At 35.4% G+C, this 72,089-nt stretch overlaps 2 protein-coding genes across 2 annotated transcripts in view; both read right to left on the bottom strand.

Annotated features, from left to right (window-relative positions):
• Nucleotides 1-30,130: 30,130 nt before the first annotated feature.
• On the bottom strand, nucleotides 30,131-57,883 carry LOC579620 (CUB and sushi domain-containing protein 3-like). Its single transcript, XM_030988323.1, has 13 exons — nucleotides 57,822-57,883; nucleotides 46,366-46,430; nucleotides 45,444-45,632; nucleotides 43,054-43,239; nucleotides 42,529-42,714; nucleotides 42,055-42,240; nucleotides 41,257-41,442; nucleotides 38,186-38,371; nucleotides 35,710-35,913; nucleotides 34,792-34,983; nucleotides 33,519-33,704; nucleotides 32,150-32,300; nucleotides 30,131-31,402 (listed from the first exon to the last, which is right to left on the bottom strand). The coding sequence occupies exons 1-13, from the start codon at nucleotides 57,881-57,883 to the stop codon at nucleotides 31,210-31,212; spliced, it is 2,172 nt and encodes a 723-aa protein (XP_030844183.1). The 3' UTR covers nucleotides 30,131-31,209.
• Nucleotides 57,884-65,366: 7,483 nt separating this feature from the next.
• LOC100893255 overlaps nucleotides 65,367-72,089 on the bottom strand; it is a 20,042-nt gene continuing 13,319 nt past the window's right edge. The window contains exons 2-6 of the mRNA XM_003731248.3: nucleotides 70,211-70,393; nucleotides 69,510-69,707; nucleotides 68,626-68,811; nucleotides 68,187-68,337; nucleotides 65,367-67,579 (exon numbers count right to left, since the gene is read on the bottom strand). Coding sequence (XP_003731296.1) covers nucleotides 67,387-67,579; nucleotides 68,187-68,337; nucleotides 68,626-68,811; nucleotides 69,510-69,707; nucleotides 70,211-70,367 — 885 coding nt within the window. The 5' untranslated portion in view covers nucleotides 70,368-70,393 and the 3' untranslated portion in view covers nucleotides 65,367-67,386. The remainder of the gene's footprint in view (nucleotides 67,580-68,186; nucleotides 68,338-68,625; nucleotides 68,812-69,509; nucleotides 69,708-70,210; nucleotides 70,394-72,089) is intronic.

The raw sequence follows: 72,089 nt of genomic DNA, 5'->3' as shown, positions 1-72,089 counted from the left end.
GGTGCTTTAAAAACAAATGTATTTGCTACAAAATAAGGGATAAGATCAACTGTTTCTGACATGAAAAAAAGTTATTGCAACTGGTTGGAAAAATTTATTAAGGTGGGCAAAAATATGGCACCTCTATTGATCTTATATTTTCGTCTCATTCAAAAACGATTAAGAGTCTTAAAATTGTAACCTTGTCTTATGATTTTACATCCCACGGATTTTCCTGCAAAGATTAGGCAAGTATTGAAAAAAATTGAATTTAAGAAAGAATAATGTAATAATACACCTGCATCTATGCCATGATATGTTGCTGACATATGTGACAAGCCTGTGTTATTTGCGAAGTATTTTCAATAAAGCGTACGGTGTGCATTCACAAATAAAAAAGAAATCCGCAGTAGCCATATAAATACATGGCGTCTTGAGTTAATAGAGATATGCTTGAACTGGGAAGACAAACCGATTCACTTTGGACAAAGGGCCAGAAAAGTGGTGACCCTGAACAATGGGCTGTTAAAAAGGCACGTTTATACTGCACATAACTCAGCTCTCACTCTCATTTATTATCGTATCCCACTTCGATCTAGCCCTGGTTATTCCTGCTTACAAAAAAATGTTTCCCTAAACCACAAATCCTTAAGCCTTACTGAAAGTTTTCATCAGACGTAACCGTGCTAATCAGTTGGAGGGGGGGGGGGGGGGCGGGCGAAGGGACCTCGCCAGACCTTTTTTCAGTGGGGTTGTAGAGGCCTACGATTACCGACAAAACTAGCCACCGATTACCGACAAATGTCCCAATGTCTACAAATTTACCTTATAAACCCGGAGCCGAAGGCTAAGTTATTTTTCCTATGAACTATCTATAGTACTTGCGTATGCGCACATGGTCATTTTCCTCGACGACATAAATATACGATTTATTTTGTCAACTAAGTCAGCGTCGTAGCTATATATTTACATGAAGGTGCGTAGCTAGGATTTCATTTTAGGGGGGAGGTAGTGAGCAAGCGAATCACTTATCACTTAAACGTGTCATTAAATTATTAGAAAAAAAAGGACGATTCGTTGTGCCGTTCTCGACTCTTAATCCTTGTCTGAATGCAGTTTTCCCTCTCCCGCATGAAGCGCGGAAGCTTTAACGTTTCATCAAATTGTCCGAGAAAGCAGACGATTGCGTTGTACCGTTCTCAACTTTTAACCCTAACTTGTCTGAATTCAATTTTACCCCTCCTTCGCGAACCCGCTGAATCTTAGACGTTTAATTTAATTGTTTGTTGTACCGTTCTCGACTCTAATTAATCCTTGTCTGAATTCAGTTTCCCCGAAATTTTAAACCTCTGAGTCCTTTTGCTGATATTATAGGAAGGTTAAACTTCGAGAAAAGTCAAGTTTTATAGCTTTTTGCCGGGCGACCGACATTATAAATCTCACCGACTTCAAAGTTTTGCATTGATATAGTACACGAAGATCGAGCAAGAATACCGACACAGCTGACCCGACACAGCAACATGTATATGCGTATCTTTCTTGCTCCCTCGACGAGACGACCCAACCCAACAACCCCCTCTCTCTTTTACTCCCCCTCTTCTTCTCTCAGGCTCTTATCTCCCCCTCTATCTCCTCTCTTTCTACTTCGTTTCCTTTGTTTCCCCTTTTCTCTTAGTTTTACTTCTCCTTTTTTGTCCTGTTATTTGTTGTCCTTTCTTTCCTCTCCTGTCTCATTATTTCCTTCTTTTTCTTTCTTCTCTTCTCTTTCCTTTCTTTTCCTTTTTTCCTTTCTTTCCTTTCTTGTCCTTTTCTTCTTTTTTTCTTCTTTCCTTTCCTTCTCATGTCCCTTCTCATTTTCCTTCCCTCTTTTCTATTTTTTTCCAAAGGCAGCGCAATTTCACCATAATATCCTGACAGGTGAGGGAGGGGTCGCTTCCCCACCCCCCCCCCCCCCTTAGCGACGCCCCTGGGGGAGGAGACGTGTATTGTTCAGCATAGATGGTTGATGGCATACATAACCCCGGCTTATCTTTACGGTCATTTCACTTAATGTTTATGTTTCTTTTCTTTGGTCATTCTATTTATTTCATGTGATGATTATTTTTCTGTCATTACTATAATATATTTAGTTATGTATTTTTTTTTATATCTGGGCGTGATATACATACTAGTATGAGTAGTCAAAAAGCTTGTATGCGTTAAAGTATTTAATAGTAATACTTCATTTTATACAAATCAAACGCTCACCTAGTTTGTGTCATCCGAAAAATGCTTGGTATTTGGTTGTATATGGAGAAAGCATGACACAGCTTCGTTAGTTAAACTACGTAATTGCAATCCTCCATCCAAGTCATACTCAACGAGCTGCCATGATTAATGCTATTCCACAAACTGAGTATCTCAAATCAAAGCTGCTGACAGATGTTTGATAAATACCAAAGCTGATTCCAATAATGAGAATGTTAACAATGAAAAGTTGTTTTACAGGAGGTATCGGAAAGCCCGACTCATGGCGATTAATAGTTGATTAATGTATGAGATTCTGATTCTTTTAGTTGCGTCAAACGCCAAGCAATACAAGTGGTTTACGGTATCCTTACTTTAATCCCTAACACGTATACTAAACTTACTGCTATATCATGGACCTACTTCATCATTATGCCCGCAATGTAATTCACTGTGCCAGTAGTGACCAAGAGCTCTTCATGAGAGCATTCATAATCGTACTTAAAAACAATTAATGTGGTAGAAAATAAAAGTTCTAGGTGTGACATCCCACTTCACTTCTTCCAGCACACAATCTAAAACATGGCTGATTCATGATGGCATTTCATAAACCCAAGCTTAACAAGTGTGTAATGTTTGGGCAGCCATTCAAGTTAAATGTAATTCGGGATGTGTTTTAAAGCGAAACCTGTAACAATGGAATGCTACTTCTTGAACTGTTCAATAAAAAAAAATTGTATGTGCATTACCAACACCCTTTTCAATAGAAAGGAATCTTCTAGAGGAACTGACGACAATAGGAACTTTTAGATCTGCACGACGAGAACTTGGACTGCAACGTGTGACATCCTTTTAAGGCACTGCCAGTGCCTTTTAAAGGACGTCACACGTCCACGTCCACGCAAATCTAAAGGTCACTAATGGCACTTCCTGGACAACATCTCTGCGCGTCAATTTGTAATGCGTATGATGTACTAAACATCCGTACCATGCCCAGTGTATACTGCTACAATAGAGGGTGTTTGTCAGTTAATACTTTGAAAATATGATTACATATATGTCCGCAAGTTAGGTCTAAATCCTTTTTGTTTAATTGGATTGAGCAGAAATCGTTCCAAATTTCAAAATTCATTATATCAGCGGTACTACATCCTCTCAACGATCATTGAGTCGGGTAGTTCGGCTCTATTTTGCTAAGTGCTTAGCTTCAATGTACACTTTGAAAATAAGTCAGTTCATGAAGGACTCCGTACTTGAAATAGGGTCTTAACCATCACATTTGTCCAAGTCACGCGGATTCCTAGATGTTCACATTGTTGACCACGGTCGAACACACTTGTTATTTTAACCATGGACCTAGTATTAGTAACATGTTTTAGGTATTAAAGTAAGAACCATTCTTATTACCTAACATACACCTTCGAAGACCAGGGCCCCGTTGCATAAAACTAACATTTTTTTTTATTTGATTTTTTTTAAATTTGATTTGATTGTTTCATATTTCACAAAATAACAGTTTACATAATTATTAAAGGTCAGCAAGATAAAGCACAATGACACAAAAAACCAACGATGGAAATGAATGAGCAGTAACGTGAAATATGAGGAACCTATTAAAATGCAATGCTTGTATAATATAGGTTCCCACACAATATACCAATGATTGTATAAACACGTCCAATGCAATGAAGAGAGACTATTGATGGTACCATTGATAGTAACTTTTTCATCAATTAACACTACTATGGTAACAGGGTTAAACAGCCTATTAAAATTAAGGTTTCCATGGTAGTCACCATTGATAGCAAACTTACCATCAATGGTTGGTTTTGTGCAATGGGGCCCAGATGATATATCGGCCTGCAAATGTCTGAAAATTATAGGTTTGCAACAAAAGATATTTTCCTTCGACTCCTTTTCAATTATAGCTCGGCATATACAAGGGTCTTTGCATGTTCAATACGTTTCAAGTTCACATTAATTTATTGAACATTTTACCAAAATATACAAAGCCATATAAAATAACCAAAGTATATACATGTAAATATGAGTACTTCTCAATAATACTCTATTCATATGAAAGATTAAGTACAATGTGAGGAATTTTTTTGAAAAGCAAGGCTTATATATTATAAGTTCCTGATAACAAAAATACATTTACGTTTTATCCTTATTATATCTAAGCCCCATTATTAATAGTCTATTAAAGGGAAGACAATTATACAATACCTATTATTAAACTGTTATAGACATAACAAGTTGCAGAAGTTATATGACGCATAGCCCTTGCATTACAAATATATAGACAAGAGCGATCGCGGACATGTATTACAAACCAATTTATTAATATGACTGTTTTTGTTACTATGTTCTCCATTTTTGTATTCAGGATGATTAAAACGCCTCACCTGGTTTGTAGCATTCGACGTATGCTTGGTATTTGTAAGACGCTGTGTAAAACGTGCAGCTTAGATGGTGTTAACTTCCAATCTCTATGGGAGGGAATTATTCGAAGCTCCGTGAAATAATTGGATTATCACAAGTCACAACCGACCTCCATTCTCGTCATGTTTGTGTAAATAGATAAGCTTTTGTAGGCAAACGTTTTCCAATTTGAAATTTGTTTTTGATGTAAAATTGATAGTAAATCCACAAGTTCGCTTTTATGATTTAATCAGATTTAAGTGTGCAAAATTAGTAAAGTTTGTTTAATGTGTTAATCCATATTATCTGCAAGGGGTTACTCAACCACAGTAATGACTAGGCCTACGTACATGTTAATGATTCGCCATTAACATGATTAAGGCTTTTAGTCTGCACGATGGTGTTGATTTAAGCGAAGTTAAGGGTTTATACCCAGTCGAAGTAAGTGAGTAATACATACATGCATATGGAGAAGTAAAAATAATGTTTTGTACATACACATTTTTGTTTTGATATACGTATGTATGTATGATATCAGGTTTGATACTAAAAAAAAAAACATAAATACCTCTGCCATTCCCATAAATTCCAAGATCATAGGAGTCATGTATCTCTTGAAGGATTATAAACTCAATTATTCTTACCAGACATATATGAAGACCTTCGTGGCAGCTCATCGAAAAATAGAGAGAGAGCATTTTTTATACAACGCTATGATATTGTGGAATTCGATTTGAAATTAGAAGTAAAGAAAACCATTTGAACGAGGAAGATCGTACTGGAAATGTAACAATAGTTTATGCAACATTTGTATCTGAATAAGTGTTATTTAGAGATGTGTGGATTTATCGACGATTTATTGTTATTACACCGGTCATTGTATTCAAGTGAAAACCTGCATTAGAAAGTGCACATGCTCCACTCCATCGGGAATGTTACGACCAGGCACCATTTCTGATCAGAAGTAGGCCCGTAAAGTAATGGCAGATACTTGTATCCAAGCTATCTCTTACACATAAACCTCTTTGGCTGAATACGCGAGACAGAAAGGATTCTCAAAATGGGCAACGTTACTGCCAGAGTGAGTAGAGTCGTTGATGTTTTGCCCAGGAACATTGACCGATATGCACTTGTAACAACGGAGTGCTACTTCTTGAACTGTGCACAAAAGGAATGTGCAATAACAACACCCTCTTCCAATATTAAGCAATATCCTAGACAATTTGACGACATCTACGTCCCAAACATTGACACCTCATGGACAAAATCTCTGCACGACAATGATTAAATCGTATGATGTAGTAAATACCCGTACCATGCCCAATGTAGACTACTACAATAACAATCGGTTTGTCAAAACAAGGCGCATACTTTAACGTTCAAGACACCAACATGAATAAATGACCACAGATCAACAAAAAAAAAAAAAAAAAAAAAAAAAAAAAAAATATATATATATATATATATATAATAATAACAAAACATATATGCTGATATTCTATATGGAATTGAAAAAGGATATCAGAACAAATTGGGTGATTGGATAAGCAACTCGCTAGTAACCTGTCTCGAAAGATCCAGGATGCAGAGACGCAGTGGCAGAAGTTGAAATGTATCGTCCAATCGGTAACTTACCATGTCAGTAGGAAGGAAAACAAAGCAAAAAAAAAGCCCCCCAAAAATGGTTGGGTGAAAATTACCTACAGTTTAGAGATATTCATCGCGACAAACGCTCTTTTTTATCGACCATTGTCGGTACTTACTCCTTCCATTGATGAAGAAAATCTACCAATAAAGCAACCAACAAAGACATCCTGCATAATTCTCTGGAGACTTGGTTGAGTACCTAAGCACCTTACTATAGTAAAAGAGTTACATGAAGACCAGACAAGAAACATGCAATACGACGGTGACATGTCAGAGCAATATCCACCTTCTTCACTACCAGGGTCAAGTAGGGGCAATCATGAGATTTGTTAAGAATCTATACATATTTCCGGACCGATGGAAGTGTATTTAACCTACGGAGACCTCTGTTTTTCTTTTTGTCCCGATTCTCTCTTTCTTTCTTTCTTATTTCCCAAAAGTGAATTGAGTAGTGATAATTATGTTTATAGTGAAGTAGACTTTTAACTGGCCTTGAAAATGTTTCTCTCCGGTTATCCACAAATGAAATAAGGATGTTAGTGAAAGGGTTTAACATACCAAACTAACCAGTCGTTCTAATTTTGGCAAATTTTCTTGGAAACCTAATGGTCTTGTAAGGAAACAAGTAAGTGGGGCTCGTTATATTTTCAGTTAATTCTACAGCGGAATATATATAACGCTGCGACAAATGTGTGAAAGAACAATGTCCAAACGTCTCACCTTGTTTGTGACATCCGACGAATGTTTGGTGTGTGTATGATCCTGTACCAAACGAACAGCTTCAGTGGTGCGCAACACCGTATTTGCAGATGTACACGTACGTCATACTGGTCGAGCTACGTTCAAAGTAATCCTAACAGTTAATCTCTTACAGAGAAAGCTGATCATTACTTGTATTTTTCGCAATATACGCGTAATACTAATTATTGCCAATCAAGGCAATCAACTTAGTTTACTTTCATTGATATTGGGTCTAAACCCCTCCGCAGCTAGATAATCAGATTGCAATGACATTGAATTTATATTTTGAAAAATCCGTTTGAATTTGGAACAACCACAAATCAGCCTTGCACAGGTATTTTGAACCCGTTGCAATCTCACTATTTGAGAGTCAGGGATCCAATACAGTAGACCATTACAATAGTCCAACGTATTGGTGATACATGCTTGAACAATGTTCTCATCTAAATATTTACGAATACGTTATATATCATGTAGTATGCTGATTTCTAAACATTTGTGATGTGTTCTCTCATATTCAAATGCGCATCGAACTGTACTCCGAGATTTCTATTACTAACAGATTCTCCAATTGATATACTGTTTAAGGTGATGTTGGATGTCTGTTTTAAGGGACTTGGTAACATTGCTAAGATGAGAGATAGTGGTGCTTAGGTAGTGACTTCAATGCTAGATGTACAATTACAGATAATCTGAAAATTTGAGTGAAAACAAACCATTATTCATGGTACAAATTGGGAAAAACTGATCTGATCGATTCCTTAATCCTCCCAACTATATTATTACAATTTAATTACATTTTAGGTGAATGGAAATCGTCACAAAGCAATAAAATGGCTCTACATTCCATTCCAGACATTTAAGTGTTGACAGATCTTTTATAGCCTGTTTTATGTCTCTTTTTCATTGAAAATCGGTTTGGAAAATTCAAAAATGGTTGGGAGAATTTACTGTTAATCACTGTTAGAGGGTGTCATACATCGACTCCTTCAAAGAAAACCATAGATATCTTCATGGTTTGATAACTTTTTCAGGATTTTTTGCATGTCAGAGGGTTAGTACAGTAGAAGGAATATAGTAAAGTAAAATTAAGCAATTTTTTCATCAACCTTCAACAATGTTACCAAGTCATTTTAAGTGTGAACATGATAATTTCTTCTGTTTTACTATCATTAAGCATAAGCCTATTTTGCACGTACATAGTCAACACATTTTTTCTAGAAATGAGACACATCACTCATTAGCATGCTCATTAGGTCGGAATGATACATAAAGTTGTGTGTCATCTGCATAGCATTGGCATGATATCTCGGGAAAATGAGATTAGCATTGTACAGAGTAAATAACAAAGAACCCAGCCGGGAAACTTGTGGAACTCCAAAAGGCACTGGGAAATCACCAGAGATTACATCATCCATTTGATGTTTTGATATCTATTTGCCAAGTACGACTCTATCAATTCAAGAACAACACCATCTATGCCGACATAGGTCTTTAAAGTTTCTGATAAGCAAGAATGATATATGGTGTCGAATGCACTACTTAGATCTAATACAAGTAAAAAAGTGACTTTCTGGGAATCCATAGCCACCCTTTATTCTTAGCAGTGCAGTTTTTAGTACTACGAAATTGTCTATATTTAGACCGAGTACATAGCAAAAGTGAGTTGTTGTTGAGGTGATCCATAATTTGCCGGGTAACAGCACTTTCAACCAACTTCGATATGTATTTCAGATAGCTTTAGGTCTTAAGTTGTTAAAATCTGCGTCAAGACCAGGTTTTTTCAATAATGGTGTGATGAGGATATTTTCCTATTGTATGTAGAAATGACCAGTCGAGAGAACACAGGAATTCATATTTCGATACATTGTAGAAAATGTTCGTGTGCATAGGGTCTAATGAGCATGACTCCTTACTGAGGTAAAATATACGTTTTTCAATTTGGTGCTCAGAAAGAGATTTGAAATTGCTCAATAGAAGTTGAAGTTGCTAATAGAGAATAAGTCCTGTGTTCATTCATTTCATCTAATCTTGTTTCAATATTCTTGTAAATTTTCACGACTTTGTCACAAAAATAATCACCTAGTTCATTCACGAACTTATGTTCATCAGTTTACAGGGTATCAAAGATTGTTATTTGACATGTTCAACAGAGACTTGACAACATTGAGTAATTTTTTTTTATTATCCTTATTTTCCATAATCGGATCTCTGTGATATTTTCAATGAGAGTCGTTCAAAAGTTGTAATGTTGCTTTTCGAACTGACTTACAGTTGTCCCAATCACTATCGGTCCTAGTTTTCGACCTACGCTTCTCAGCCTTTCTCTTTTCCCTTTTGTCTGTCCTGACACAGTCAGTATACCACAGTACTTGGGGACGTAGAACTACCTGTTTAATAACAACGGGAGCACGTTTCTGAAATATATCACTAAGCGTATGCATCATACAGCAAAGCTAGTTCAGTGAGGGTACAAAGTGTGTGCTTACAAAGCTTATTTCAGCGATGTCTCACTTCAATCTATTCACATAAAGAGCAGATACCTTTCGAAATTATATCAGTTTATAAGGCAATATAAATTTATAACAGTTTAGAAAACACAAGACTTAAATGTGATCAGATAATAAAAGGTGTATTCGAGGTTACGTGGTTGCAAGATTTCGGCAGGTGTAATGTGACTGGAGCTATGGTCTGCTGGCCATTGCGCTTCCAAAATCTAAATTGATAAACATATATTCGAGATACCGAGATATATCCTAGCCATAAAAATAACCAGAAAATGTTTTACAACTTCCTCTTTAGTGACGGAATTTAGACAAAAATATAAAATACAGTTTGTATTGCTATTTTTTTTACATAGCGTTTCCTAAAATAGTTTGCTTTTCTAAATTGATCACAAGTCAGACACGGTCTATATAATCAATGATTATGTTCAATGTTGGGTGTTAAGTGTCTGTCTAGTCACATCGCTTATTTAAAGTAACGTAATGGTATGACCGAACATTGAAGACCAAAATCCACTAGTCGATGGTTTATTGTCAGAGGTTGCATAGAGGTTACGCAGTCTTACAAAGGGGTTGTCAGCGGTCAGCTGTTGGCCTCAAGGGCCTGAGGTTTAGGCTGCGGCATTACAAATCTTTTGCTGACCGAACTGGTTGTGGAAAAGTTGTCAATTTTTCCAAGGGTTTGTGGTATTTTCAAAATTGACTGCCGACATATCGCCGATGTATAACTAGTGCTTGCCGTCTTTTATCGGGCGATATTTGGTTGAGAAAATGCAGGAAAATGATCGACAAATGATAAACGATCAGCCGCCGATTGATCTCTAAACAATGATCATCAATGATTGTATAAAACAATGCTTTTCATATAAAGGATGAATAGTGCATGTCCACAACGAATTATCAATATCATTTAACCTTACATCGAAGGACTAAACATTGCATTGACCGACAAGGAGCAAGGAATTTCATTTTGGAAAGTTTTAACAAATATATATATATAATTTTGTTTGATACTGAATCGAAAAGAGTGACAAAAGGAGCTTACGAAACTATGAAATATATCATCAATATCCGTAAAATAATCTACTACTATTACATGGTTGCAGTTCGATCGCATTAAAGGTAAAATTCAAAGAAAATCACAAATATGTCAACTAATGAATCACTAGAAACCGGTAAGCTAACAGATGGCCATCGTACAAGTTTTAGGTCAACTACATATCGGGTGATTTATAAAAAAATACAAATAAAACCACCTCCATAGCAGCTTGGATATGCGAGAGATTCGCCAGAAAATAACGATGTTTTAATGACGTCACTATATGGACCAATACTGCCCAAGCAGACAACATCCCATAAATAATGCACAACATTGCAAAGCTATTATTTGTCAAATTATAATGAGTTTAGTGAGTATAAATGTAATGGCATGTCAAGCCATTCAAAAGGGGATATGACCCGATTCTGATAACTAAAATATTTTGCTTGTAAATACACAGGATAGGGGTTAATTAACAATCAAAGAAACCAGACTTTCAAATAAGCGAGTTCGTAAATAGCTCTGGACCGCTTGACTCCAAAATATCCACAGGTCTTAGACACGATGGATACTTCCCACCTGTGCATTTTAGAATAATCACTGCCAAATTGAATGAGGTGCTTCATGAATACCTTTTGTTTGCCTCTTGAGAAGAATACTTCCACCTGTGTATCAAGTAAATATACTGTTGGTACATAAATGAATACTGATTACATAACTTTCATGAGCACGATCTGAGTATTCGTCTCAATGGTTTTACCATTTGGGTACAAATGACCTTTATCTGCCCATGCGCAAATTCTAATTACGAACTCGCTTATTGAAAATCCCCGGGAATGATATTAAGGACGGCATTTGTTCCCTCTTCAAACGCCGAACATACCGCGATGTGTGCAGCTGAATATACAATGGCGTCTTATTTTGTTTACAAGCGACAGATTCCTTTATTTTTCTATCGCTGCATTTTTCATCAAAATAAAACCATGCGCGGGGTTAAGAGTGAGGTAATAGATTAAACATTTAGCCTGACGGTAGTGAAGTAAGAGCAATAACTCAAGAGAAGATGAAAACACAGGCACGGAAAATGTGTGAGATGTCATGGGACATCGTCTGCTTGTGCAAATCATGTCCATACTGTGATCTCACACATCTCATCAGCGTTCGGAGAGCTCTTCAGGTGCTATGCCGGGGCTGTATTTAAGCGTTTTGTAATTTAAAATAAATATTACTTCGAATGTTTCCAAGCATTGAATTTTGATAACCTTGTCGAATCAAAGTTTCAACTTTGCAATAATGAAAATAAAGTTAGTTTTTAAAATCAATGAATATCTACTTTAACACTTTTGTGTTCAATTCAACCATTTAATTAGCATCACCATAAGTTGCATTCCGTTCTTACCTTCTTACCTGTGGATAAGATTGTCCCTGTCCCTTGTGTAATAATAAAGGGTTGGGCCCAGTCGCGGATCCAGGAATTACCCTTTGAATTCTTATGCATTCGTATTTGCACAATGCATTAAAGGGTATAAAATGCCACTGCCAGCTAGTGAGTTCATAATGCACTAGGAGGAGGTATTTTGAAAATCATGCTTAACTTGATACGTTCACGAGAAGTAACAATAAACCAAACGCCTCACCTGGTTTGTGGCATACGACGAAGAGTTGGTATGGGGTTGACTCTTTATTTAATTATGAGCAGAGTATGTGAACGAATACCCGAAGAAGTACAAGACAATGTAGTCATACTGAACGTGCTGCCAAGGTCAAAGTAATTCCATCAATATCGGCACAATTTGACGACAAAAGTGTGATAAATGGTAATATCCAAACCAATCATAATGATAATACAGGCTACTCCAACTGCCATTTATCATCTTGACTTGCACTTTGCTTTCATATTGATTAGGTCCGTAGGTGAGACGAATATCTGCTGTATAGCAATTTTCTGAGATGAATTTACCACTACTGATAGTCCATAAATTAACTCATGTTCAAAACAGTGTCGTTTTTTTCTTTTCTATGTACAATTTCCTTCCTTAACTTATATTTACATTATTTTAGACAAGATAACAACACAAAAACTGCTCTTAGTATACCGATAGCACCTAAATCCGACAAGCACACTCACACACCACACACACGCATTATTATCATCATAATTAAGACGTTTTGATGACGAAGGAATGTTGCTTGGTAGTCTAGCCATCTTCTGAACTGCGGGAGAGTGTTTCTTTTTTTGTCGGTGGTGGCGGTTTTTCTCGGTTGCTATTTGTGGATTCCATATGAACGTGATGGAGAGACTTGTAGTCTTCACGATGTGTTTGTTATAAGTGAAGAATCGTCCAAATTAGCCCTAAATTATATATACAGCCCTATAATATATATGGTGGAATTTGATTTGAAAGTAGAGGTATAGAACTCAGAAAAAGAAGATCGTACTAAAAATGTAACAATATGTTATGCCTATATGTGAAGGGCGTTTAGGATTTGATATTGAAAGTGCTAGGTTGAAGGAAAAGAAGGAGGATTCGGAATTCGAAAGTAAATCCGTCTGGTGGAACTATTTAAAAAAGTAAATTTGTCCATATACAATCATATTCTCAGAATTAAGGCTAAAAGCAATATATATATATATATATATATATATATATATATATACACACAGATCATGAGTGGAATAGCGTGGCAGAATCACACGACAGGTGAATATAAATTCGTTTGGTATTGAGAATTTCGAGGGCAGTGAACAGAAGTTTCTCTCTTTTTGTAAAGCAATGCCTCAAATAGGCGATCACAGTAAAGAACTTTGTGAAGGCAATACAACAAATGACGAATGTCTTTAGTTTTTTTTTTTTAATGCAATACGGTGTATAAGTGTAATAAAGCTCCATGAAACGACGGCTGTACAGCTGAATCTTACTGTATATTTTGTAATATGTACTGACGTTACACGGGTCACAATAACAAGGGCGATCATACTTACAGAGAAGAAAGGGAAATGTTCATTTCATAATCAATATTATTGACCTATTACACTTAAGGTCTTGTAAATAAATCTTTGACTTTCACCCAGTAGATTAAAATATTAAAACTTGATTTTGATTACAAAGTCGATCACTCGATCTGTATCTACTGGGTGCAAGCCAAAGTATTATTGATGTAAACAAAGCCGATTATAAGGTACTTTCTAAAGTCTTGGCTAAGAGATTTAAAAACAGAGCTAGTGGTATAATTCATACTGACAAGGTGTGATATATTTAAAACAAATATAGAAGAATTGGATCCCTGTGTCCAGAAATTTCTACAGATTTCTACAGGTCTAAGTACGGCCGGGGGGGGGGGGGGTTGTGCCCCCCTTAAGATCTCGGCCGTGAAACAACCGATCTCCGCGAAAAATTGCACGCATGTCAAGTTAAGTGTTTAGAATACTATGCTGATTTTAGTTTTTAGAACAATTTACTCATTTGCCTATTTATGGTAGTTTATGCAAATAAAAAATCCCATTTTTACCCATAAATCATATTATTTAAGCATTCTTTTTCACTACATATATATATTATACCATTTGGAATAATGATACGACAACTAATTTGGAAGAGCCAGCTTATTCCTTACGTTATCTCTTGTTTTGATAATTTCTTATGTATTTTTTTTTTCTTATGACATTTCTATATGTGTTGTACACACATCACGAAAATAAGCGATCACGGGGCTGACATGCAAAAACAAAAGGTCACATGACCTTGTAACTGTAGGTCCGATTTTCAAAAAAAATATTTTGAAAGATGGGCAAGACTCGAAAGAAAAAAGTCAGCGAGCGGCGGGGCCCCATCCATATGCGTTCCCGAACAATCAGAAAAATCGTGGAGGGGGCATAATCCCCCCGGCCTTATTAGGGTTAAAAGCATTCATTAACCAACCCTTGTCCAGAATCACCGAACAATTAACAATCACAGAATCATTTCAAATTAATTTTCCTTTATAAATGAGGCAACCATAGATCAGCAAGAAATACAAAAAAAAAAAAACAAGTTAACGTCCTGCTTATTCAAATTCGGAAGAACAAAACATTATTACAATAATTGTAAAGCAATGTAGTACAACATTCGGGAATACCAAAGGGTATTTTCAGTGTTTTTAACCGTTGAAAATACAAAGACAATGGAATTGAAATATTATTTGTATGTATAGTATATGCAAGGTGTCTTAGGTTTTCATAGGAAAAAGTGATACGTTTTTTTTTTTTTTTTTCGTTTTTGGGGGAAGTATTTTACGTATGATTTCACGTTCATAATACTTCTGTCATTCTTCTATATGCAACGTTCTAATAACATTAAAACTGCTATCACAATCATCCTCTATTAAACGATTAGATGATTCATTTGATAATCTTATACAAATCCTATTTCATTTTAATCTATATGTTCGGGAAATCTAGGTACCCCTTAACAAATATAGGGACTCCATAACAGATATGATAACAATTCTCTTTAAAAACAATATAGAGAATCATAATTATCGCATAAATATATTTAAACAGTTAATTTACGGTGGTATCTATGTAATCTTGGTTTATTACTATTTCAATAGATGTCCAACATTTATTAATAAGAAGGGAGGGATTGTATGAATATATTCATATTAAACCGTAATCAGAGTTACATGTGGAAACAATTGTAATTTGAATAAGGAAATATCAAGCCTACTTGAGGAAGACATGTAGAACTTAGCTTTGAAAACAGATACACCCACTTCGATAACAAAAAAAGAATAATAACATATTCTAGGATCAGTAATATGATTAAGGAAATATGGAGCCTCTCCTATGAAATAATAATAATAACATCGTGTTCAAATATTACGTCAGAGGGCCAAATCATGAATGGGAGCATTATTCACCAATTTGAATAAGTTATCTTTTTAAATATTTATCAGTGTCATTCATAGGAATCACTTGCAAAAGTAAAAAGGTGATTGATTGATGTTCATTTGTTTGCTATATACATCATCACGAATATAGTAATGTTGTGCACGGTGACATAAAACCATACACATAAATAAAAGATCGCCATAGGCAAAGCTAAATCTGACGTCCTTTTAAAGTTGAAACATGTTCATACAACACACAGAATTTTATTGAAAAGCAGTTGGTAAACAGCATCAAAATAAAATGAAGGGAGAGTGCGAGGGAAAGAGAGAAATAAAAAGAGTCTGCTCATATTCACAGCAATTGATAATATTTTTTATATTGCCTGAAAGAGTATTTAACCACCCCGACCAGCAATGCTTGATAGGAGATGGTCTTTAAAATGTTTCTTAAAAATAATATTCTGATCGAACGTGTGTGTCAATGGATAGTGAATTCAAAGTATCGAGTCGAGTGTGCTTCATGGATTTATGGACCAGGGCTGTTTTTGGATTGTTCAAATGCACAGTTGTGAAAGTTCGGATAGGCTATTTATGAATGGAAGAATTTCAATGAAACTGGCGATTAAAGGTCACTGGAGGTTCTGAGAAATGAAATTTGCAAGAACTTGGTATTTTGGTACGAGTGATATTCAAATATCGTAAATATGGGTTCCATATATTCAAGATATGAAACATTTGTACACGAAATGTTTTCTTTACGAGTAATAAAATACATGTGATGTTAGATATTTTGGTGGACTGTAAAGAAGAGGTAACAATTAAAGACATGTGACATGATTATAGCGTTTTACATATTAAGCAACATATTCAATTAAACATATGGCTACATTTTTTTCTTCGAAATTCCAGTTCAAAGTGATGAAGAATTAATTACATTTTCAATGTGTGCGTTGAATTTTAAGCACTCAGTGATCGATCGTAATACCCAATAACTCTGCCTTAACTTGTTTTCCGTCAATATATATATAATGTACATGTAATTTTAATTCGTCAATACACTGTTGCTTCCAAAATGCATGTTACTGATCTAGGCGTCGAGAAAACTTCTTTGATGGATTCCACATTGAATGATATTATTTTAAAAACTATATCCAGAAACAAGTGAATGCTTGTCGATTAGTTAGTTTACTTGGAAACTAAGTGTAGCAATTACTCTAATGCAATAAAGTTGTAGTTTATTCAAACATTTAGTATGATCAAAGGTATAAATGCCTTACCGAGGTCCATAAAAAGAACATGGTCCTCATTCAATAATGAGGTTAAAATATTATAGGACAATCCAATAACCGCTATGTCTATGGAGTAGTATTTCCGAGATCAATATTGGCATAAAGCAATGTTGCTTATTTTATAACTGTATGTGTGAAAATTCATTCCATGCATAGACGGTGATATTTAACATGAATATCGCCCCGACAATCACATATTCAGTTTTCCCTTTTCCTTGTCTAATCCAACTCTGAAAATCAATTCAAATCAATTACTGTCGAATATAAGGAAAGTATCAACTGTTTCTTCTCTTATATTTAACTTTAAAGAGGCAATAACCAAACGCCTCACCTGGTTTGTGAAATACGACAAAAGCTTGGTATTTGTTTGACACTGTACGAAACTGGCAGCTTTGGAGGTGTGCAACGTCGTAAATGTAGCTGAACACTTTGTATGAGCTGATATATTCAACGACATCCCAACATCTTTGCTTCCTGAAACCAAGCTGACGACAGATGTTCATAATATACTGGTAGTGCCAATAAGCATGATAAATATGCAGCTTATTTCAATTTCCAATTTTCTTTACGCGTATGTACGTTTTGTTATTCTGGGATGAGGGAGGGGGTCATTCCTTTCATTTGTAATTGTTTTACTTATAATTCATTATCACGCTCTCCGGCATGTAGGCTCATTGGAAGAGCCGTGTTCCCGTGTTCGGGTTCGAAATCAAGTAGATAATGTGCTTCGGTAAGACTCTAATCCTATTCCATGCCGACTATGCCTGGATTACATTTGCCCCGGGCGCCGTACGATAAATTAGTCTACGATTTGTCGTAGACATCGTAGGAGGCTACGGGCTACGATGTTTGTGTTTACATTATCTACGAGCATCGTGCCATTAATTTTATTGGCCCTCGGGGGCAGGCCGGGGCAAATCCGTACAGAGGCTGCTCGGAGATTGTACGGAAATCGTGCAATTTGAATGTAGTAGCCGTGCAATCCCCGCAGCCTCCGCATTGAAATCGTACGGAGCCCGTGCAGCTTCCGTGCAAAGGTTGCGCGGAGATGACTGCTCAATATCACGGATACTGCACGGGCAGCGAGCAGCAACCTTGCGATAGCTGTGCAATGGCCGTGCGAATGCCCCACGAGTCTACAATCTCTGTACGATTTTTTTTTTGCCCCCATGTTCACCGAAAAATCGTACGTTTGCTGCACAATCAGTGCGAGGTCTCCGGACGATGCCCATGCGGGGATTGTGCAATGCCACCTACGACATGTATACGGGCTACAGGCTAACGATATTTTCAAATTTGTTTAACTTCTCGCGAAACAAAATCATAAAGGCTGCGGAGCCCGTGAATCCGTACGGAAATCTCACGGGCGCCTCCTGCCTCCGCACAGAGGCCGCACGGAAAAGGGGATACGGGCAGAATACGGGCTCCGTAGACTAATCGCAGGCCAAATGTATTCCAGGCATCAGTCGGAGAGGACTTAATATAATGTGTCTATGGTACGATTGTATAGCAGGCAAATGTAGGTTGTGTCGTAAAATAATGCGTACTACAGTTTGGTCCGTGGCTGGTGCCCCGGTTGAATGCAATTTACATTGACAGCTCTTACAGGTGTGCGAGCTTCCGCCACGGAGACCAGGGCGTAGCATCAATTAGTGTGTAATTGAATCATTCTAGCGGTGATTTACTTTATGGTACGACATGGGTCTTATGGTGTCCAGAGTCGTTGTTTTCGTTGAGTTTTATCTCTGTTTTTTAACCATGGACCATGTGCGGTCCAGGTTCCTAAATGAACTAGCAAAAACGTTCATGCTGAATAAACAGCTGGCTTCCAATAGTCGTTGTCAGGCTGTCCCAAAACAATATAACTAAATTATTGTGATATGTGTTTGTATCGAGAGAGAAATTGAGAAGTGAAGTTATAGGACAGACATCTGGTCACCTGATTTATAACTGATAACCATACACATGCCCTTTTACCGGTGAGTGACAACAAATCGAAATAACATCAGATTCACAGCGCATGTTCATGTATTTATGTTCATTCCTATTTCTGTTTACTCATTAGTTTTTCTTAATATTATAAAATATGATATTCCAAGGGAATATGTTCCCACGTTCTCCTTTGTATATGACGAAGGTCTGAGATTAACCCAAAATGAAAGGCCTGGAAATGTCCTTATTTCTTCAATAAAAAAAAAGGTTCTTGAAACAGAGGAGAACAAATATAGAAACAAAGGAAACCTTTTACAACAAATATCAAACACTACTATAAAACTAGACAAGAGAATAAGGTTCCTCTTGAAGGAGAAGATGACAAAGTAACGTGTGTTCATTCAAATCCTTCGCTCTCTTTCAGATTACAGGACTTTCGAAACTAGGCTTGGCATTCGTGATTTGTTTGTTGGGGGATCGCAGTTTATTTCGTTCTGTATTTGTATAATCTTTTGAGTTGTTTCTGAATTTTAAGAAATGTTTCAATCAGCAACAGAGCATCATTTTTTTTTAAAGAAAAGGATGTGATGATGATTATATCATTCTAGAAAAAGTATGAAATAGAAATATCTTTCTAGATAACGATACAAATACATTTGTATTGATTAAAATTGGAAAACCTGAGAAGAAAGGGACACTTATTTCAAAGTGCACTTGGTAGAAAGCCAAATGGGAATCTTACGAAATCAACTAGTAAAACCTATTTCCTTAAAGGAACGGACACCCATTAAATATAGAAGCGGATACTTTTAACATTAACGAAAATGCGCTTATTGGAAGGGGAAAAACACTCATTAGAAAAGATGGGAGGCACTTGCTGAATTTTTTGTCCTTATTCGGGCAAAAGATAGGCACTTTGGGGTTACTTAAATTAGAATGAGAATTGTGTTTCCTCCTTCACCCACCCCTATGGAAAACCACTTCTGTAGTATCTTCACTTATCGTATATTTGTTAACATTTGCAAAATAGATATAACTCTTTATTTTACCATGTCCCAACCATTTCATTGCATGTATGACTCGATTTAAAACAATCATCACCCCTTTCTGATATTTCGTCTTAACTACGCCTTCAGTTGGAATTTGTATCCTATTTGTTTGTCTTATTTTCAATTAGTTGCTCGGCTCTCCAAATATATCTAGCGATTCAAAATATGAAGAGGATAATCTCTACCGTTTTTAGGATAGGAAAATCAAACTGAATTATTATCGAATGTAATGAAAGTGTCAATTGTCTTTTCTTCTTTTTAAATAAAAACTTTAAAGAGGCAATAGTCAAACGCCTCACCTGGTTTGTAGCATCTAACAAATGTTTGGTATTTTTCTGACCGTGTAGTAAACGTGCAGCTTTGGTGGTGCGCAACTTTGTAAGTGCAGCTGTACACCACCGTCATAATGTACGAGGTGCTAAATTAAAAGTCATCTAACCACTTAAGCTCTCTGAAACCAAGCTGACGATAAATGTTCATAATAAAAGGCTCATCCCAATAAACGTAATCACCATCTAGTTTATTCAAACCTGCAAACGACTGTTCATCTTTGTAGCGATTTTTGTTTGCCATATCTTTCTCCTTCCTTTATATCAGATCCTTTATTTCTCATTTGTTAATACACTTATTGGTACGATGGCTCATTCTCAGAGCGGTCGTCCTGTATATCAGGCTATTAAGAGTGTTTCAATTTCCTGTATCACTTCTTTCTGAACACTTTAAAATCTGTCCCACTTTGTTTCCCTTTCATTTTAAACAAAGAGGCATTTTCATGAAACATGTTTTCTGTGAGTATGATCGAATTATTTACAGCGAGGTCATCTTTTCGTCGAAAAATACGATCAAGTTTTCGAAAGAGTTACTGAAAAATACACTTTCAGCGAGAAAATGATGTCGCAGGTAGGCATGTTGATTTCGTAATATCGAAATGTTATGGAACTGACGTATATCTGTTCTCACGACCATGTCTTGAGGGGTAACAGGATTGATTCCCCGAGTTAAGCGAAGGTGATTGCAATTATAATATGTTACTAGTTATAGCTGCCAGCCTAATGCAATTGCTGAATGCTCCGATCAGAAGGGTACAAACAAGGAAGACATAAAATTGACATGACTGAGACAAAAACGATAAATTGAGAATATGAAGATATAAATAACTGAATGTTCATAATCTTTTTATTGTTTCCATGTCTTTAACACGTTCTCAGACTTATTCACGTACTTCACTTAGAAAGGAAAATTGAGAACATAAATATCCATGTCTGCATTGGATTAGAATTGCAGGCACGACTCAGGGGGCTGATGGCTTCAATCATTCTCCCAAGATTTTCGGGCAATATAATTGAATTTCCTCGTTTTCGTGAAGACTTTGGTCTAGATCTGGAGAAAACCTGTAGCTATCCATTGGTACCAAATCATTATAATCATTGCACCCTTTTGATTGAAGGGGTGTGGCACCCCCTGCCCCCAGAACACTGTTACAGAAAATGTCTCGGCTAGACGAGAGTTGATAGCCTTTAACCCCTTTTTGTTTTTCACTTCCCTTCAAATGACAAATTTCCTGCGAAGGAACTTCCCCAATTCTAATGAATGAGCCTTGTAAGTAAGGACAGTAGCAGCTTCATGTCAATTAGGGCCAGTTGATTTCCGATCCGTAACGATTTCTCTGTCGCTTAATATAACTACTTAGATTAACGGAAAATGGCAGGTGTGCAGGTGACACTGTGAACAATTTGAAGAGAGGGACACCTATTTCTTAATGCATGTTGATAAGAATCAAATGCGATTCTTACCAAATTTACAATGGGAAATGATCATATTAGTTACAGGCACTTAATATGACAATTAAAACAAGAAAATCTTTACATTTAATAACGGAAACTTATCAGATTTGCGCAAAGGCACTGATATCTGAAGGGGAAAAGAAAACTCCGTAAAAAAAGAAAGGGAGCCAGTTGCTAAAGTAAAAGGAGCCGTTATTAGAGAAAATATTGAACTTCGGGAGCTAATTGAAATATATTTGCACTGTGCCTACTTCCCAACCCCATCACCAAGAGAACTGCTTCCGTGTTATCTATTTATGAACTTTTTCTTTTACATACAAAACTTTGCTTTATAACGCTTGCATTATGAATTAAAAAAAAATAAACTATTTTTTTTCCTTCATATTATTACTCTTTGTGTGACCCTATCCCAAAGTTGGTCATGCATGAATGATTATATTTTAAATAAAAATTGCCACTTTCTGCTAAATTTACCCTAATATGACTTAATTTGCAATCCTGGGTCTGAATGTGTGTCTTATCGTCACCTGACGATCATGATGCTTGACCGTGCACCCCGATTCACCTTTGATTGTCTTACACACAGTCACATGTCTAGTTCTTCGTTTTCGTCTGGCTAAGCCAACTCGAAAAATTCAATTGAATTGAATTACATTCTAATATAATAAATGTATCAACCTTTTTTTTTTCTTCATTCAAATCATGAACGTCGTCAAGAATAGACGTGCTTAACTACTCGCTCTGCGCTCACAGCTTCGCTAAAGTATTAACTACAGCAATGTTACTCTAATTGTAGCACCTATTCGAGTATTGCCTAGTTTGGTAATTTAGGGAGGACGTTTAGCTATCTGTGTTGGATTTAATATTGCTATTATGCATTTACTTCATCAAACATGAGTAATTTATTGCACAGAAGCGCGTGAGGATGCCGAAAGGCGCGGAACTTGAAGCCGAGGATAAGAGATATACGTGGAGAAGTCAAGAAAGTACCGGAGTACAACGATACCCAGACTCACTAGGTATCAGAAGAAAAGCTAACATCCATTGAAGAACTAACATCTATCATCACTGAAAGGTTGACGAAAGCAATTATAGTGAAACTTTTGAGTTTGATCTTTCTGAGAGAACTTTGCCAGACTGAGGGAGAGGCATAAAGAGGCTGAGTAAAATTCAAGAAGGAATTGTATGACTACTCATAGTCTGAATTAGAGTGCGTAAGAGAAAGTCAGGATAGACAGTGGAAATAATCAACACAGTTTGAACGGAGAAATTGGACATACAAATACACAGAGGAGACATCGATAGATCGCACAGATTAGGATCTAAAAATGAATGATCAATCAAAAGGATCACTGTTCGATTTACCAACTACACTGCGTTACAATGTCTTCCAGGCAAGATAGAAACTCAGAAGTTTGGAAGGAAGAGGGAGACTCTTTCGGGAGATGAAGTCAAAGCATAAGAACAAACTGTAAGCGATTTGGACTCAAGATGACAAAATCATAGGATTGACCACAGATGAACGCAATGTAGTTCTTACAAAAATGGTTGACATTAGCAACTTTGCATTGTTTTCATAAGCATGATAAGTCGATGGTCTAAGTGAAAGGGGACATTATTATCCCGTTTATTGTTCTTTGAATTATATTTGCATGCAAACCTGAAGTAACAATTAATCCATCTCTGTATGTATCTTATTGTTCATGGAACGCTGTATACGCTTTCCTGAAACTTCATTTTGTTTGAAGCACTAGACTGTCCATGCCTCAAATTGAGTTTGTTTAACGTTAAGCGATTGTGCATAGATTTTGTTCTTTTTAAATGAGATATGGTTTTTATAATTGTTAGAACTATGTTGATACCAACCTTTTCCAATACAAATACGTCTCTTTTGAAATCCAATTATCCCTCAGGACTATTTGTTAAAATGTGTCCCTTACTGCATTCCATTTAATTGTATTCGATAAAGACTTTGCAGAGTAAACTACAGAGCATGTAGAGTACGACTTTCTATTCCGCGCGCAGTTTAAAAAATTAATTCCAACCGGATACTTTATCATTTTCTTGTTATGATGAATATTGTTTAAACATCATGCGTCGTATTGTGGTGTGCACAATGTATTCATAATATGTTTATGTTATATTTGTGTTTCCTTGTCTTGATGTTTGGCAAATATTAGTCCTAAATTTCAAGTAAAAGTGTGAAATATAATGAGCTCTGTGTTAAATGTTCCTCGCTACAATGTTATATGTAAGGACAGTAATGGAAACGGTGGAGGTGTACAGACTACTATTTATAAAAGCCTGGGCTATGAAGTTTGAAAACATAGTTCTTTATTTCAAATGGAAGCAATTACACTATTCATACAGGAGAAAACGCGAGTCCCATTGTATTTTTCAATTGGTACACGCCTCTCAAATCTTAAATACAAGGTTCTGTAAAATATGTTACTTTTTGAAGAAAAAAAGGTTAATAATGAATTATTTAGGTCTGACTTGCATTATAAACATTATATGGCAATCTTGTGATAAAAATGTCTTGATCAATTAAAGAAACTTCCAAATAAAGCGGGGAGAATCATTTTGAAGATAAATCGGCAAACATATTTATTCAGTTAACAAATGCATGATATCCTAAAATGGGGCACTTTGTCTATACGGGGTATTAAACACATGGACATTTGATGTTTCAAATACAACATGACCTGACTCCAACATTAAAATGTTTCTTGTAGAGGTACTAGATAAACACTTCGAAGTCAATATAATATTGCCCTTCTTAAACCAAGGACAAATTATTGTAACAGAACCGTTGTCTATAGAGGTTCAGTGTTACCGTGTTACCATTGACGTTAAGCAACTGTGATACATTGTCTTCCGTTTAGAGAAATTTGACAGAAAGCTTATGAAACTTGATCCTTCTAGATATTTTTGTTGTAGCTATTATGTGAACCACGTATTAACACATTAGTGATCGTAAAGAGTGCACATTCATTTGAAGTTTACCTCACTCTATTCTGTTTCTATAAACAAAAACAAAAAAACTTTAATGTTTGTCTTGGACATTTCTTACTATTTTTTGCTTGGGAAATTGATGTTCTGCCATTGTTCTTAGTGGTTTGTTTATAGAAATTGTATTGTTTTAATGTTTGATTGCTGGTCGCCATGGAAAAGCAGCGGCATCATAACGATATCGCTGAAAATGGGCTTTCCAGCCGTTTATTTTTATATTGTCACTCATTATTCAATACGTTATTGTTTTACTGAATGCGTCTTATTTTTTTATATGGAAAACAAAACAAACAAACAAACAAACAAGGCAATAATCAAACGCCTCACCTGGTTTGTGACATTCAACGAATGCTTGATATTTGTCTGACACTGTAGAAAACCCCGTGCAGCTTCGATGGTGCGCAACGTTGTAAGTGCAGTTGAACACCAATGCCATAGTGCGCGCGCTGCTATATTCAATAAAATCCCACCACTTATTGATTACCCGAAACCAAGCTGAAGACATATGTTCTTAATATACGGGTAATACCAATGAGCAGCATTATCAATATCCATCTAAATCTCACTTCCAAATGACCTTTACTTTATGTACCGAATTTCTTTTTGCCATTTTCTTCTCCTTTCTGTGTATCGGTATATTTATTTTTTTATTCATTATTACAATTATGGGTACGATGGCAAAGCGGTCGTCCTGTATCTCGGCTTGTACATGAACCAATGCAGCGGAATATCTTTTTCGGTTTTTAGCTGATGAGTTAAATTCAGTTTTAATGAATTTAAATGTTCCAGATTGAAAATAGGCATAACACTTTGGAAAACGTGCGCGTGTGTAATTTGTGTAAAGACCGTAAGGACTATTTTATGTTCCTTTCATAATATGCACACAAAATGGGTTTCAGCACTTCAATTCCAAGCAAAACCGCTCGACATAGTTCGTACGATGTCGATGGGTTTCACAGGTTGGTATATGGCTTATTGATAATAATAATAAAATTATTATTATTAATAATGATAATAATAATAATAATAATAATAATAATAATAATAATAATAATAATAATAATAATAATAATAATAATACTGATACCAATAATAATACTACTATTGATACAAATAATAATATGAAAACTTATATTGCACTGGTATCCGTCGCAGTAGTGATGTTCATGGCACAGTAGACACAAAGTTGTAATAGTCGCATATTCATGAACTTAAGTACAAACATTTAAAGAGGCAATAATCAACGCCTCACCTCGATATCATGTCTCCTTTCGGGCGAGGTCATGCACTAGTCATAAATATTTATGATACTCACGCACACAGGATCCGATGCGATAATTTATCAAATAATGAGATTTCATACAAAAATACAAGTCCCAAGTGACGTATAAAGTTCCGCAGGGTAGTGTCATCGGTCTAAGGTTATTCTTTTTGTTCATGTATTACCTGCCATATTACCTGTCTCGTGACACCACTGTTAGATTATGTGCAGATGACTGCTTAGTATATCAAATTTCAAGGAACGTTCGCAACTATTGCGTCGATGTTTTACCAGCACAACCAAGATTACATTACCTTGCGCAACAAAGGAACTTAACTACTTTACAAACACAACGACGTATCGGCATTGCAATTAACGAAATATAAAAAACTGAAAATAATTTTTTGATTGTGTAATATATTCGGACTTTTTTATGTTGATTGATAAGTGAATTTAAAGGGTACTTTCTAACATGAACCCCCTCCCCCACCCAAAAGCACAACAAAAACAATTCCGATTATCGGTCTGTTCAAAAGCCTCACCTGGTTTGTGGCATCCAACGTATGTTTGGTATTTGTGTGACGTTGGAGTAAACGTGCACATTTGGTGATAAGTAACCCCGTAAGTGCAATCTTACACTAACGTCATACCGATCGTGCTGCCCCAGTCAATAAAAACATCCACTTGTTTAGCGAAATTTGATATTAACACTAATAACGAAATATTTAAATGCTTAGAGCTCATTTCATTTAAATTTCTTCATTTCATTTGTTATATTATAATATGTCTTTAAAGAGAGTGCGATACCCTTTTGTTACAAGACAAAAAATCACAAGTGACAAACCTTTTAGACTGTAAGTATAATTTTTATCTTGCTTTCTTTTTTTGAAGACGAAATTAAAATGTTTTAGTTGACTTACATCCAGTCATCCATCCTTATTTATTTAACGATCATGCCAAGTAAGGAAAACGTTAATTGACCAGACCGATTCGCTATCCTACCTATTAGAACATCAATCTCAAAATAGATGAAAATAGAGACAGAGTATATTGTACTCTAAGTCCCAACACTAATACAATGGCCTGTCATAAATGTATACATATGTGTATAAATATTTATGCGGTGATTGACGAAAAAGAAATAATGAAACAACCGTAGAAGTTACAAAATATATAAATTTTCTAATATTTGGTATCTTCTGCAGTTATTTTGTTATTTCGTCGTCATTAAAATGTATAAGATAATAGCAAAAGCACGTCTGGGTGATCGTGGGAAATGTCATTCGTTTTATTTTTAAATAATATAAAATATTATTTACATTTCTTCTATGCTTTATTTACCAGTTTATACTCGGAATGCCAAAATGTTAATAGATTTTCCCTGCCAAATTCGTCCGAAAAAATGTTTTACTTCTCAACATTAATTCAAGTTCACTCAAATTTGGGTTGATTGCGGTTCCCATGGTTGAATCTTTCTAAACATAATTGTATGTTGTGTTTCGAAAACCCCGCGTTTCACATTCAAATTAGGGTGTATTTCAACTAAATTCGAAATGCGTAATCGTAATTTTATTTCGCCAAGTGTGACTACGCTGTCATTTGATTTCGCACGAAATTGAATAAACTCAATGTACTTACTTAGTTTAATACTAATTTAGAAAGTTGGAAGTGAAACGTATATCAAATTACTTATGCTAATGTGAGGGAAAGGAGTCTCATATTTTACAATCTTACACATATAGATGCATATTGAATAGTATTTTTGCTTCAATTTAAAGAACTCAAAAGTTGAATGCCGTTACGGTATATATGGTTTCGCCAGGTTGGAAGAGAGGTAAGGAGAGAGAGAGAGGGGGGGGGGGGCAGCAGGTAAACAACATTCAGTAGATCAATGTAACGTAAATATTGGTTTTATTTTGGCGTTGTCGATATATGTTTAGAACTTCCATTTGCCTTTTTGACCTCTACCCTGCCTGTGTACTGATCAGGTCCGCTGACGAGTCAAAACAAAACTTCATTTTGAACTTGAATGAATATTACATGCCGGATTTCATTTTTCATGTTTATTCATTAATTGTGTTAATAATTGGAATTAATTATTCAATCTTTTTTAGTCACTTCAAAATTGACGGGATTGCACACTAAGCCATTAACCACGGGTATTTCCAATCATTTTTTTTTCTTCTTCAGTTTGTAAGTGCCATGAAGCGTACCTCGCAGTATGTCACCTAGTTTTCACCGAAACTTGCAATCTAACAATATAAATATATACATATAAATTGCGTCCCAGAAAAAAACGAAACCAAGAATTAAAGATGTTTATCATAACTCAATCACAGTTATGATCAATAAATGAAACAAATTTTTAAAGCTTAGATCCTCCTCTTTAATTTGATGTAACTCATATGAAACATATCCTACGCATGAATGATTAAATACAATTTGAAGAGAGGGTAAACAAAAAGTTAATTGGAGGGTGGTATCTGCATTTCAAAGACAAAATTGCTTTCAGAAAGGTTCATTTTCTGCCCTTTCATATGACACCTCAATCAGGAAAAATGAGCCAGGAAAAACAAAGTTATGTTTGTTTCAAGTAATGCTTGCATTTCCATAATTTGAGGCTTAATTTTGTTTCGTTGACGATCATCCATGCACAAAGAAGACGAAAAAGTTGATGCCTGGCTGATCGTCAACGAAACGGAATTAAGTATTTTGTCAACTTTGTTTGTTGCTACGGCAGGCAGCCAGTGAAAGCGAATTATGGGTACCTTATAAACATTCCAAACTTTCCCCAAAGATCAGCTTAAGGGTATAAGTTTTACTAACACCCTCACTGAAGTATATTAATTGTACGTTGTTTATTCATCTCCCCACTATATAAGTAATAGTGATACTAAAAGGAAACCATGTTATGTTCAATTATTGGTGAAAGAAGGGTGAAACTTTTATCTTGTGATAATTAGTATTATCTTTACGCATTTAGGAGGTGACATTATAAACTGTTCACAGGAAATAAAAGTCGTATAAAATCATTTCTGCTAATGAAAGGAATTTATTGCATATCATTCTCTGTAGATTGACATCTAGATATCACTAAGTGACTGTTTTCCTTCTATTACATAATGATATGTACTTTGTGGTATATGAAGTGCAAGTCTGAGTATAGATATATCATACACCGGTGTAACGAACAAAATGGCAAAAATCGAAAGATAAACCATTTTCTTAATTTTTAAGTCCCTTTAGATCTTACATACACTGGAATGAAATGTTGTATATCCTGTCATCATCATCATCCTTGATGATCTTCCATTATTATCATTTTTGGTAGTAGTATTAGTTATATTATTATTATTATTATTATTATTATTATTATTATTATTATTATTATTATTATTATTATTATTATTATTATTATGATTATTGTTATTCCAATTTATCGTAATTTTTCTCCTGTTCTCTTTTTTTGTGAGGGTGGGGGTGGGGGAGGGGGGGGGGGGTATTATCATCATTGTTACCGTGTTTGTTAAAATTCCTTTGTCTCACTGATTATTCCATTTAAGATTGTATATTTAATCATTCATTAACTTACTATGTTACATGTCCTACGCCATTTTACAAAGGAGAACTTTGAGATGTAAGCCTATTATGATAGTTATTATTGTACAGTGCCTCCCAGAAAAAAACGAAACCGAGAATTATCGATGTTTTATTATAACTTAATCACAATTATAATTAATACACGCCACATATCTGTAAAGCTTAGATCCTCCTCTTTCATTTCATGCAACTCATATGATGCATATTTTAGAGGGAGTACCAACAAGTCATTTGGTGAGCAGTATCTGAATTTCGAAGAGAAATTAAATTTCTAAAAAGTTCATTATCTGCCCTTTCATATGACACCCTAATCAGGAAACATGAGCCAGGAATAAAGTAATTCTTGTCAGATACCGCCCGCCAAATAAATTTGTGTTACCCTCTCTTCAAATTGTTTTTATTCACTCATGCGTACAATATGCTTGATATGAGTTGCATCGAATAACAGAAGAAGACCTAAGCTTTACAAATATGTGGCGTTTATTAATTATAATTGTGATTGAGTTATGATAAAAAATCGATAATTCTCGGTTTCGCTTTTTCTGGGACACACTGCATTATCATCATTGGTATAATCATTATCAATACCGTCACCATTATCCATATTACCACCTGTATCGCCATTATTAAATGATGTATGCATACATTGACTTTTTGCAAGTCATGCCAACAAAATCATGGGTACTTTGTACACAAATGACTTCCAATCGGTTCTGTGTATGTATATTTATATCACGTTCATACATATATAACGTCTTGAATTTTTTAATAATTTGTCACCTACTGTAATATTTCTACATTGTTTGTTTGTTACAAGTTTAATTGAGTTAAATTTGCATACATTTCCACGAAGGTAATACAACGAGCTAACGGGGTGTGGTACTTATTTATAAAGTTAACAAGTACATCATTTATACCCTTACGACGTTTAACCGTACATTTTATTAAGCATGTACAAAATATATTCGTCCCGATTCATGTTTCTTGAGAATATGACATATTAAAGCTTTTATCTAAAAGTATTTAACGAAAAGTTGATTTAATCGTTACATCGTTTATTCTTGAGTTACGAAAACCAAAACAAAAACACATCAAATTTACAGGGGGTGTAAAAAATGAAGTTAGTTGTTTCTTTATAGTAAAGGAATTATATGCATACCTAGAGGAAATTTTGTGAAATAGATTTTGTGAAATGAAGTAAAAAATCGTTTTGTTTTGTTTTTCATTGAGACTATCTCATTTGGTATTGATAGATTCCTTGATGTTAAATCCATCAATTAACTAAATATCGTACAAATTTATATTAACCAGGACATGTTTGAGAAAGAAAATTAAAAATCATTATGAAGAAAAACCCTCTTTATCTTGATGTATACATCTCCTATCTACTATACAGCAAGCAAAAATGGTTTAACTTCATCTTAAAATTATCTCAATAATAATAATAGGATACAGGAGCGATATTGGTCTTAATCATATTCTTACTTGAACAATCATGACATAAATTAACATAAACGTTTATAACTTTCATTCAATTTAAAAAAAATATATATATATTTATATATTCAATGGATTCAGTTGTGGATCCAAGACAACAATGAATGCATTGTGAAAAAGAAGAGGGTATAAATGGTATGCCATGTTCATATATTGAATGTACATGTAAACAAGTGGGGAAAGGGGAATTAATGCGTGAAATAGCTTCTAACATTTGAAGAAAATATTAATCAAAATTTTTAAAAATTAAACAACAACACAGAATAACAGCATAAGTATAAAAGAAGGCTAATAAACAAGAGTCGAGTTTTCCTATATGAAAGTGCTCATCGAATCTAAAACTGGTAGTAATTTATTCAAGTTGGTTTTTCGTAGACTTCATAGCTTCGAATGGGATCTCCACTTTGTTTGAGGTATGGTTCGACATAGAGTGACTGGTCACCACCAATGTACTTGGCATAACCGTCAGGAACGTCAGGAAGAGGTCCTCTGGATCCCTTCTCATCTTGAAGATTGTCTTTTGATGATGTTGCTAAATCATAGCCACGACTGTAAATTACAAAATGTAATTTTAGACAAATATTGTATTCAAATAAAATTCAATTTACTATTCAGTTTTCAATTGCATCGTTAAATTAGGGGAACTATAAGTGCGCTGTTCATTATGTAAAACATTTCTAACATTTAAAAATGTTTGAAGTCGAATACTGATGAAAGAACATCTGGCGAATTCGGGACTCCCAACACTTAAGTTGGGATTTAAGGTTGCATTTCATAAACATATATTTGTTTCCATTTATTTAATAATGTTTCCAACTAAACACTTCTGTTGGTTCAGCTACTTTTGAAAGATGTACCTATACAATAACTCTGACACAAATTGCCTGAATATGTCAACGTCTTTTCCAAAATTAACTAACAAAGTTGGTAAGGATTTTTTTCCTGGAGTTTATTTGCGGTGTAATTCTATTATTATTTGTTTCCCTTCTAAGATGATACCGAAAACGTATCAACAACCACGAAACCACCTCGTTCCTTGATTTCAAGGAAACGTTTTCCCCAAGTACTGGTAGTCTTACAAATTATGGGGACGAGCGGCGGGTTTTCAGCCTCCTTCTATAAGTCCGAGCACCTTGAGTTATTGACGTAAAATGGTTAAATGCCTGAAATCAACTGAGAGTTTGATTTTCATCATAAAAAATGTTGTGCGTAAAGATAAATTACACTGAAAAAATAATAACGAGTTATTGTACATATCTAGACATTATACCATTATAATGGTAAATATAAACTTACTTTCTTACGAAGATGACAAACGCCGCCATACACATCAGAACAAGGATGAATAAGATGACAGCTGTAACCAGAAGACCGGTGATAAAGTAATCCCTTCCCTTCTGCTCACTACTAGAATATGCAATACGCTCTGGGAATGAAGGTTTTTCTCCTGTAAATATAAAGATTTGGTTATATGCAAAGACCAAAATATCAAGATATATATTTGTATTAAATTTCAGTAATTGAATTTGAATGAGTATTTTTCGTAATCTAATTTGTGATTGCTTTTGTATTTGTATTTTTGTTTTGTTTAAATTTGTATTTTCATTTGAATTTGTATTTGTATTTTTATTCGTATTTGTATTTGCATAATTTCATTTTCATGTGCATCATTTACATTGGAATTTCTTCGTATTTGTAATCGCATTTGTAAATGTGCTCGTCTTTGTATATATACCATTATTATATGTGTGATTATATTCTTTATTATATTTGTATTTCTTTTTCTCAGATATTCGTTAAAAAACAAACAAAACAGCAATTTCCCGTACATGATCACAGCAGCCCCGTAAGATATGATCAACAAAATAAAAAGATAACAAGATAAATTATCATAACAACAACTTTTGCAAGAAAAAAATACATGGACAAAATAAATAGGGAGGTAAATAATAAACGGTAATAATAAAATTCCAAATAGGTAAATTGATGGACTATTATTTATAATTTTCAAATAGATGAGCTTAATTTGTAAAGCAGTATCCTTTTTCCCTTTACAATTTGTTTTCTTTCCCATCTTATGTCAAAAATGCTTTGGCTTTTGTTATTCATCACCGTGTTTTACTCGTTCCTTCAAGAGATAATATATTGTGCAACATAAAAGCTAGTATAAACTCTCCCAAATTTGTGTTGTGGCGGACAGGCATTCTCTCATATTACTTATATTTACATTTAAAAGGACCAGTGTACATTTATTACTTTTAATCTTGTAGTATGCAACGTATTAAGATGATAATTATTTACATCATAACTATACTAAAATATAGGACAAGATTGTTATCATCACTATGAACCTGACGGACAAAGAAAGAGGACAAAATATACAGTTCCTCATTCTACCCTCAACAATTGCTGTGGTAGACAAAGGAACATCCCTTCACTGCTCTTATGTAAAAATGTGTAGAACAGGTGAATATGCATGTGACACCTGTTCTACACATTGTTACATAATAGCAGTGAAGGGATGTTCCTTTGTCTACCACACCAATTGTTGAGGGTATAATGAGGAACTGTATATTCTGTCCTCTTTCTTTGTCCGTCATGTTCATAGTGCATAGTATGGTACCAAATTATCCCTTATATCAGACATTTCTAAGTGCATAATAACCTCCGGGTGGGAGACAATCAGTAGAGCACTGGACGGAATTCCCACGCCACAAGCCATCTGTGTGACATTCCCAAGCGAACCAATCAGAGTCGTCGTTACATGTGATGTTGACTTGGTCACCAATCTTGTAGCGAGGCTTAACATTTCCCATGAATGAGACGACGGGGATGATTGGTGGATTGCATTCTGCAAACGAAGTATTTAAACATTACAACAAACTGATTCACTGGATTAGGGTATATTTGTACACAAACAGAAAATTGTAGAATATTCCAAATCTATGGCTCCTTCGAAGACTCTTCAATGATTACAGCACAATAATCATTTAGGGAAGCCTCTTTCGAGCGCTTGTAGTTGCCCCCAAACAGTGCATATCTTTGATGATTGAAAATGGAGTTACCTTGATCCTGCACGGTACAAACTGTCCAATGCACACACACACGCACACACACACACGCACGCCAACTTACATTTTTTTTTTTTAAATTTTTTTTTAACAATTTAGTTTTATTTCTCCAGATGTGTAATACAAACCATGACATACAATTGAATAAAATAAACGTGTTCAATATTGATGCTTTTACATAAACATAATTAAACACAAACTTATTTGCAGTATAATATAACTTAGCAACAAAGTAAACGTATAAGTACCTAAACATAATATCAATTGTAAATGTTATTTACTTATATATTACAAAAAAAAAACAAATCTGGAGATAATTTTACTGAAACAATCCTGCCCCCTCCCTGCCCCCTACATCACACAGACATACTCACCCTCTATCACACAAACATACTCACCCACTCACACACATACTCACCCACCCACCCACCCACCCCCCCCCCCCCCCCCCCCCCCACACACACAGTACTCACTCAGTGGATGTACATACACACACACACACACACACTCAAATAGATAATACGTTTTTTTAAAGGGCGCTTACAATCTTGTAAAGATCATATTACCTCCTATCCTCGCGTCATTTTTAGATAATCAACGTTATTAACAATAAATATTGATTGGGTCTACGTCTTGCAATTGTTAATGTCCCGGTGATTATCAGGCACCTATATGTACATGGTCTAAAATAGGCGAATGTGCAACGATGTGTTCAAAGTACGTTAGTAGCGGGATGGGATTCGATCCCTCAACCCTTCCACTGAGAGTCAAGTGAATGAAGCCCTATATCACACACCTTTACATCTGTATTACATTAGATCACTTAACGACGGGTAACTTTAAAAAAAAGAAGTATGTTTTGCATACCTTTGGGAGGGTCAGGGCAAACTATGTTTTGGCCTATCCATATTCCATCGTCACATGACACGTCGAACCAATCAGAACCCACGTTACATGTCACGTTCATCCTGTCGCCGTCTTTGTATGAGAGACGAAGATTCTGAATGGTTGAATCAATAGGCACTGCTGGTGCACTGCAGGAGGCATGTGATGGAGGAACTGTGGAGAGAATACATGCAAACAATCTTATGGAGGCCACGAGGTACTGTACTAATGGAATATTTTAGGAATTCTTTAGGATATTTAAATTTGTGACGTTCTTAAAATAATTAATGTGTGAAATAAAACAAAAACGTATTGAACAGGTGATTTGAACCTCTCTGTATACCTGTACAACTCGGCTCAGTAAAGCCAAGTTTTATTACTCACACAGAACCAATACCCTTCCAAATATTTACACTAGGTATTGTTCATTGTAATGGCAATTAAAGCGTTTTTAAGTTTGGGACAGCAACACATAAAAGGAAAACAATGTTTATATTTAAAAAGTTGCTTTAAATTAGATTCTAGAAATCGAAGAGATGAAAAGAGAAAGAAAGAAACTGAAATGAAAAACAGTACAAGATTTAAAAAAACAGGATTGAGTTCTAAATGTACTATTTTTTTTTTTGTTTAATAACAAAATATCACGTTCTCCGGAAAAAAAATTTTATTCGAAATATCAGTGGTTATTGTAAGGGATTAAGCACAATATTTGTCATCGTCTCAGTGCGCGTTCATGATACTTTTATATTTATGTTTTTATATTTCTTCGGGCCCCATTTATGCAATGGTTAAGGTAATGGTAGTGGTGATGATAATGAAGAAGAACATGATGATGGTGGAAACAAGGGAGTATAAAAAAGAAAAAAATTCCGATATAATACCCAAAATATATTTACTTACATGAAGCTGGGATTTTCGGCAATGTCGGTGCTGCACAGGATATATCAGGGCCATCCCATAATCCACTTGCCTGACACCGTAAAGTGAATTGATCACTGTTCGTGTCACATGTCACTGACACTGTTTCATCATTGTTGTAGTTCAAATGATGACTTTCAATCGAAGAATATCTCGGAATATAAGGTGCACTGCACAGTGTTGGAGCTGTCATATTCACAGCATTTTGGGGAAAGAAGAAGACAAATTCAAAACTGAAACCGCTGAAACCTCAAAATAAAACATCACATTATCAGTGCGTCCCAGAAAAAACGAAACCGAGAGTTATCGATGTTTATCATAACTTAACCATATTTATTATTAATAAATGACACATATTTGTAAATTTTAAATCCTCTTCTTTCATTTGTTACAACTCATATGATGCATATTTCACGCATGAGTGATTAAAACCAATTTGAAGAGAGGAAACCAAAAAGTCATTTGGCGGGCGGTATCTGCGTTTCAAAGAGAAAATCACATTTCTAGAAAGTTCAGTTTCTATCCTTTCATATGACACCTCAATCAGGAAAAATGAGCAAGGAATGACAAAGTTCTCTTTGTTTAAAGTAGTGCTTCCATTTCCATATTTTTATCAAACGAATTCGTTTTCACTGGCTGCCTGCCGTAACAACAGGCAGAATTGACAAAAGACTTCACTCCGTTTCGTTGAAAATCGGCCGTAAACGAAAGATTTGATGCATGGCTGATTGTCAACGAAACGGAGTTAAGTCTTTTGTCAATTCTGCTTGTTGTTACGGCAGACAGCCAGTGAAAACGAATTCGTTTGATACAAATATGGAAATGCAAGCACTACTTTAAACAAAGAGAACTTTGTCATTCCTTGCTCATTTTCCTGATTGAGGTGTCATATGAAAGGGCAGAACCTCAGCTTTCAAGAAATATGATTTTCTCTTTGATATTCAGATACCGTCCGCCAAACGACTTGTTGGCTTCCTCTCTTTAAAATAACTTTACTCACTCATGCGTGAAATATGCGTCATTTCAGTTGCATCAAATGAAACAGGAGGATCTAAGCTTTCCAGATATGTGTCATTTATTAATTATAAATGTGGCTAAGTTATGATAAAACATCGATAATTATCGGTTTCTTTTTTCTGGGACGCACTGTAGTGTACAGCATTGCGCAATATAAATCTAACATTATTATGATTCGTTTAATGTATAACGTTGGGGAGCGGGGTAAAGGTTCGTAATTCCAAATATCCATAGAATAATTCCGAATACACTAATTGCAATTTCCAGCCTTGGTAGCACTTTCGAGATTGTGTGTTACTCCGAAGGTTTTAAATTGCGAGGATTCGTTATTTTCAAAGATTTTTAGGCTGACGACTCATAATTTTGATGGATGCTAACGTGCCATTTTCTTGAAGTTTTGTAATTCCCAATATGAAATAAGATTCATAATTATTAACATAAAATAAGTTTCGTTCATCTCAACGTTCGTAATTCTAAAATTATTTCAACTGTTGGAATTTAAATCCCTCTCTATTTTATTAAAATTATGATCCATATCGCATTTTTGGTTTTACAAAACATCAACCCTTTGTATTAACGGAACTTTGGAACAGCCATCAAAATGTTGAGCCTTCGGACTCACTTTGAAACGTTGAACGTTCGGCCTGAAAATGGCATGGTAACGATTATAACACTGTATAAATATTTTGTTACGCTCAATAAAAAGAATTCGCATAATTAATCCCATGTGCGAGTTATTAAATTAACATTATAAAAGGGCGATCATTACTTAATCTGCAAATGACCTGATGCAGAAATATGTAACCTGCCATGCATTTAGTGTTCACCTCAATTAGTTTAAAAGGCCTTTTTTAGATTCTATTTAATTCAAGTTCGATTCGATTTAAAAAATAAAAAATAAACATAACCAACAGTCACAGTCTATATTGTAAATGCCTCTGCAGTGAAGTAGAATGTAATATTAATACTTTTTGACGCAAAGAAAAAACAAATAAAATTGAATGTAAAAAAAAAAAAAAATTAAGACTACGTTAATAAAATTGAATGGACACAAATACCCCACTGCTATCAGTAACTATTAATGCACGATACTAAATAATGAAAAGGCAAGAGGAAAAATGTCACACGAAGGAATATAATTTTATAGAAGGTAAACGTTGTAGGCAACACCAAAGGATGTATAAGATATTGAGGAAAGGAAGAATGAAAATGGAAAATGATAGACAGGTAGAGAATAGGTATATGTATAGAGAACGGTATGAATAAATATATAATTACACATGCAAAGATAACAAATTAAAAAAAGAATGAGGATGGTAAAAATATTGAGTTCCCGCTTGACAAGTAGTAAAAATCTACTTAATATCATGAATATTTAATTGTTGGTTAAAGTAAACCGAGCACATTACCATATTAGTCAGATAAAAACCAAATATCTTACGTTTGACTGGTTCTCGACAAGACATTTCCGGTCCACTCCAAATTCCACTGTTGTTACAATGAAGGGTAAAACGATCGCTGTTTGCATCACAAGTAACAATCACGTCATCACCTGAGTTGTAGGTCATTCGGTAGAATGCAATGGTAGAATGTCTTGGAATAACAGGAGCACTGCATTGAGATGGAGCTGATAGTAAAATGTAACATAAAGTCATTGGAGGGTGAGGTTCGATGAAACAAGGAAAGCACGTATCGTCGCTGTTTTCACGAAGTGACGGTAGTGAAAAAAAATTGCATTCACTTTGCGTTACGATTTGCCTCACTACCGTCACTTCGTGAAAACAAGGACGGTATGTAGCATAAGAACATGAATAAATAATCAGGTAATAGTAAAGAAAGCATTAGTAATATAACGAAAACAATAAAATACAACTGTCAATAGCATTGTTAAGCACTGTCTAGCACAAACAAAAATGATATTACGATAGAAATGTAAAGAAACACTTAACACATATATGAAGCACCTTACACATATCATTGCCCTTATTATCGCATTTTGAGCATTATTTCCAGCTCCCCAGCAGGTATTCTCATAGATTATTCACAATGACGATATAATATCACAATGAAATCGCAGTCTGTTCCAGGTAACATGATAGATTGTCTTATTTTCCCCCGAGAATAAAGTATCAAAAATGTATCAATACTTAGACAAGGACAATGATACAAATACACGACCATGTTGATTGTGTAGTTATAACAAAATATACAGACATCAAGAATAATTTGTTAGGTTTTCACACACATACATACATAATTACTCAATTTCTAAAAATATGTCATTTTTAGTATGGTTAATTAATAATTACACAAGCTTAATTTTACATCACTCTGGTACACGTCAATGCCTTAGTACACGCGAACGGACAAGTCCTATGTCTAAAATTTGCGAGCAGTCCACAAATTACATTTTTACTATGGTAAAATTCTATTTTGTTATAGATACATCAGGCATTTGGGGCAATTTTATTTATGTTGGTCAAAATCTCTTTTAAAATGTAAACTCTCACAATTGGCACAGGACCTGTCAGTGTTCCCTGGATCTAAGTTCAGATTCATTATATCTCCGCCATCATGACCATTGATTTGGGGCTTGAATTATGATAAAAGCGGTCGAATTCAAAGGGGGAGGGATAAGTTTCTGGTAAATATAAGGAAAGCAATCAAATCAAAATTGAAAGTCTTACATTGTGGAGGTCTAGGACAGGACACCACCTGGCCACTCCACCGACCTTTCGTGTCACACCGAAGGTTAAACCGATCACTACTGCTGTCACATGTCACAGTAATGCTGTTACCGTAGTCATAATTCAGTTGCAGGCCTTGAATGGATGCATATCTTGGAACGTTTGGGGCACTGCACTTCTCCGGAACTGTAACGAAATTCAAGTAAAGATGATAGTAGGTACAACACAAATTTATCCACTTTTTAGTATTATCTGATTTTATCTTTAAGCGTTAAAGGGGTATAAAAAAGGTAAGATGTTGCTGAATGATAAAAGGAAAACAATAAAGAGGTTGCATCAACTATTCTGTTGACCACAACCACCACAGACAACAATTGTTATATTAAGTATACACGTGAACGCGTAGGAGCATTGGGGTGCTAAATATTATGTATTTATTTACAAGTTAGCAGATGATAGGTGGGTGGATCATTGAATAATTATTAATGATTAATTAATAAGACATAAAGCTAACCTTCTATCGGCTGTGTGCAAGAAAGGACACTACCCGTCCAAAACCCATCTGAGTTGCACTGAAGGGTAAACGATCTGTCTGTTCTGCTGTCACAGGTGATTGTTACCCTCTCATCGATGCTGTAGACCAAACGTATGTTTTCAGCTGATGCATACCTTGGGATATATGGACTAGTGCAACGTGTAGGGGCTGTGAATGGAAATTCAAAACGTATGGTTCATAAACTCACATTATTATTTTAAACATAGAAAGGTATGATTAATATCTACAATTCAAACTAGTACCTTATTTACTGAAACCCTAATGTACGTATTACAATTATGAATGTCGAACAGTTTTACGACTTGTTCCGCAGCAATTAGAACTGATGTATGGAATTCTTTACCTAATGATATTCGAAATATAAAATCAACAAACTCCTTTAAAAGAGCACTCAAATGTATTATCATTTCACAGATGTAAGATATTACTTACATTATAATCTATTTATCAGTTCTAATTAAATCTAACATAATTTTGTTACTAGTATAAAGAATTTTTTTTTTCTTTCTTTGTTTAACTTTGTAAATAGTGTAAATAGTTCATTACAAAACTTTAGGAACTTTATTTGTCATATATTATATCTTTGAAAGGTGTTGTAACGATTCAAGCTCTATTTGCTTATGTTTCATCACCTTTGTGTGTTCATTCTTCAAACTGTATATAAGTTGCAACTTGTCTTTGATAAAACAATGTTATATTCTTTTTCTACACTTATTCATCCATGATCCATGTAAAATTGAAAATGATTTGTTATATTACATTAATTTTTCATGTGATGTTAATTTCAATGAATTTTGAAATTATAAACATGCATAAATAAATAAATTAGTTAATCTGTAACTCTACGTACTGGACCTCCTAACTTGAATTAGTAATACATATCTCTATATAATGCTTCGTTTGGACATAGCCTTAGTTATAATCAGAAGCGTCGATATATCCGACATTGTCATGTAAAGCCCAGCTCAAAATGTTACATGATATTAAGTCGGGTCTACCGTGTCATGTCAAGCCATTTTTTCTGTGTTAATGTTTAAGCTCATTCGATAATTATATTGTCGTTGGTTAAACCCTTTTTGGAAATGTGAACTCTTATAATTTGCACATTTACTTTTCCCCGGATCTATATGAAGATTTAACATATCTTCCTCCATCATCATGACCATTGATTAATGGCGCGTATATTGCGAAAACCAGTCGAAAGGTGGGGGGGGGGGGTAAGTTTTAGACAGAAACTATGAATAAATTAAATACAAATAAAAGTCTTACCTGGGGTAGGTACGGGACAAGAAACTTCCTGGCCACTCCATCGACCTTTCGTGTCACACTGAAGGGTAAACCGAGCACTGCTATTGTCACATGTCACAGTAATGCTGTCACCGTAGTCATAATTCAGTTGCAGGTTTGGAATGGTTGCATGTCTTGGAACGTAAGGGGCACTGCACTTCTCCGGAACTGAAATAAAATCAAATAAAGTTGATAGCTGGTACAACAAACATTTATCTACTTGAAATGTTAATTGAGTATATCTCTGGACGTAAACGGGAGAAATAAAGTATAATGTTCTTGAATGATAACACAGACACAATTCTTCTTCTTCCGTTTGAGTACAGACCTCTTTACAGAGTATTATCGTACTATACTGGGGGTGTGTGCAGGTGGACAACTACATCGGGGTTTCCCCATACCCTTATAAGAATAGTGCAGTGGGTTCTTAACGTGCAAAGGCAGTGACTCTTCTCTACACGGGGCCTCCATTTAACGTCCTATCCGAGGGACGGAGTGTTTTCCACTTGACATAACCTGCGTCTATGAACAAGGGAAGGGGCACGTTAACACACACTCCCCACGACAACAACTTTACAGTTACTTATATACGTGCGTGCGTAGGGGCATAGACGCTCTATGTATTAGGTATTATTTACAAGTTTTTGACAATTGATAACTATAGGTAAATTAATTAATAATGATTGAGGAATAATAAATCAAGCTTTAAAATACGGGGGGGGGGGTTCAGATGAAAACAAGAGTCAAATTAAATAAATTTACAATAACAAAAAGTCTTACCTGTGGTAGGTACGGGACAAGAAACTTCCTGGCCACTCCATTGACCTTTCGTGCCACACCGTAGGGTAAACCGAGCACTGCTGCTGTCACATGTTACAGTAATGCTGTCACCGTAGTCATAATTCAGTTGCAGGTTTTGAATGGTTGCATATCGTGAAACGTAAGGGGCACTGCACTTGTCCAGAGCTGTACAGAAAATCAAATAAAGATGATAGTTGGTACATCAAACATTTATCTACTTTAAAACTTATTTGAGTATATCTCCGGACGTAAACAGGAGAAACAAAGAATAATGTTAATGAGTGATTACAGAAAACAACGAAGTGGTTGAATGCTATATTTTGATGACCACAACCACCAACAAAAACTTTTATTAAGTAAATTGCGAAAGTCAGTCGAAATTGGGGGGGGGGGGGGGGGGGTTTTAGACAAAAACAGTTAATCAAATCGAATCCAAAAAAAAAAAAGTCTTACCTGGGGTAGGTATTGGACAAGAAACCTCCTGGCCACTCCATTGACCCTTCGTGTGACACCGAAGGATAAACTGAGCAGTGCTGCTGTCACATGTTACAGTTATGCTGTCATCATAGTCATAATTCAGTTGCAGGTTTTGAATGGTTGCATATCTTGGAACGTAAGGGGCACTGCACTTCTCCGGAACTGTAAAGACAATCAAGTAAAGATGATAGTTGGTACTACAAACATTTATTTACTTGTAAACTTATTTGAGTATATCTCTGGACGTAAACAGGAGAAACAAAGAATAATGTTAATGAGTGATAACAGAAAACAATGAAGTGGTTGAATGCTATATTCTGTTGACCAAAACTATCAACAAAAACAATTGTCAAGTATATTGCAAAAGCCAGTCGAATTTATTTCTTTCTTTCTTTCTTTTTTTTTTTTTTTGTTGGGGGGGGGGGGGGGAGTTTCAGACAAAAACAGTTAATCAAATGGAATAAAATAATTAAACAAAAAAAAATTAAAAAAAAGTCTTACCTGGGGTAGGTACGGGACAAGAAACCTCCTGGCCACCCCATCGACCTTTCGTGCGACACCGAAGGGTAAACTGAGCAGTGCTGCTGTCACATGTTACAGTAATGCTGTCACCATAGTCGTAATTCAGTTGCAGGCCTTGAATAGTTGCATATCTTGGAACGTAAGGGGCACTGCACTTCTCCGGAACTGTAAAGAAAATCAGGTGAAGAGGATAAATCGTTTATCTACTTGAAATGTTAATTGAGTATATCTCTGGACGTAAACGGGAGAAATAAAGTATAATGTTCTTGAATGATAACACAAAACAAATTAAATGGTTAGATGCAATCCTTTTTTTTAAACCACAATCACGAACGAAAACAACTGTACAGTTAATTGTATACGTGTGTGCGTAGGGAGAGAGGTGCTCTATACAGTGCGTCCCAGAAAAAACGAAACCGAGAAGTATCTATGTTTTATCATAACTTAATCACAACCATAATTAATGAATGATACATATATATACATATACATATACATATAAACAAAAATACATTTGGCGGGCGGTATCTGAATTTCAAAGAAAAATTCATATTTCTAGAAAGTTCATTTTCTGCTCTTTCATATGATACCTCAATCAATAAAAATGAGCCAGGAATAACAAAGTTCTGTTTGTTTAAAGTAGCCCTTACATTTTCATAATTTTAACAAATGAATTCGTTTTCACTGGGTGCCTGCCGTAGCAAAAAGCAGATTTGACAAAAGACTTAACTCCGTTTCGTTGACAATCAGCCATGCATTAAGACTCTCGTCTACGGCTGATTGTCAACGAAACGGAGTTAAGTCTTTTGTTAATTTCGTTTATTGATACGGCAGGCACCCAGTGAAAACGAATTCGTTTAATAAATTTATGGAAATGCAAGCACTACTTTAATCAAACAGAACTTTGTCATTCCTCGCTCATTTTTCCTGATTGAGGTGTCATATGAAAGGGCAGAAAATGAACTTTCTAGAAATATGAATTTTTCTTTGAAATTCAGATACCGCCCGCCAAATGTATTTTTGGTTTCCTTCCTTCAAATTGCTTTTAATCACTCATGCGTGAAATATGCATCACGTGAATAGCATCAACCGAAAGAGGAGACTCTAAGCTTTCCAAATATGTATCATTCATTAATTATAGTTGTGATTAAGTTATGATAGAACATCGATACTTCTCGGTTTCGTTTTTTCTTGGACGCACTGTATATAAGGTAACATTTAAAAGTTTTTGACAATTTATAAATATGAATAATAATTAATGCATAATAAATAAAGCTTTAACATATGGGGCGGTTTAGACGAAAACAATGATTCATATGAAATAAAATCAAATAATTTTACAATAAAAAAGGTCTTACCTGGGGTAGGTACGGGACAAGAAACTTCCTGGCCACTCCACCGACCTTTTGTGTGACACTGAAGGGTAAACTGAGCAGTGCTATTGTCACATGTCACAGTAATGCTGTCACCATAGTCATAATTCAGTTGCAGGCCTTGAATGGTTGCATACCGTGAAACGTAAGGGGCACTGCACTTCTCCGGAACTGTACATAAAATCAAGTAACGATGGTAGTTGGTAAAACAAACATTTATCTACCTGAAATGTTATTTGAGAATATCTCTGAACGTAAACAGGAGAAACAAAGAATAATGTTAATTCAATTTAATTTTCAATACAGAACTTTATTTCAGACTCAGCTGCACAAGGCAGTGGTCCATAAAACATATGTTACATATAGATAGGGATAATAGCGGAGTATGAACATGACGAGTATAATAACAAGAAATTAACAACAAATCGTACAAATACTAAAGAATCTAACAAACTAAAACTAAAACTATACTACGTATATACAATGTAACTGTAACATGTAACCTGTATCTGTAAAAAATGATAACAGAAGGCCTATAGCAATCTAACTCTAAGCTGTACCTGTAACTGCAATATTAAAATAAATATATGTATAACAAAGTGAAGTTGTAACTTAATTGTAACATTCTCTGCTCACTAACTAGAACAATTAATATATACTAATAATAGATAACTAGATATTATAACAAGCAACAAGGACTAAGGACTATACTGTAACCATAAGAGGCTGGATAATCCTTGGTAACATCATGCAAAATATGATCAATTCCGAGGTGTAATAAGTGATAACAGAAAACAATTAAGTGGTTGGATGCTATCTTCTTTTGACTACAACCACTAACAACGCCAAGTGTTAAGTTCATTACACACGTATGCGCGTAGGATCAATGGGGTTCTATATGTTCTTTGATATATAAATGTTTTGGACAATTGATAGGTGGGTAGATAAATGAATAATAATTAATGAATAGATGAATAATAAATAAAGCTAATAAACCTTCTGAAGGCGGTGGGCAAGAATGGACACCACCCGTCCAAAACCCATCTGGTTTGCACTGAAGGGTGAACGATCTGTCTGGTGTGCTGTCACAGGTGATTGTTACCGTCTCATCGATGCTGTAGGCCAAACGTACGTTTTCAGCTGATGCATACTTTGGGATAAATGGACTAGTGCATCGTGTAGGAGCTGTGAATGGAAATGCAATACGAATGTTTCTTAATATATCATTAGTAGTTAAGACAGAGAAAGTTGTGATCTATATCTACAGTTTAAACTAGGAGCTGATGTGTTGATACCATAATGTTAATGCTACAATTATGGATAATGGCGAACAGTTTTACGACCAATAGCACAGCGATGAAGCTTTTACCCTACTGTACCTCATAACTTGAATTATTAATACCTATCTCTATCTAATGCTTTGTCTAGACAAAGTCTTTATTATAATCACAAGTGTTGATCGACCCTACATTTCGATGATAAGCTAACATCTAAATGTTACCTGCTAATAAGTCAATTACAATTACAGTTTGCACAGTAATGTTTTTTTCCCCCTGAATCTAATATTAAGATTTAATATATCTTCCTCCATTATCATGACCATCAATCTAAAGATCGTCTATGACGAAAGCCAGTCGAACTCTTCCTGTCAGGGGGATAAGTTTCAGATACCAATGCACACAATACATGTTAATGCCGTTATATTGTTCACTTCTTTATAAACCTCAATGCAGCATATAACTAACTAACTAACAAGGCAGCATAACTATTCATATATTTCAGTCGTTGTCAATGTTTATGATCTAAAATGATCAAAATTTTGAAAAACTCGCAAACTTGACTCTTATCGGAGTTATATTTTTAGTCCCTTTTAGATGCATATCTGTGGCAATAATGTATACCCATATGTCATAGATACCTGAGACGGGTGGCGGGCATGACTGCATAGGTCCGCTCCATAACCCAGTGGTTTCACACAGAAGACTGAACGGTTGAATGGTGGTATTGTCACATCGGAATGTCACACTGTCTCCAAGGTTATAATTCGGGCTAAGGGTTTCGAGCGTAGAGTATCTCGGGACGGAAGGAGCATTACAGTTCGTCGGAAGAGCTAGAGTTGAGGGAAACAAATTATAAGTTACTTGCTTCACAACTTTACGAAATGCCTACAATTCCTATGTTACGTCTGAACGCTTTCACCCGAATTCACAAAGGAGGTTTGTCGACAAACCGAGGTTTATGTGCGTCATACGACGCGTTTCGACGCGTTATTACAAACCTTGGTTTGTAAAAAAAAAGAAAAAAAAAGGTTTGTCGAAACAAAAGGAGGTTTGTCGACAAACCTCCTTTGTGAATTCGGGCCAGTCTGTGGAGTATTGTGTTAACTAAACTAAACGAAAACAATATGTTTCAACTTCACCAAATTGCGAATGCTTCTCATGTAATGAAGTACAACAAGAAAATATATACTGACTAAAGATCATCAGAACCAATCACGTTTGCAACAAATTCAGCACTACCATTTGGAAATTAGTGCTCATCAGCTTTACTAGCATTGCGAGTTTACAGTGTCTTGGCAGCTCAGGATTCATTCGGGTAATTAAGTTGGACTATGGACATGTGTTCATGAACAGAGCGAAACATTCCGTTCAGAACGTTTCGTAATGGGACGAACATATTCACGCATCGTACTACCTGACTGAGTGTTAGGGGGTTTGATGCATTGTTTAGATTATAATCTTAATAGAAGCAAAGTGATCCTACAACGGGTACGGATTTGAATATTATCTTACCCCTTGCGATCGATTCAGGGCAGGATACAATCGGTCCACTCCAAAGCCCTTTGTTATGACACTGAAGGTTGAAGGTATCAGAACTGGCATTGCACGTCACAGTAATTTTGGCACCAAAATTGTAGTTGAGACGAGGATTTGTAACATGTGCGTGTGCGGGAATGTACGGGGCACTGCAAGGAATTGAACCTGTAAGGAAGGTCATAATAAATTATTTTAAAGTGATTTTCTGTAGTTATTTCTTAACAAGAAAAAAACTTGTACATTGCAATTTGAAATTACATCATACAATGTTAAGCAGTGACAAATTATTCATTGAGGGTAATGAAACTTCGAAATTTAAGGACCATGGAAACTTTTCGACTTTATTATATTATTCTTTTTTATTTAATTCAATATGGATCCCTTGAAAAGGGTTGTAGACGGTAATCGTTAATATTAACAATTGTCTTCTGGACGAAATTGCGGAAAGAGGGTATGTGAGGAAAGAAAGTTCCAGTTGAACGCATTACCTAGTTTGTAGCACATCCGTATTTGCTTGGGTCTTGTGTGACATTTAATCAAATGTGTTTATTCGGAAGAGATATTTGTGTATGTTTTGTCCTGTCTCCTTTTAATTCGGCTTGTGGTAATGTTTTCTATATACCAAATGAATATCAATTAACAACATTATGTGTATAATAGCCCTTCTTTTTGTGTACAGAAGTTTTATTGAATCATGAATAAAAGCTCTTTAGGAAAGTAAGGAACATCCATTTGATTGTTGCTAATTCTGATCTGTCAATAAAGGGGATGTTTGTGTACTGCTTTTAATACAGCATGGCTTTATCTAAATTGCTTACTTCTACTACGGAGGTATCGGTTTTCAAACGTTGATCAAACGACTGGCGATGTGCTATTCACCAATTTCAATTTGATAAATTGCATAGAACGAACGTTTATGTGGATGTTTTTATTTCTGTCCAGTGTTTGGTTTGTTATTTGTCTTACCTGACTGCTAACAAAGCACGTGTATGTTTGTAAGTAATCTATCTAAAATTATTCCAGTCAAACGTCTCAGCTTGTTTGTGGTATCCAATATATGTTTGGAATTGGGATGAGTATGGAGTAAACGTGCAGGTCTGCTGTGTCAAAGTTAGTAAGCACAGCTAGACAGGAGTGTCATAGTAATTGTGGTAGTAATGTAACGTCATCATCAATCTGATTCCCAAACCAAATTATAGACAAATGTTCGGGATATGCTGATTTATGTCATCATCATTCTGCCATATATATATGGCAGATATATATATATATATATTAGTTCAAAGAACCAACTTGACCATTATTGGTTCCGAGATGTCCAGTGTTTATCCTGCCAATATAAGATACATAAGTCAGTCTTTGTTTTCCCATAATCTAAAATTGCTAAAGTTGTATTTCATTTGACAAAGCTAGAATAACTTAATACAGAAAATTATCATTTATCTTTTTTCTCTATGTAGTCGCTTTACGCCAGACATTTAGAGTCAAACTTGAAATGATTCAAACAATAACCCTTGAAAGTACAATGCTGGCATATTATATGGGATGTGAAGGGAAATATAACGCGTGCATTCCGCCATAAAGAACAGCTCATCACGATATTGATCTTTATGAGGTCTGAATAGTGATCAGGTCCGCCGACGATCCGCACACCCGCATCGCTTGTATTTTATTATATATTCCAAATTCCTGTATAGCTTTGCAGAAGAAAACAAATGCGTCGGGGTACTTTTCTTAGTTCAAAGGAAATATGATCCTTTTGTTTTGGAGAACAAACACATTTAATTACGATTTATGTCTAATTCATTGATTATTTAAGGAGACAGTAACTCAGTTCCATCTTGTTATCCTTAGGCACTAGTCGAGGATATTAAATTTTGTTAATCCATTTGGATATTTTCGTCCCTTTTTTTCACGAAGTGACGGTAGTGAATGAAAATCGCATACAATTTGCGTGCGGATTTTCCTCACTACCGTCACTTCGTGAAAAAGGAATGTTTTGTCTCTTAATTTGCCTGGAAAGCATTATATAATAATGAAAAAACGTTAGATCAAGCACCTGTTTTGTTCTATATCATCTAAAAGTTGTTTTACAATGTTTCCAACTGACATACGATAGCAGTCATTTAAGCTATCTTGCGATAACAATATGCACAGTCTTTCCCTTAAAGGTAATACAAAGTTTTGGTTTGTGGTCATGATTTTGGTTCAAATGAACATATTGGAAGCATAATGCAATCCTACAATATTGAGTAATTGTTGTCGCGGTCGAAATCAACTCTAAAGTTATGAAATTGTAAACAAAAAACACTTCATATTGAATAGCTCCCTTTCAAGGTCAAGATATTAATTAAGCTATAAAACAATGCTTATTGACTAAAATCGACCGATTAGCTATTCCCGTTCGGAAATTATATACCACAATTACATATTCTGATATTGTCATGGTCGCTGCTACCATTGTACGGCCGTAGGAGCTTTTTGAAGTGTATCAACATTTACCGGGAGCACCGGCAAACCTTTATATTCAATTTTTCTCGAAAGAAGAAGTGTTTTATAGGGCAAAAATTTCTAGTGCTTTTAATACATCCACAGGGGCATCCAAATATATCACAATTGTAAAGAATCACTATCCACCCATTTTTCAAAATTTCCCCAAAATGTGTAATACCTTTAAGAATTGAACTATAATTATTTATCAATATATGCAAAGAATGAGAACTAACCTGGTGAAACTGCCATTGGTAAATTTTAGCTTGTACACCCCCTGAATATTTATCAGGTCCGTGCGTGAGCCGCAAACCTGCTCTGCAGGTTGCCGCAAAGCAGACATAGACCATAACAAAGTTTACTCGTCAACACGTGATCTAATATGGGCGCTGCGTAAAGCTGACGGTGACTCTGGGGAGCGAGAAAGCCCATCTGACCGGCAACAAATGAGACCGACATTTGTACCACTATACATTTGTTTTAAATTGGAAAGTGGCGATACGTTGCTTGCCTCTCCATGAGTCTGCAAACTTGGTAGTACCCTTTTCTTGAGATATGAGATTTTCCAAATAGGTCAGATAAACCCAAGCCACAAGCACCTTGTAAGATAATCCATTATGTTGGTTAATACTAATTGATAGTAAGCTTGATCTCTTACTAGCTGTAAGGCTTTCGTAAGGCATTGGTGGACAGACACAAATATTCAAAATCCACCATTGCCACCTAAAAAATGTTATTTTTTTAAATAGACTCTTGTTTTGTTATCTTCTGTTTAATCGAGTGTACTTTGATGCACACAAAATATATTGTCCTAAAGGAGGTCTTACACTATAATGGAGTTTCTTGTATTTTATGAGTTAGGATGTATTAAAATTACACGTTCTTGGTCCAATCGATGGTATTATTAGTAATTTGAGGCAAGATGTATTCCCGTCCAGACATTTAGATAGAAAATGACAAAAATGTATAATATATGTGTAATATGGAGATACAGAGAGAGAGAGAGAGAGCAAGAGAAAGAGAGAGGTTGTTCAAAATATATATGTTACCACAAATATCAAATACTATTACATTTGTGTGTATGTCAGTCAAACACCTGAACTACTTTGTGGCATCTAACACACATTTTTATTTCTGTGGTACGCAAATCCTTAGCGCAGCTCTGCAATTCTCTCACACTGAGAGTGCTGCCCAATTAAAATATTGTTTTGTATCGAACATTATAAATGTTGACGAATTTTAGATGGTTCCATTACAGAATATCTATCAATATACAAATCGTAAGTTACCAATTTGCCATTGACCGAACCTTAACCAATTGCCTGCTGGAACCGGGTGGTCCCTGTATTGAGCCTTTGGCAATGAGAGAATTCAGTAGTTAAAGGGCTAAACTAATCAGGTACGTCTGTATGCCGTAAGTCTACTCATTTGTATACGTCGTGACTGTAAACAAATGTAGATACTAAGGGTGGGAACATAATCACCATTAGTCAACGTTATTACCGATCATTTTATGTATATTTTTGTGTAAACCTTTTTTTTCTAGTAGATAAGTTACAAGAACCATTGCAATTTTATATTGTTTTTACGAGGAAAGAAGGAAAAGGCAATTGCCTCTCGCATATCGGATATACATTGAGTCAAGGTAGTCACCATGGACAGAAATAGTTTCAAATGATGAGGTATTTGCCATGGCAGGAAAAAGACGAAAGCTTCTAAATAATATAAGAGGTCTACAGCTGAGCTTCTTGGGCAATGTTATACGGAAGAATGGTTTGGAAAATCTTGCACTGACTGGAAGAATCGAGGGGAGGAGGAGTAGGGATAAAGGAGGATTATGTGGATTTGTAGCTTAAGGAGTGTGATTTTTGAATGTGGAATTGATCTCGGGGAGAATGAATTACTTCATAGAATATGGGATAGAGAGTTGTGGCACTCCATGATTGCCAACGTCTCAAGACATGGCACATAGAAAAAGAAGTCACCATTGGCTTTTCTATCTGTCTTTTTGTGTGTCTGTTATTGGTATTATTACTTTTAAATCGTTATTTATCTTGTGTGTATAAACAGTTTCGACATGTGGGTAAAGTCATTCGTCAAGTTTTACTACTCATAACAGATTCCTGATCATTAATAAGAGGTACTTTAAAACGCCTCACCTGTTTTGTGGCATTCGACATTGTTAATTCTTAAATTAATGAGCAGGTACGGGGGTGTGTAAATCAGAAGTGCAGCTCCGCACTAAAGTCATAGTGGATGCGGTGCCATATTTAAGATATTCCACCACCTTAAATCCATTCAAGACTATGACCAGATCGGTTTCCCTATCCTACCTATTTAATCGATCTCGCGATTGAAAATAGGTACCAAGTAAAAGATATTTAAAGTACCAATACTGAAAAAACAGCTTGTTTCAAATATATTTAAATGCGGTAGATTAAGAAAAAATAATCAGGTGAAAAAGAAAAAAACAACCGAAGCAGATACAAAACAAGGAGTTTTCGTATATTTGGTATCTCCAGCAATTGTATCATTATTACTTCTTCATTAATATATTATGTGTGTGTGTGTGTGTGTTTATGGAATACGATATGTTTTATTTCCCCGTTTTAGTCGTAAGGCCAACAAGTTTTTGTATTATGTTTCCCTGCCTGATTATGAGTTACCTCAAATTTAGGCCGCTTGTTGGTTGCATGCTTCAATTCCAACCTTTATTCACCTAATATAATTTGGTGTCACTGAAATCCCTTATGTTTAAAATCAAATTAAGGCGTGTTTCAACCAAATTCTAAGTGCCTAATCGTCATTTTTTTGCGGCGAATGTGACCGACAGAGTAATGCTTACATTTGTATTGAATGCTCAAATTGCAGCTGCTGAAAGCAATCGTATACTCCTTAAAATCAAATTGAATGAGAAAAAATAAATTTCTGAATGATCATCTACGCCTTTATTCAATTTCGCACGAAATTGAAGAAGAAAAAAACGATGTTCACTTGGTTATTAATTTTAGGAAGTTGGGAGGGAAAACCTAGGTCAAACTACTTATGTAAATGATGAGGTAAAGGAGCTGCGCACTGCCCGTTCTTACATAGATAAGTGTTTATTGAAATGTATTCCTTCAAATTAAATACCACACACGTTACATGCCGTCATGGTATGTGTTGTTTCGTCAGAGAGAGAAGGAAATGGAGAGCAAAAGAAAATGTGTGCTATCAGGTGAACAATAATATTGAGTAGAACAACGTAACATTAAATGTTGGTCTGATATTGGCGTTGTCCAATTTTTTAAAGTGCCATTTGCCATTTTGACCTCTACCCAGCCTGTGTACTGATCAAGTCCGTGTACGAGCCGTCAACACACTTCATTTTACAATTTCCGGATTTAAATGTTCATGTTAACATCAGAATTATGTTAACTATTGCAATAAATTAATTTGTCTTCTTGATATTCATGTTCAAAATCTACAAGATTACGAGCTTACGTAGTTACGAGACTTATGTAGTGACCGGATAAGAATAATGTTGTTTGTGTATTACCATGGTCAATCATCTCACAATCGGAAGAATTAAACATTTGGCGTAATATTAATCATAAAGTGAGAAGTCGGTGACTTATGGGATCAGATTATTTCTACTGCCACTTGTAAGCTTGACCTAGACCCAGCCTGAATACCGATCAGGTCCGTAGGTGAGCTTAATGCCCGATTCACTTGGTACTTTATTTGATTAAATGTGCTATTATTGTTATTTTGTTCATTTATCGCCCTATATAAAAATACATAATAACCAATTTAAATAATTATTATGTACAAGCAATGCAGTTTTGATGAATTGCATTCATTGAAAGATGGGCAAATAATAGTACGCCGTATATTTTAAATACATTTATTCTCTTTTTTCCGAGTTTTTTAAATGTTGATAAAAGTATATACAATTGTTTTGTTATAACGGTAAATTTGTCTGCAACCAAATATATATAATTGGGCTATTATGGTTTCAAACGTTTGAAACAATAAATGCCTTATACAGAAAATACATTTTACCGTAAAATGAATACCCTTCCGTATCAAAAGTGTTTTGAAGATATTAAGTTAACTAATGTTAGTAGATTGTCAAGAAAAGAGAACAAACAAAGCAATGTACGTGTGTAATCTTGCATTTGTTTCAATAAGTTATATCCTGTAAAATCCTATCAAATTAATAACACAGCTTCAACGAAATAATGAGCACCAATGTTGTACAACAAATGTTTTCAGAATCCTCTTGTATCAAGTTTAGGCTAAAGCTAAGGTCAAAACAACTTTCCCCCATAGTTATCAATCTGAAATTGACTGCTAGGAATACAACAATAATTTGGTGAAGTTAGCCAAAGTTTGAATGTTGTTCGTCAGAGAGAGAAGGAAATGGAGAGCAATTGAGAATGTTTGCTTGCAGGTGAACAATATTATTGAGTAGACCAATGTAACATTTAATGTTGGTCTTATATTGGCGTTGTCCATTTTTTTAAAGAGCCATTTGCCTGTTTGACCTCTACCCAGCCTGTGTACTGATCAGGTCCGCGTACGAGCCGTAAACACACTCCATTCTACAATTGAATGAGTATTACATGCAGGATTAAATTAGTCCATGGGCCAAGACCAGAAATTTGGGTTATTGGTACCACTCAAGGTGGCAAGATCTACTTATGGATTTTGAAATGTCCTATATCTATACATAATATTTTGATATGATAGCATTTCCAGACTGGCAGCTTAGTCATATAATTAGCAGTTTCCATGGCAACACAACAATAAAACCGGTATTATTCAAAGAAACAGTTAAAGTCATTTATAAATTATAAAAACACTTTTGAATGAGTAAAAATGTACCGTTTAGAATACCTCACCATAAAGGAGAGTAATGAAATGCAATTTAAATCACCATTTATAACGGTTGCCATGGTAACGACCCCAGAATAGCCTAAAATCAAGGATTTTTGAGAAATTTCAGTAATATATTACATACTATACTCATTCAAGACAAGTTAAAGTCTCCTTTCCAAAATAATGACAAAACTATATGACTAAAACATCATATCAGCCAAGAATATGCTACTTAATACCTTCCCATGGTTACCATGGCAACATGAATTAGAGTTAACAAGATGCCCTGTACGGTACTATATGCCATATTTTGGCTATATTTTGGCATTGGAGAGGTGTTGAAAGTTCATTTTGGTGTCTATATCCAGGTTTTCAGGCCCAAAGAATGAAAGTTTAGAATACCTCACGATGAAGAAAAGTAATGAAATTCAAATTACATCACCATTTATAACGGTTGCCATGGTAACGACCCCAGAATAGCCTAAAATCAAGGATTTTGGAGTAATTACAGTAATATGTTAGACAATATGCCCATTCAAGACAAGTTTAAGTCCCCTTTCCAAATTATTGAAAAACTATAATGACTAATCTATCATATAAGCCAAGAACATGTAATAGTACCTTCCCATTGTTACCATGGCAACATGAATTAGAGTAAACAAGATGCCCTTTACGGTACTATATGCCATATTTTGGCTATATTTTGGGATAGGAGAGGTGTTGAAAGTTCATTTTGGTGTCTATACCCAGGTTTTCAGGCACAGGGAACACAGCTAAAGCATTATTTTGAACATTAATATAGGACATCACCGCTATTGTTTATACATTTGCATATAATCAGAGCAAAATGACCATAAAAGTATTCTGCCACTGCATATTACAAGCTGTTTCATAGGGTTTAGAAAGATATAACATTGTGATGACTACATTAGATGCCAGAAAACTTAATTTGATTGAATGCAATGCTGGAACCAGCACAGATTCATCTCATTAAAGGGGAAGTCCACCCTGAAATTAAGTTAGTTTTAAAAGGAGTCGAAAAATGAGAGAAACAAGTCAGTGAAAGTTTGAGCAAATTCCGATTAAAAATAAGGAAGTTAGGATTTTTGAAGTTGTGATCAATCAAACACAAATTGGCAACTCTATGACGTATCATGCGAGCTCAACTTCCATTTGCTCAGTACTAAAAAAATCTAAAATTTTCATTTTCCCTCAAGAAAAATTTCAACCATACATGCACCCTAAATATAATAATTGCAAATATGTTTCTATACTCCCCCTGCAAGGAACAAATATATATTCCGTCATCAATAACGAAGAAAACATGATTTTATGGAATATTATGCACAAAGCAAATGAAGGAGAGCTCGTATAATAAGTCACAGAGTTGCCAATTTGTATTTGATTTATCACAACTTCAATAATTCATAACTTTCTTATTTTCATTCAGAATTTGCTCAAACTTTCACTCACCTGATTTTCTTATTATTCTGCCTCTATCGAAACAAACTTATTTTGGGGGTGGACTTTCCCTTTAATGACCATTTGTTTGCTATTGTATCAAAACTGTGAAGACCCTGGGATGTATATCTCTTGGCATGTTATGCACACTGTGGTCACCCATTGAGAAGATCCCAGGTCGAAATTCCAGTTGATACCAGTTGAAACCAGTAAGGATTTCCAACTGGTATCTACTGGTTTGATCTGGTCTCAACTGGTCTCAACTGGTCTTAACTGGTACCAGTTGATACCAGTTGATACAATTTGGAAACCAGTAGAAATACCAGTTGACATCTGAGACCAGTTGATATTACCAGTTGATTTACCAGTTGAAAACCAGTATGGTTACCAGTTGATTTACCAGTTGAAAACCAGTAGATGATCACCAGTTGATTTACAAGTTGAAAACCAGTAGATGATCACCAGTTGATTTACAAGTTGAAAACCAGTAGATGATTACCAGTTGATTCCAGTTGAAAACCAGTAGATGATTACCAGTTGAAAACCAGTAGATGAGTACCAGTTGAAAACCAGTAGATGATTACCAGTTGATTTACCAGTTGAAAACCAGTAAGATTACCAGTTGATTTACCAGTTGAAAACCAGTAGATAATTACCAGTTGATTTACCAGTTGAAGACCAGTACGAATACCAGTTGATTTACCAGTTGAAAAACCAGTTCAATGTATCTTATGAATATTCATGATTTGCATCTTTTCACAGAAAATATAATTATCATGATCTTTCAAGCAAATGTGACAATGCACATACATTTTGTGATTTACATTTTCTTAGTTAATTATTGACAAATATATTACACATGTCTGATCATGTTTTTCATCTGATTTAAGACGTAAAATGAGATATATTGATATATATGTAATTACTAACCAGAAATAAAGTGTATAAATTTGTATATATGTATGCACGAACAATATTTGTCAAATCACACAATACACATCTGTAATCTACTTCAAATGATCATTGTGATGGGGTAATTGCAAGAGTTAGTATATGTGGTCAAGTTGGTGGCCAGATGCTAATAATGATTATTGATTATCAGTTGATTGATTACTGGATAATCATCTGAAAAATCAACTGGTAATTCAACTGGAAATTCAACTGGTAAATCAACTGGTAATTGAACTGGTAAATCAACTGGTAATTCAACTGGAAATTCAACTGGTAAATCAACTGGTAAATCAACTGGTAATTCAACTGGTAAATCAACTGGTAATTCAACTGGTAAATCAACTGGTCTCAGTTAGCGTTGTTTCAATTTCCATATTAAAAACCAGTTGAATCTACTGGTTTCAACTGGTACCAGTTGACTTACTAGCTGGTTTTAACTGGTACCAGTTGCCTATTGGTTTCAACTGGAATTCCGACCTGGGATGTTTCAAGATGTTGGACTAAGGGACCTATGTGTAGAGTCAGGTGTCATCGCTATAAGCTCCGTAGCTGGAGTGATGGAATTCTGCAAGTACAACCGTGCAGTCAAGTTGTTGTACGAGGCATTTATGCGACATGCATATAGAAAGGCTTTCTACCCTGTCTAGAAACTAACCACACTAACGACCAGGTTCACCTGGATGAAAGCCTCAGAGTCGTGAACAGCCTATCTGAAGATGTTGCCTAAGCTGCTGGCTGTGAGGTGATTGAGAATCAGTCCTTTGAGCCCATCTTCAAGCTGTTTGATGTCTACCTTGATAACCCGATACAGGAGAATCGGACCCTCTCGGCCTTCTGGATGTCATATGTGGACATCGTCGAGGTTATTGTAGGTCTGGTTTGGGCATTTAGAGAGGGTGTCTGGGTGCTGCACCTTGCTTTCATTCGTGCAATGATTCCCTGGTGCTTCGCCGACGACAAACTGAACTATGGCTTTCTTCCCTACTATAGTTATTATGCACATATGTCCTGGCTGGCCAATTGATCACCTAGATGTGCATGAACAATTCATGCAGGGCCAGAGATTTTCTGTTCAACTTGGTAGGACCTCTTTGGCAGAATCCCAGTTGACCAGAAAATTGAAGAAACCATCAACAAGGACATACATACCACTGGGGTGGGGGGGGGGGGGGGAAGACACAAGGCTTCAGCCTAAAACCAGGAGCTGATCTCAGTAGGTACTACCTCAGGACATCTGAGTACAGAGGCTCATATTATTTTGAGGGAGTTGAGAGACATGGTCAGCAGAAACAGTTTACAGCACTTCAATCATCCGACCTGCAACTAAGCCGGATAAGAAAAGATGAGACCGATGTTTGTTAATTTGTGGAACTATTTGAGAATAGCTGAGCTCGAGCCATGATGAAACGGAGTTGGTCAACTTGTCTATTGTATCCTGGCCCCACCAGATATTGCCAATGACCTGCTGAAAGTTCACAAAGTTGGAAAAGAAGCATACCGAGAAGATCGTTTGGAAAAAAGCAACCCGCCACGGTAAACTTGAATGACAAGATGAAAAAAGAGAGCCTGAAGACCTTCCTTAACATCAATAAAAAGCAGGCTGGTTACAAAGCTAAAGGGAATCAGGTAATTGTGAAGACAGACCGATACCTCTTTGGGCGCATGATCATCATTTCTCACAGCAGAGCGTTATATATTAGACAGGTTCTAGCACGTCCACTTGGACCAATACCATGGTCACTGGCAACAGCTTTGCTCTCTGCGCAAGACAAACAGAGCTGGAGAAAATTGTGTCACCAGCAGCTTGTATCATTGATGGAATAAGCCTTCACCATAGACTCAAAAGGGATGGCAAGTCATTTGCACATCTAACAGATGCTGCACTGATGCTAGCTCCGCACGAAGGCACTGATAGTGCCAAGATTGATGTCGTGTTCGATGTCTACAAGGATAAGTCCATCAAGAATGCAGAGAGATGCAACAGAGGTTCCATCGCTGTAACTGCAGTGGAAGAACATTGCACCTTGTCACAACATTTTGCAGTAGTAAAAATTCCTGAGAAACCTTGAAAACAAAAATAAGCCTCATCAAATTCTTGGTCGATCAGTGGAAGCAGCCTGCAGAGAGGGAGAACCTTCATGATAAGTCACTTTATGTGGCAGGTGGAGAAGCACTATGAAGAAATCATAACTCTGAAGACAACACAAGAGGAAGCTGATCGACACACGAATGCTTCTTCATGCATGGCATGCTGCGGAGGATGGATACATATTCATAATAATCACAGCCGAAGACACAGATGTGCTGATAATCTGTGTCTGTATTATCGTGCTCAGTGTCCCATGGCGCCGGCTAAGCCCAGTGGACCCATAACATTTGATTCAAATGACAAGCGGTGAAAATCTCTCGGGCAGCAGAGATTTTCTTTTTAATTTTTTTTCCACTGTGCCCTCATCGTTTCCATTCCGCCTCCATACTGGTTCCTTACCGCTTACAACGTGCTCGTACCAGCTAGCGTCATCGTGTTAGCCTTTCCCTCGCCAGGTCTCACCAGATCCCCACCAGGTACCTGCTGCTTACCGCCCGGAACTCAACCATAAAAGGGCCATTCGCTGAACGTTCGCTTGGTCTTGAAGACGTCACACACGGTATAAAAAGCTCTGTACTTACCCTAGCTACCGGTCATACTTCAGTTCTCGAGTTCATGGATGTACGTCCTCATCGTTCATCTTTGTTATGGACAATTATTCATAAATCTTCATAATTCTTCATAATGCCTACACATGTGGAAGCAGGGGCGGCAGAGCGACTAACAAATTAGAGGGGGGCCAACAAAAAGGGCACCTACAAGGGGGCACTTTATTAAAGTAATAGGTGCACTTGTCAAAATAAAAGGGGCAATTTTCCTATGTACAAAGGGGCACTTCTGGGGTACTTCAAAAATGGGGGGGGGGGGGCACTGTGCACACCAGCCCCCCCCCCCCCCCCCCACCGGAGCGGCGCTTCTACAATGAGGGAAAGTAGGGGAGGGATAAATCTTGGAAGCTCGATCCGCAGGAAACAACAGAGGAAGCATTTTTTATACAGTGAAATATGGAGTCACGGTGTCTGGCACGGTTTCTAAACGGGCACAATGTAAAACATGGCAACAGCTAGGCCGGTAGCCTATTGATCGGGAAGTTTAATATGAGGACGTGGTTGAGTGGTAAGATGACGTCATTATGTCGTTAAGAGAGCAGTTGACCGTTAATGATCGGTGAGCCGGTATGAGGCGGTGGGTCAACGATGAGAGCCCGGCGAGAACCCTTAACGAGGTCGGTATACAGTAACAGCCCGTTTGACAAAATATGACACATCGTCACAGTTCTCACTGCCCCACGAACGGGTCCGCAACGGGCTCGTACCAGCCCACCGTCCTTATATACCGTCCTCTTATAGTCCTCATATCGGGATCTCATCATGGGCCACCGCTTGTACCCACACGGCGAAAGTTTTGGGCATGCCCACAACTTTTGCCGGGTCTCGCCTGGTCTCTCTGGTCACCGCGATCACTCAACGCCCCGCCGCGGTGCGGCGCGCCGTTTGCCCTCATTGTTTTCCACCGACCACACAAAATTTACCACACGGTAGCCGGCGCCATGGGACAGCCACTCTTAAGGAAACCTGCTTTCTGAGAAGTCTGGCTGGACAAAGAACCGCATCAGGTACATTTATGTTTGCAAACTTGCAAGCTTTTTGGGTGAAGATGTCTGCCAGGCTCTTACCCCTGACTTTACTGGCTGCCACATTATAGTAAGTTTGCAGGACGTGGACAGCTGGGTGAGGCTAAAGCTCCTGACTTTCCAGCATCTGGGTGAAGAGTGGGATGTTTCAACAAACATAATTGACAAGATACAAGAGTTTGTGTGTCAAAATGTATGCATACACATCCACAATCTTAGACCGGATCAATGAACTCCGCTACCACCTCTTCTATGCAAAACGAGGATCGAGAGGTAGAATCCAGCCAGCTACCTCCATGCAAAGGCTCTTTGCGCGTGCATGTTCTTTGCGCGAACTACCAGGCTGCAATATGGCGAGGATGAAAATACATGTAGTAGATGTTGCTTTCTTCCTTCTTGTCAATTCAGGATGAAGACAAAGAAAGGTTGTTGCAGACAAAGGAAGAGTCGGTGACCTGTGATTGTGTGTGATCTATTTACCACAAGTCACCAGTATCTAATTGAAAAATAAGCTGCCATTAGCAAAGTCATGGTGACAACTTAGGGTAGGCTTAAAATTCCAGATCACATGGAAAGGACACTTGTAGGTTAAACTCGAAGATGTACTAGATATATTTTACCAGTTACAGCATTTCGAACAATCAATGTAAAGTATCAAAGGCATATACATGTTTTTTTCTGGCTTTGAGAATGTGAATTGATTTGTGTCCAAATGGACTACTTAAATTCTATCACACCTTTCTTGTCAAAGAGAGTTAAACAAAAATAGGAAAGGGAGGATGTGACAAAATAGTTTCTACACTGTCGCTCATAAAGGTGGAATATTTTAGTTTTACCCAATTTTATGGAATTATTTGAAAAATTATTTAAAAATAATAGATCTAGATAATAGTATACATTCTCAGATTTTATTGAATAATAATTTGCCAATGTGTGTATTGCGGGACTGCTAAAGCGTGTGTATGCTTCTATGTTTATTAACTAGGGGACCGACGCCATCAAGTAATAAATGACAGTAGGCCTAATGAGGATTAATGCCCCACAAAAGGGCACTAATATAGCACATTGACACGGTTTTGATCCTGAGGCCTCACAGTTACGAGGCCATTGTTATGTCACTGAACCATGACTGTACGCAGCGGGGGCTAGGGTAGGGGGCAGTTTCCGTAAATTAAAAAAAACACAGAAAATGCAATAAATTTTCAATAATTTATTACATTTTACCCCGGTCCCCAACGTCAACAATTCTCTGGACGGACATGCATTATGGCTCAAAGCATGGGCACACAGAAGATTTGATTTATTATTTTTAAATTCTTAAATTATTTTTAAAATAATTCCATAAATTGGGATTTTAAAAAAATATTCCACCTTTATGAGCGACAGTGTAAGACTTCGTGCACACCGCCTGTAATATTTCTGCCCAAAGAAGGCGTTTGATAAACAGGCACAAATTTTCAGGAATTTATATTTACCAAACAATACCAAACAAATTAATGAGATGAATCTGTGCTAGTTCCAGCATTGCATACAATCAAATGAAGTTTTCTGGCATCTAATGTAGTCATCACAATGTTATATCCTTCTAAACTCTAAGAAACAGCTTGTAATATGCAGTGGCAGAATACTTTTATGGTCATTTTGCTCTGATGTTATGCAAATGTATGAAAAATAGCGGTGATGCCCTATGTTAATGTCCAAAATAATGCTTTAGCTGCGTTCCCTGTGCCTGAAAACCTGGGTATAGACACCAAAATGAACTTTCAACACCTCTCCTATCCCAAAATATAGCCAAAATATGGCATATAGTACCATACAGGGCATCTTGTTAACTCTATTTCATGTTGCCATGGTAACAATGGGAAGGCACTATTACATATTCTTGGCTTATATGATAGATTAGTCATTATAGTTTGTCAATAATTTGGAAAGGGGACTTAAACTTGTCTTGAATGGGCATATTGTCTAACATATCACTAAAATTACTCCCAAATCCTTGCTTTTAGGCTATTCTGGGGTCGTTACCATGGCAACCGTTATAAATGGTCATGTAATTTGCATTTCATTACTTTTCTTCATGGAGAGGTATTCTAAACTTTCATTCTCTGGGCCTGAAAACCTGGATATAAACACCAAAATGAACTTGCAACACCTCTCCAATGCCAAAATATAGCCAAAATATGGCATATAGTACCGTACAGGGCATCTTGTTAACTCTAATTCATGTTGCCATGGTAACAATGGGAAGGTACTTTATAGCATATTCTTGGTTTATATGATGTATTAGTCATATGGATTTGTCATTATTCTGGAAAGGGGACTTTAACTTGTCTTGAATGAGTATATTATGTAATATATTACTGAAATTACTTAAAAATCCATGATTTTAGGCCATTCTGGGGTCGTTACCATGGCAACCGTTATAAATGGTGATGTAAATTGCATTTCATTACTCTCCTTTATGGTGAGGTATTATAAACTGTACATTTTTACGCATTCAAAAGTGTTTTTATAATTTATAAATGACTTTAACTGTTTCTTTGAATAATACCGGTTTTATTGTTGTGTTGCCATGGAAACTGCTGATTATACGACTAAGCTGTCCATTCAGAAATGCTATCACAACTTTTTACACGTAAATATGCCCAACAAACAAAAAAAAAGTACAAAGGTTTTGCCACCTCTGGTGGTACCAATATCTGGTCTGGCCCATGGACTAAATGTCTGTGTTAACTTCTGAATTATGTTAAACATTGGAATAAATTCATTTGTCCCCTTTATTATATTAATGTTCAAAATTTACGAGATTACGAGCTAAGGTACAAAACAAACGCATTTCAACTCAACGTTTTTCAGATTGGCGCAATGGAACAACGATCTGGCTTCTCTTCCATCTAGCCCATATCAATATTGAATAATATTCAGAATTTAAGTTTCATATAATAGGTTTCTAGCTTCTGAGAACATGAGCTATGAAGGAATGTTATCAGCTGCAAAGCAAACCTTAGTGAATGGCAAGCTGTCATATTGTTTGTATGGCTTCCTGTTCAATGTAGAGCCTCTTGATTCCAGCCATCACAACCAAAGGATGAATTAGTTGTCTAACCACCTCCAAAACACTCTACATAAACTATTCCCCAGCCAAAAGGAGTCCCTCGCATCCACTTCCAACTTGGCCTTCTTAGCTAAACCTCAACCGCCTAAGAACAGTATTGCCATAATCAATCATCTCACAATCGGAAGTGTTAAACATTTGGAGTAATATTAATCATAAAGTGTGAAGTCGGTGACTTATGGGATCAGATTATTTATACTGCCATTTGTAAGCTTGACCTGGACCCAGCCTGAATACTGATCAGGTCCGTAGACGAGCTTAATGCCCGCTTCACTTGTTTTTTTTAATTTTTTATTAAATGTACTATTATCATTGTCGACAGCGTAGAAGTGCCATTGTAGAAAAAAGAGAAGTGGCGATTTGTGTCTTCTATAAATGATAACAGTTTACTTTGATACAAATGACTGGCTAAGAATGAAAATATTTTGTTTTGCCTAAAACCTATTATTGTTATTGTGTTCATTTATCTCCCCTATAGAATAATACATGATCACCAATTTAAATAATCTTGATGAATTGCATTTATCGAAAGCTGGGCAAATAATTGTACGCGTATATTTTAAATACATTTATTCTCTATTTTCCAAGTTTTGTAGTTTTGATAAAAGTATATAAAATTGTTTTGTTATAACGGTAAATTTGTTTGCAACAACATATCAAAAACGAGGCTATTATGGTAAGAACGTTTAAAACAATAAATGCATTATACAGAAGATATATTTTACCATAAAATAAATACCCTTCCTTATCAAAAGTGTTTTGAAGATATTAAGTTAATTAATGTTAGTAGATTGTCAAGAAAAGAAAGAGAACAAATAAAGCAATGTACGTGTGTAATCTTGCATTTGTTTTAATAAGTTTTATCATGTAAAATCCTATCAAATTTATAACACGGCTTCAACGGAATAATGAACACCATTGTTTTACAACAAATGTTGTCAGAATCCTCTGGTATCAAGCTTAGGCTGAAGCTAAGGTCGTACGGGTCAAAAAAAACCTTTCTGAAATCGATTGCTAGGAATACAACAATAATTTGGTGTAGTTTGATAGGTAGCCAAAGTTTGAAGTCGTTGTATGAGCCTCAAAATGTTGAAATCCTATTAAAGTTGACCACGGGTTTTTAATAAAATGTTGGCGCTTAGTCCTCGGTGAAATAAGAGTATTACATAGTATATAATTTACATCGGATATTTGTTATCGTTTATCGTGAACAAAATTCCAAGGTCGCAGAGTGAAGTTCTTATCCAACATTTTCAAATGTCATGTGGTACGCACTGTTCAATTCTCTGTCTCTGTCTCCTCTTACACTAGTGTATGTTTCTCTGATATCTTAGGTATATATTTCATTCAAATTTATTATAGGGTATCCTAAATTCAACCTCACAGAAGGCAAAGAAGGATGAAACTATTGGAGTGCGCATACAATTATTATCTCAACGTATTTAGGGTAGTTGCATACGGAATCGCTAACAGGAAATAAAACTCATATACAAAAATGTTATGCTAATGTAAGTAATTTATTTTCATACCGTACTCTGTAGATTCATAACACAATATTATATTACAGCATTTCCGTTGTAGCATATGAAGTGCAAGTCTGAGTATAGATTATAATATATAGGTGTTACGAATAAAAAGCCGAAAATCTTTAGATACACCACTTTCTTATTAAATGTTCTTAATCCTCTTCAATTCTTCCTATTCGTATTATCATTATTTGTATTATTAATATTATTACTTGTATTATTATTATAACTTGTATTACTATTATTATAATTGTTTTTATAATGCTCATTTAAATTAGTAACAGTGTGTATTATTATAATTTATCATTATTGTTATAATTAATATCACCATTCTTTTCATGATTTTTAGAATTCCTGTTTTCCCTGTATATTAAATAAACCATTTATGAACGAACTGCGTTTGATTATATACAACGTTATACAAATGAGGGCATTGTGATCTACGCTTTTTAATTATTTGTATTATCACTATTGCTATTAAAATTACCATCGTCATTAAAAGTATTAGTATCATTATCATAATTATTATCATTATTTTTATTATGATTACCATCATCATTAACATTATTTAGTTTCATTATCATCATCATTATTATTATCCTTATCACCACCTTCATCGTCATTGTTATATGATGTATGTATGCTTTCATATTTAACGAGTCAGAAGAAAAAAATGCAAGGTAGTTTTGTCCACAAAATTGTTTCCAATCGATTCCGGATATGTATACAGTCATATTTAATTTGTCACCTCCTTATAATAGCACATCTTTTGTCAAGCTTGATTGACATTTATTTACATAAAAATCAACATAAAAAATACAGGGACAACACTTATTCTTCTTAATATTAGGTTATAACTGATAGGGGTACAATTCCATGATGTTAACAATACGCTAATGACGCTTAAAAAAACAAGCATGTGAACAATCTATTTGTATGTATTTATTTTTCTTGAGAATATGACATATTAAAGCTTTTATTTCACACAAATTAACAAAAGCGTTATTTCAACCAGGCCTACAATTCTTGTTTTACGAAAAACAAAGAACGCATCAAATTTACAATGGCGGTAAAAAAACATTCATTTTTTTCTTAGTGAAAGTTAAACAATTTATAGCTAGATGAACGGACTTAAATGAAAATTGAAATCGAAATTGAATTCGACAAAAAAAATGATTTAAAGTAATGAAAGTATTAGACCTAAGTTTTGTTTTGTTTTGTTTATTTTCATTGCAGATATCTCTTTGGGTATTAATGAATTACATGTGTATTAAATTAATCAATGAGCTGAATATCGTACACTTTGATAATAACCTGGACATGTAAGTTGAAGACAGAAAAGTATTCACATTGTGAACAAATACATGTAGAATCATACTGTACAAATTTGATATCTATTGTATGTAAAGCGATAAAGGTTTAACCTCGTCTTAAATTAATCTCAATATTTATCATTTGGTACGCGAGAAAAAATTGTGTTTTTCCTATTCTTACTTGAAATATGTAGAAATAAAATAAACAAGAACGCTAATAAACATACATTTTATTGTAACACAAATCAGTGGTGAATTTAAGACAATAATTCGTCCTTGTTTTCACGAAGTGACGGTAGTGAGGAAAATCTTAACGCAAAGTGAATGCAATTTTTTTTCACTACCGTCACTTTGTGAAAACAGCGACGAATTAATGCATTATCGGGTAGGAGAGGAATTGTTTGCTATTTCCATATATTGAATATATGTATAATTTAGTAAGTAGAAGGGAATAACTGCGTGTAAGAACTTCATACATTTGACGATAAAAGAACATTAACATTGTAACAACTGAAATTCAATACAAAGATTATAAGGCGAAGGCGCATGTTCCATGTTCAACTGAACATTGTTTACAACTAAACAAAAACAAATATTAACATGATTGGTACAAAAAAGGGAAAAGCAAGCTGAATCTAACACTGATAGTGATTAGCTGTTTACATTGTCGAGGATAAAGTAATCAAACTGGTTTTTCGTAGACTTCATAGGCTGGAATGTGATCTCCATTTTGTTTGAGATATGGTTCGACATAGAGTGACTGTTCACCAGCAACGTAGTTAGCATATCCTTCAGGAACGTCTGGAAGAGGTCCTCTGGATCCATTCTCATCTTGAAGAGCGTCTTTCGATGATGTTACCAAATCGTATCCACGACTGTGATTATAAAATGAAATTAGAACAATATTGTATTGGAATCAGATTAAAGTTTCTATTTTTATTTTCATTCGATCGTTTTATTTAGAACTTTGAACGTCCGATTTATTCATGCAAGTGTTGCATAGCATGACCATTTTGTTCTAACCAAATCTTAGGCTCTGTTAATTCATTACGAAGTTTATAAGCATTTATTGAAAAGTCTATCAAATTTAACACTTTTATCTACTTTTAAAAATCTATCTTTACCGTATTACAGAAAGAAGCTGCCTGATTATTTCAACATTATTTCTTAAATTATCTGACCGAACAAAGATAGTGAAGACTTTTCTTACAGCGGAGTACATTAGTGGTTAAATAATTTTGTTTATCTTCAAGATGTTACCTAAGATATAATGATATCATTAAACCATCCATAGCCTGATTGTGAGGAAATGCTTGGTACAAATAGTGGTAGTTTAAAGAAATCCTAGGTAAAGGAACAGGGTTAATGTTAGACGCGGTTAAATTCCTGTCATCAACTGAGAACTGCTTTTAATTACGGCCTTAATACAATAAAAGAGACATTTTGCATAAATAAAAAACAATAACGAAAATATTTACTTACTTTCTCATGAAGATAACAAACACAGCCATACACATCAGAACAAGGATGAATAAGATGACAGCTGTGACCAGAAGACCGGTGATAAAGTAATCCCTTCCATCATGGTCAATATTCGGTCTGGTAAAGCGCCCCGGGGATGAAGGTTGTTGCCCTGGAAAAACAAGTAATTTGGTTATCAGCAAAGACCGCATTCATTTTTGTATTAATATACATCTTTGTATTCACATTTAGCATTTGCATTTGTACTCGTATTCATATTCGAACTGGTAATTATATTTTGTTTTTTCGTATTTGCATTCATATTTGTACCCATATTTCAATTTACATTTGTTTTTTGTATCTTTATTTCAGATATCGCTATTTTTGTTTTAACGAACATGCAGCCAAGTCTGGTACCAGAATATCCCGTTTTATCGGATATGTTTAAGTGAATAATTACCTTCAGGTGATGGATTAGTACGAGAGCATTCAAAGGGAGGCCCACGCCACAAGCCATCTCGTTGACATTCCCAAATTAAAGAAACAGAATCGTCGTTACATGTGATGTTCACTTCGTCACCATTCTTGTAGCGAGGCTTAACATTTCCAATGTATGCGTCGACAGAGATGATTGGTTGATTGCATTCTGCAAATGAAGTATTTTTAAATGAGAACAAACTGATTTATCGCGATTATAGTTTACTTGTAAAAACAAAGAAAGGTGGAGAATATTCAAAATCAACAACTTTTTCGGAGGCTTTACATTCATTACAGCACAGTAAATATTCAGGGAAGCATCTTGCAAGCGCTATGAGTTGCCAATAAAGCGCACATCTTTGGTTATTAAGAATTAAACTACGTTTCGATCGAAAACGAAGAGACCCTAGTCATGGGTTTTACAAACTACCCTACACCTCCCTCCCCCCAAAGAAACGACAGAATGAGCCTTTTTGAAGGGCGCTTTAATTCTTTACATGAAATGTTAAAGAAAATTATCACATTGCCTTGCATTCTCGTGTCATTTTAGTGTAAGCATTTGAATACCGATTTATTTTTAATCAATGTTGTTAAAAATAAATAATAATTGAGTCTTCTTCTTTTAATTTGTATTGCCCGAGTAAATGTCACGCACTTATTTATACATGTTCAATGATAGACAAATGTGCATAGATGTGTTCAAATGACATCATTAGCGGGATGGGATTCGATCCCTCAACTCTTCGATTAAAAGTCAAATTAATGAAGCCTTATATCACGAAACATTTACATCTTTATCGTAACAAATCTATATACGACCGGTAGCTTTTATTCCGTTATGGTCATTTCAATGTATGTCTGGCATACCTATGGCAGGGACGGGGCACACTATGTTTTGGCCTGTCCATATTCCATCCTCACATGTCACGCCGAACCACTCAGGGCCCTCGTTACATGTCACGTTCATCCTGTCACCGTCTTTGTATGAGAGACGAAGATTCTGAATGGTTGAATCAATTGGCACTGCTGGGGCAGTGCAGGAGTCAACTGATGGAGCAGGAGCACCTGCGAGGACAAATGAAAAGAGGTGATGAATATTTTAGGAATTTTTAGAATATGCATATTGTATTAGTTTTTATAAAAACCAATGATAATAATAATTTTAAAACAGGGTATAAAAAAGGAGATTTGACTCTCTCTCACGAATAATTTTAAGACTATTCTAGAGCGATTTTGTATTACTCAAAATATTGACAATATCGATTGTACATTGAAAGGGGAATTTGAGCCTTTTAGAGTGTATGACAGCAAAACATTAACGTATTGAAAAATATTAAAATGATAATGATTAAATTCCCCATTACTTACGGATATGATCATATGAAACAATATTGCAGGTCTGATTTATATTCATCAATAAAAGGGATTTGACGAAAAGTTATGAAACGCTGTGGTTTTGATGTTCTAAAAGTGGTACTAAATGATTTATGATTCATTTCTGAAATATTTCCTTTGAAAACAGATTCAGCTTGTATCATATTTTTACAGGAACTAAGAGGAAACCTTACTCGTTGGTTCGGGACAAGACGCAACCGGTCCGCTCCACAATCCTTTGTTATGACATTGAAGGGGGAAGAAAGCATCACTGGTATTACACGTCACATTCACAAGGTCGCCAAAGTCGTAATTCAATTGGAGATCTTCCACCATGGCATGATGAGGCATATAGGGAGCACCACATTTTATTGAATCTGAAAGAACAAACAAATTGATAGAATAAAGTGATTTTGACAATTTACGCCATTTTCTTTAAAAACTGGTCACCCTGCCATTACTTTAGATAAGTAGATCAGGGGTTCATTGCTAAGAAGTAAATTGAAGTCAAGAAGGTTATGTTCATTATTATTAAAAAGATACATCGTGGTTATGAAGATGATTATTATAATTATTATGAACAAATTAATAAAACGAAGAGTGAGAAGACAAGCAATAATTCATTCAAAGCTTGGAATGGCTGTAACAGAAATAGGCTGTGGGAGTGCAAACATGTTAGTATGAGTGTGTAGCGGGGAAACATGACATGTAAAGAGTAGCTAAACAGACAGAACTGCTCAAAAAGAAAATTCACTATGACACAAATAAAAAACATTGCATAATTGAACTTTCATATCCTGACAAAATGTTTTTGCATTCATATTTTAGAAGATCCATATCAGCATGGAATTAAAACTTGAAAAGCGCATCAAGAGATTGAAATTTATTTCGAAAAAATCAGAACTAAGGTAAATATAGTTTAAATTAAAAGATCAATACTCCAATATCGAAACCTCTCAATTGATATTGCATGTTAAGATCGTGTCAACAAAGTAATCAACTCCTTTATTTGTGTTATTCTGTTCACGATTCCTGAAAACTTGACAATAACAATATGCTGAGCAATATCAACGTTTTGTTTAAACCAAGTCTTCAAAAAAATAAAAATAAGACAACCATATGCTTCAATTCTAGAGTAGGAAGAAGATAAGAAAGAAATTCGGCAAGAAAGGCAGAATAAAAATAAATCTGTAGATACAAAATGGAAATGTTAGCTTAGTCAATTGCAATATAATATTTTGAATCGTGTGTATCTTTACATTTAATTTCGTTTTTCTTGATCAAAAACGTTGCAAGTTTTTAATTCATTTCTGAAACAAAACGTTCCTGTTAATTCGTTAATTTTCACTAATATTTTTCGGGGTGTGATTTGACACAGAATGTATCTGAGTTTAATTTTAAACCGATATTAGTTAACATATACCACAAGTCGAGCCAACGTTCTACCCTTATCGACTTGCTCCTTTGATTCAAAGGAATCTGGAAAAATGGGCTCGAGATATTGGTCAATCGTGGGGATGATTTACAGACGTTCTTTAGAACATGGTAGGCATAGTTGTATTTTGGTATTGGGTATCAACACATTCCCTTAGAAAAAAGAAATGACGTCACATATTATCAAAATACATTTACCAATTTAATCATGGCCTTTTATAGAAACGTACAGAGATATCATCAGACTTTAACACAATCATGAGTTTAAAATGGAAAACTTTATTATGTCTCATCGTTACATCGGACTTTTTCTTACATTTTAATAATAATAATGTAATTATTACAATATTTTGATTTGATTTGATTTTATATTATTTTCCACTCAAATATCCACAAATTAAATGACATATATAAACTATACAGTAATACAAAATATAATAGAACAAATGAATTATAAAAGTAACGAAATACTGACAAGTATGTTCGTAATCAAATAAGTTTACCGAATACATTTAAGTTTGAGAATTAGACAAAATAGTTTATATTGCTTGATTTAACTGAGAGGGGGGGAAGGGAATCTCAGAAAATCTAGACTTGTTGAGCGAGATTCCCAGTATAAATTAAATAATGGACCATCAA

This window comes from Strongylocentrotus purpuratus, unplaced genomic scaffold (assembly GCF_000002235.5).
Source record: "Strongylocentrotus purpuratus isolate Spur 01 unplaced genomic scaffold, Spur_5.0 spur5_scaffold_17, whole genome shotgun sequence".
NCBI lineage: Eukaryota > Metazoa > Echinodermata > Echinoidea > Camarodonta > Strongylocentrotidae > Strongylocentrotus > Strongylocentrotus purpuratus.
Note: the sequence above shows the minus strand (reverse complement) of the source record. Positions and strands in the feature narration are given on the sequence as shown.

Bases quoted from the DNA above. Each gene is read 5' to 3' on its own strand.
- LOC579620 (XM_030988323.1), bottom strand. From the start codon at position 57,883: ATGTCCACATATGACATCCAGAAGGCCGAGAGGGTCCGATTCTCCTGT. The intron at 42,241-42,528 runs GTAAGACTTTTT...TTTTCTGTACAG, and splicing joins TTGTCCAATACCTACCCCAG to CTCTGGACAAGTGCAGTGCC. The intron at 31,403-32,149 runs GTAAGTTTATAT...TGTAATTTACAG, and splicing joins TTTGTCATCTTCGTAAGAAA to TCGTGGCTATGATTTAGCAA.